Raw genomic sequence first — 72089 nt, 5'->3', positions numbered from 1 at the left:
CTTGTTTAAAGGGATACTACAACGAAATTTCGGCGCTCATTTTTTGGTCTATATGTGTTCAAAAAAGCACCATCAAATCGAACATACCAATACCTTGTTAAAAAAATCACGAAAAGGAATTTTAAAACGAATTAAACGATTAGCAAAGAGCACCTGGTGGTTGTCGCTAACGCCTCACTTGTAATGCCCGTCTAGCAACCTTGGCAACTAGTGACGGAGGTTGTCTCGCCTCCGGCCACGACGAGAGAAGAGGGGCAGGGGGAACTCCACTCTTCCCGAGAATGCCTTATGTGTGTCACAGAAGTCGCTATTGTCCCCCTACAAGATTATAGAAGATTAACCCGTCACTCAAAATTTGTACAAAAGCAGCCGCTTCGGTGGCTGGAACAACTAGGCCATCCTCTCGACGGCAGCCTAGCCGTAGCTTTGCTCGTCTTGAGATGACCTATGTCACGATTGCGTTGAATGTCACGTGGTCTCCGCTGGGCCTTCTCCGAGCGCTTGCCAGAGTGGGCCGTTTATAACGAAAAATGCAGCCACCAGGCTGAAAATACAAACGTGCGATTGTCATTCACGGATATTGTGGATCATATTCAACCTATTTTTGAACACGACGGGAATATTTCAAATTTCGTTGAAGTATCCCTTTAAAGCTTCCGCTTGCCTTCATTTGCCGTTGGCGACTTTCCGAAAACAGTCGTGACAATCGACACCCAACTTTTTCCGAACTAGAATTCCTGAATCGTTCCTTTTTTTGGGTCGTTCGAAGCATTCCAGGCGAGTGCCACGGAATTTCACGTCGATTTGAGGATGTTTTTAACTTCATATCCGAATGATCAAGGGGAGGCGTTTTATGGGGGACAATACGGGGGTAGTTTTATGTGGGACAATCGCAGAACGGATGACAAGTCTCTCGTTTTGCCGGAATGGCTTGCCGCAGAACTGGTGGAACGTCGTGTCCTACTTCGTGGTGAGCGGTCTTACTTTGGTCAGTCCTCGCACATGGGTGTATCCATCCTGATGCAGGGGCGTAGACTTCGGCATCTTGAAGGACCAACTCGCGCACCAGGTTTTCGCGAGCAAAACCAGCCACAGCAAATTCCCTTTTGCAACACGACATCTAGCAAGCAAGCCGTGCCCGCGACCACTACGAGCAATCCAGGAATCGAAACTGCGGGAGCAGGAACGATCAGTGGCCGCCAAGGACTGAGTCACGGGAGGAATGGGAGGGTGGGGAAGACGGCAACTGAAGGCACAAGCGGGTAAGAAAACTAAGTTTGTCTCCAAGAGATGTTCCTCAGTGGGACTGCTTGCTGCGCTTCAAGTTGAACAACAGACAACAACTCGTCCGTCGTTGATGGTTTGTCGGCGCTTGTAGCAGATGTTGGTCGTTGCAGTGGAACAGCATCAGCGACAAAACTTTGTGCTGTCGCCGGACGAAAATCGGCGTTTGTCGCTCTAGTGGGACAACGCTATAAGAATTTTCTACCCAAAGTACACAAATCTATGCTATACATCCCTCGCGAGGCCTTTCCCAGAATTAGCAACACCTTCCCAGATAGACAATCATGGATGAACCCCTGGCCTCAATCCTGGCAGTGTTACAGCAGTGGAACGCGGGCACCGCAGATGCCTGTTCTGCTGCGGCTCACTAGCATGTCAGTCGAGGGAGACTCAAAGAACTCCAAGTTGGGAGGTTGGCACAAAAGCAACATTTTCCCCCCTCTGCTTGAACTTCTAGAACGAGCCACACCGGGATCGAGACATTCAGCACAAGTACATGGTGGCTCGTATGACGCATCTTGTAACGCCTTCATCTCAACCGCCATTCTCCAGCAGTTCTTTTAGGCACAGTCTTCAGAAGCTAATCAAATGAGCATGCACAAGCTACGTCAGAGTTCCAGGTGCAGTTCGGGGTCTTGCATCCGAGAAATATTTCTCGACAGTCACCACATAAGTTGATGAACACCAGTGTTGCAGGCAATCATCTGCCAAGAAGCCAGACTTGATCATGCAGACGCTTGCTTCTCAGAGGTCTATTGCATAGAACTCTATGGAGCAGCCCGATCCTGCCCATCAACCAGGCCTTTGGCACGTTCCCTCAAGTGTGTAGCATTGCAGATGCTTGAAGTAGTGTAGACTGCCTGCCTGATGGGGAAATAAAGACCAAGCAGTCAATCCAAGCCACTCTTGAACCAATGTGCAGAAAAGGAAATTCAAACATGGAGATATGAAACATGCTGTATGCACGACAGATTGTAGGTCGCTATGCTTGTTCTGGGTGCGTCCCAATTCTATCCATTGAATGGGAGTGGGGGACTCGCCCTACTAAAGGGCCCCTGAGAAGAAAAAACAAATTTTTTTAAGAATCTAGTTGAAACACACTTGTCAAAAAAAAAAAAATTTATGTGAAAAAAATATTTTTTAGAGCAATATTGACGGCGCGAGACGCGATTTAGTCGGCAGTCATGTCCGATTTAGTCGGCAGTCACGTCCTTACCACTTGTTTTCTCTCTTGGCATTTCAGGAGCGTGGAAGAAAGGTCGATCGCCTTCGCCTTTACGACCGAGATGGTCATTTTGGAATGACCCGTGACGTCACGGACTTCGCGAACAATTTCTATTAAATCTCTCGCAATCAATATTGCTCCGTAAAATTTCTTTTTTAACACATGTGTCCCAACCAGACTGCTTAAAAAAAACATTTTCTTTTTCTTTTCAGGGGTTCTTTAAGTTAGCCACAAAGTTACTTCCGAACCAGCAAGTTATCTCTTGAAGTCCTGCTGCATGCTACCTAAGGAGCAAAGTTGAAGATGGGAAATTTGGATCGGAATGTGCAAGAATGCCTTCCAAGGGGAAAAGCATTGACGTGCATGCTCCGCCAAAGCGACATTTCACCAAAATGTAATGAATTTATGCCTACACTACACCATAAGGAAGTTTTCGTCTATAACTACTGAAACTAATAGTTCAGGCGTCGCAGTACTGCTTGACTGTTCCTGCAACATTCCGCAAATCGTTCAGAACTTCTGGTTATTGCTTAGAATAATGTGCGATTTGATTCGATTTACACACCGAACATGTCTCAGTTCTCGGATGTTTCGTGATATCTCTCATTGTATGTGGTATGTTCGGGCAGTCTAATTATTTCCATTGAGTGCGCTTCTCACACCATGCACTGGTGCACTGCCGAGAAGCTACACCCGTGGAGTAGGCATTGCAATTCTGCTTATGTCGCTTGGCCGCAGCGCAGCCATGTCTTAAAGGGGCACTAAAGTGCTTTTTGAGATCCTCGTATTATTGTTATAACTCAATCTACAAGCACTAACCATCCTAAAAAAAAATTACATTCATCTGTGGTTGATTTGCATACTAAAACAATTGATCGAAATTCTCGAGACTTAGCGTCAGCGCAGAATAACAGATGGCGCTACCGAACCTTGGTGAATATGGTCAAACAACGGACGGCACGTGTCGGCCACTCGCGCGCAATTGAGTCCACCGTGGACAAGCTACCGACCAGTCGTGCTCGTCCACGCAGGAACCCATCGCTCGCGAGTGGCTGACAGGCACCGTCCGTCGTTCGACCATATTCAGCAAGGTTCGGTAGCGCCATCTGTTATTCTCTGACGATGGTAAGTGTCTGGAACTTTGATCACTTTCATAAGATACGAATTTGCTGCAAATGAATGTAATTTCTATTTTTTTAGGATGATTAGTGCATGTAGATTTAGGTATGACCATAGAACGAGACTTTCAAAACACACTTTAGTTCCCCATTAAAGGGATACCGAACCGAAATTCGGATTTCACAAAATAAGGATGCAGGAGCGTTGAACAAAACGCTAGGAACTCCAAGACATGACTCGTACATCAGTATCTCAAACAGATGGCCAGGCCATCTGTGACGGTCTTTGAGGTCGTTGTCCTCCGGCAGAATTGCAGAATGAGGGGAAGCGGCATCGCCTCTCTCCTTCTCGCTTCAGTTCATTAGCTCGAAGGGACGTAGCGAGAAGGAAAGGGAATGGGAATCGTGACGTGACTTGTCTCATCGGCCGTGTTCACTCGCACACTTCTTTTCCAAAAATATAGCGATCCGTTAGAGATATCGCTGTATGAGTGTTGTTTTGGGGTTTTGCAGCGTCCCGCCTATCCGTCCACCCTTGTTTTGTGAGCTCGAAATTTCTGTTCACTATTCCTTTAAGGGTAAAAGCACTATTCCAGGGTGAAAGGTGGACAACAAAGTATGAATTAGAAAAATATATATATATATGAAAGAAAAGGAAACTTGGTGAATGCTGATGTGATATTTACCTTGCAGTAAACTTTGCTAAATAAAAACCTGGTAAGTCTATATGATAGACTTTGACACCTTGAAAATATTACACAGAATTCCTTTATGTGGTTAGCATACTTATTTAATGATTCAAGGTGCTCATCAGTGAGTAAATAATACAATCGTCCCCAGAGCCCGACCTGTATTTCTGGGGGCGTGCTGTGTAGTATGTCATTTATATATGTCAAGACTGACCCCAAAGCAGAACTGTGAGCTACAGCTGAATATGCTGGCAGAGGGTTTGCAACATTACCGCTGCTTTCCACTCTTTGACTTCAGTTTGTTAGGTGGGAATCAATCCAGTTAGTTATTGCTGGTTCCATTTTAAATGTTTTGATTCTGGCCACAGGTCTGCAATGTGGCACTCAATAAGAGGCCTCATATAAGCCTACAAACCATATAAACCTGCTCTCTGTCATTTAGTGCCAATGCCATGAGCTGTTTCCTATGCTCTGTTCACCACCAAGGTGACAGTGCCTGTGGGAGCTACACATTCACTGGACCTATTAACCGCCTTCCTCTCGTCACCGGAACCTGCTCCTGGCGCATGGATGTAGGCGGGGGAGTGTGATCAGATGGCAAATGATGGGCGTACAACTGGTCCAGCAAGCACGTAGCTTCCAATGCACCGTCAGCTTAGGGGTGAGCGGAGTATACCAGTTCTGCGACTGTACATAGGCCAGGTCAGGAAATGAGATACATTTAATTCTCTCATGAGCTACAAACAACGGAACTAAATAGCCATAAAACCTTTATCCATGACGACACATACGTAGCACCCGAAACGAAGGTGTGGGATCGCGATAGGTGATACCATTAAATGACAAAGCAATACATCATGCTTGCGTTTAATTTCTGTTAAAGTGCGTGGCGGTTCTGCAATAACCCGCACATTAAATTGAGAAAACTAATTCGCAACTAGCAACATGGTTTTCTATAAACCAAATATTGTTTGGAATTTTCGTGTGACGCTTGATGTCCCCAGTATTTAGGTTCATCAAAATTGAGTGCTGAAAAAACATTGATTCAAGGCTTTTGGAGTACCTCTTTCCTCATTCCATTTCATTGAATGGCAGTAACAGCACCATAGGAATTGAACAAAGAGTGAAATCTGCCACCTTGTTGACAAACCTACCTGCTGAAGGTGGCCACGAGATTCCCTTGTCACCACTTGGTAACTTGAATAAGCCGTTAACTATTGTATCTAGATGTACTGTGGCAGCAATGTTGTAACTGTGATGCTCGTCGGGCCAGGTCTCTTTCAGATGTGCATATTCCCGTCGAAAAGTAGCTCATCGCCATGGCAGCTGGTATGACAAGAGTATAAATACCTTAGCCAAAAAATTGAACAGTCAGACAAACTAGTCTACCTGCCACACAATTCTACACATGGAGACTAAAAAAAAAGAAAGCAATGCAACATTGTCTTTACAATGCTTTGCATCTCAACTCTCTTCCCTTGCCCTGCGTTGACCAAGACGTGATGTGTGCATGGTTGCAAGTTCAGACAAAATGGGGCAATCTACCTACGTCGATCTCTATAGTTTGCATTGCAAAAGCAAACCATGTTTTTTATGTCGGCAGTGACAAGGTATAACACACGCATTACAACCATAATCTGATTTTTTTTATTTTTTTAGAAAATAACAATTCTGCAAAGCAAACCCGCGTTTCAGCCTGTACCATGTCTAAGTGAGGTGACTTAAATTCTGGTTGCTCTCCTGAATGTCTATAATAAAGCACTATACACCTAGCTGTGCTAGGGCAATTCTTTTTCAGAGGCTACCCAGCAGCACAAAGCGAGAAAGGCACAGAACTTCCTTCAGTTGTCTGAGACCGGAGAATGAACCTCTCGCAGGGGTGAATGTGCACGAAAAACACCATTTAGAAATGTATAACAATGAGTGCGGTCCGGATGTAGGTAATACGACAGATGTATAATTTATGGCGCCATTGAGCATATGTACAGTCAGCACGGAATGAAACCCGAACGCCGCAACGCGTGGCCATCGTCACAGGCTGCTCCACCTGGAGGGCCCCTGAGAACTAATGAAAATGCACCGAGGTGCCAGGCTGCGTGTCCTACTAAGCTGTGCTCGACCCTCGACCACCGGCAAAACGCGGAAGTCCCAGATACGCCGCGCGAGGGTCGAGCACATCTTAGTAGGACCTGCACCCTCGCTCCAAGGCACATTTTCATTAGTTCTCAGGGGCCCTCCAGTGGAGCAGCCTGTGACGATGGTTTCATTCTGTGCTGACTCTACAATGTCTAGACATGCGAATTTGCTGTCCAGGCAAATGTGTTCCCCACTACTTTATTCTGAGAGACGATTGCTACTCAATAACGTCACTGCAGCGTGGTGGTTTCAGACGGCGCTGTGTCATTAGCTATTTTCAGACGTTGGATACTTAGCAGCAGACGCAAAAACTACTGTCGCAACTTCTACAACCATTTAGCCCAACAAGCTGACTAGATAAAGTCGTAACTAGGGATGTCGCAAACCTGCCGAGTTTGCAGGAGTTAAGGTTTGAATTTGAAAAGATTGCAAATTTCAAACCCTGCTGTGTTTCGAATTTGAAAAGTTTGATAATGTAAAGTTTCTGAAAGTTCAAGTTTCAAGATTTCAACTCTCTTTACAGATTGAGTATGAACAGTTTGAAAATTTAGAATTTCTTTGCTATTCATGTTCGAATAATTCAAATTTAGGTTTTTGAATCTCAAGGTACAAGATCAAATACCACAATTTAAAATAAAGTTTTTAAGGGCTCATCTGGAAAAAACCTGAAACTGCTACAAAGTTGACTAAAAACGCTGCACATTTCATTTTGTGCCATAAACACTACTTTCTTCTCGGTACCAGGTTCTTAGGATACTTCTCGTTATTTACTATGATTTATGAAACAAGCCTTGAGTTGGTTGGACGGTTTAGCGACAAGACTTGAGGCGGTCTGGTATGCATCAGGAATTGTTACCTCTTTGCAAACTGGAAGCAATGCGATTGAATACCCCTAAATGAGATGCTGGCATGAGACAACGAAATACGCAAGATGATGCGTGCAGACGAAGTCGCCAAGGCAAGACATCTTGCTTCACGAAAGTTTGTAGTTGCTCTGGGCGTTTATATCCAGTGGGATGGCCCGTGGGGCAGAGAAAACACTGCACGCAGGTACAGCACCCGACAGAGCTCAAGGCCAAGGAGCATGCAACCAGCCAAGCTCGCAGGTCCCCCGGCCCCCCAAGATACACCTGATCAGGTAATGACCGGTCGTGCATCAGGCTCACTACACTGCCGGTTTCTTTGGCACCTCAGTGGCTCCAAGGCAAGGCACCAGCCTACAGACACCAGGTGGCGGATTCTAATCCCGGCCAGGGGCCCGTAATTTGACAAAGGCTTATTGCGGAGAAGGTCTTGTAATCAAGCTTTCTGTTGCACGTCTGATCCCCAGGTGGTCCAAATTAATCCTCGGTCATCTGCTTAGGTGTTCCAAATGCTTCTCGTCGGTTTGGCTTGTAAAATACCCAGATTTGATTTTGCATAGCTGGTTCCTCACGCTTTCCTTCTTAGAAAAATAAGAAAACAAGTGGAGATATTAGTCGCTTTAATATGCAAGCGGATACTGACGATAATGGATCAAGTGCCTATCCAGGGTTGCCTCTCACGAATCGGTGTCACTTCCAGTGCGCGCCTTTCCCCAACCAGCCACAACACGAGGAGATTGGGCAACTTGCATTCAAAAACAGCCAGAGTTATGAACAACCATGGATGAAAAAAGAATAAAACAATTAAAACAGGGACAACACAGTCACAACTTTCAACTAGCAGCAGACGAGTAAACTTTCCACAGCGAGCAGCCAACTATACACAGGAGGGAAAGGGGGGAGAAGGGGAGATAAAAAACGCAAAGTGCAAATCAGAGAGGTGGGTTTATCTCTAATTTTAGAAATTCAACCTCAGTTTTCGTCAGCAGGAGGGAAGGGTTTGACACGTTTTTACAGCAGCAGGGAGATCGGAGTCATTTGCCATGAACACCGCAAAAAACAACGTGTCAAACCCTTCCCTCCTGCCGACAAAAACAGGTTGAATTTCTAAAATCTCTGATTTTCACTTCGCGTTTTTGTCTCCCCTTCTCCCCACTTGCCCTCCTGGGTATAGTCGACTGCTCGCTGTGGAAAGTTTACTCGTCTGTTGCTTGTTGAAAGATGTGGTTGTGTTGTCCCTGTTTTAATTGTTTTATTGTTTCTTCATCCATGACATGAACCAACACGCTCTTTTCCTAAGCAAGCTTATGAACAACGCACCAGTAATGTGCCTTCATCGGATTTCAAACCTGCAGACAAGGGACCTAAAGTTTACTTTGGGGCAACCTACGCAGTCTTACACGGTACGACTTTCAGGTACGAGGCCAGCCGCCACTACAAGCGAGTCGTTGGTAGCACCACTACATCTTTGTGTTAATAATATTTAAGACCTTATACGATTAAAGTTTCTTCACAATTCGTCAAATTTCTGTTCAGAAGTTCGAAATTCGTCAAAATTATGTATGTTTCACTTTGAACAAGTTTTCCCCTTGAAGTGGAAACCTCAAAGATTATTTTTCGGTTTCATTCCAGAATGAAAAAAATTATTATGTTTCGGTGTGATTCCGATTTCCACACGAATAAGTTTTTTTCTAATGTTTGGTTTTCTTTTCCGTTCAATGCCCTGGTGCCCAAAAGCTCATTACTCCTCAAAACCTTAATCCTTTTTTTTTTCTTTTATGAAGAGTTGTGTTATCATTTCACGTGACTGCAGAAAACAGAGTGAGGGAAGCCCTGAGCGACAGTCTCGAGATTACGAGTCACAAATGTTCTTTTTAAAGTTGGGACCTTCTTTGTCGTGTTTCTGTTAACTCCGGAAAAACATAAATACCTTCGTGCTTTACGATTCGAAATACGATAACATAAACAATGGCTTAAAAGAAACAATATTTATGTCATCTTCGATGTTATCGTCTTTTGAATTGTAGAATATAAACTCTTTGTCACTGACCCGTCAGGTGTACTAATTTCAGGGAATTAGGTGCCAAATGTAAGAAAATAAGAAGCACAACCGTGCTTGCAACGTTACATCGCGCAAAAGGTCTCCATATCAACACAAGTCTTTAGTAGAGTTGATAAATACAACGTCGTTCGTGTGCTAAGCTTCTACACCCCGCATATTACAACTCGTTCAATTTTGTCTTTCGGCACCGTCGAACAATTCTATTCGATCCGAACTTTTCACTCCCCTGTCTAGCTTCCATTATTTCCTTTTTTAAGGCCGCTTAAGATGATGAAAATGTCCCGTGATCCATGCTTTAAGGAATATCTTCTGATACATGCACAAGAAATCTTCGTGAATCGTGAATACATACCGTTGTGTTGCAGCGGGCGACTGCTCAGATTCAAATCACTTCACTCCCAAATGTATTTTCAGCTCTAATTAAATAGAAGGGCACGCTACAGTTTTATTTATAGCATGTCGACTTTTCAGAAATCTTGCGTCGAATTATAGTGGTGTACGAGCTTACAACTAAATCCAGTAACGTAGAATGCCGTTAACTTGACCACTGCAGCTACTGCAGCGTCAACTGGTCGCAGCCATTTTGCTTGTTGTCGATTTCGTTTCTGTTCGTTCGTAGTCGTTAGGTTCGTTAACATTACGTTAACGTATTAAAGCATTAAATAAATTACAATAAATAATAAATAACAATTGTAGTTAAATATTTTGTTTTGGTTTACTTATAACGAACATAATAAACAACCAAAGTTGATGTGCGAAACTTTCTGCATCATAAAATTCAAACAATAGAATAACTGTCATGGCTGCGCCCATCGTCTGTCTGGCTACACCACGATGGAAGAAGCATTTCGTTTCTTCCACCGTTGGCTGCACCAAGGATGGCTACATGAACCTACGTCGCCTGCGGACTGCGTCCCTTGGCACAGAGCCTTGGCAAGTTTGCTCCTATTGCTTATTAAGTGACGCTATGCTCCGATATATGTGAAACATTTTGATGTAACCTTTGGGTACGAGCATCAAGTCTGATTTTAGCCATATAATGAGTACAGAAACAATCGTGGTGCGCATTTCGCATGCCGATCAAAAACAAATACCCAACAAATACCCAAATAGCAGGCTGCCAGCCTTGATATGATTAAACTTCAGAATTTGTTGCGGAGTTTCTAACGGGCAGAAAGAGATCGGTATACCCCTGTTTGATTTCATGTTGCTGAAGGCAGATTTCGAGGCAGTGACACATTTTAATTCTAATTTCTTTGCACAAAAGATCGGTGCGTACTCGACAACGCGCAAGGCTAGGCAGAAAGGTTGCAACAATTACAGATGTGTGACTGCTAGCCGGCCACCGTGTACGCTCGAGCCAGTACATGGATCGTATTCAATTTTCCAGGATAGAAGAATATACATGATTAATTAGGTGGCATGTACGATGACACTAGTATCTCAGACCAAATTACTTGAAAACATGCTTATCCAGGTGTCAGTTTTGTTATCAGTGCATAATCCACGTTTGCAGGTCTCATATCTGTGTTTGCAGACTTTGTATACATGCCTTGCTGGGACTGGACATTTCATTGAACGCCGTTTCGTCGAACGCCGTTTCATCGAAGCCGTTTCATTGAATGCCGTTTCATTGAACGCCGTTTCATCGAACACCGTTTCATTGAACGCCGTTTCATCGAAGCCGTTTCATCGACCTCCGTTTTATCGAACGCCGTCTTATAGAACGCCATGGTGGCAGTCTCGCTTCCTGAAGCTGGTCGGAGGTGCCCATCCCAGGTTCTGGAAGTTTTTGACTTGCATCGCCACAGAACATCAACTGACGGAAGACAAGCTGGAGGCGATGCTGAGTTCCCAAAAGCCTCCTCGCCAGAAGATGGCCATAGCGGCACGGGATGAGAAGGTTCGCTTTTTTTATGAGAACCCTATTGAAAAAGGCCAATATGAACTCGGCTTATTGGAAATATTGTATTCCAATGAAGTTGATGGAAACCAATAAAAACTTATTGTTATCCCATTAACCCATAACGCACGACGGGAATTCATATCGGAGCACAATATAACGATATAGTATGCGGTTATTGGTATACAACAGGATATTGGAGCACAATATCCCTATATAACTTGCGGTTATTGGTATACAACATGATATCGAAGCACAATATCCCGACAGAACTTACGGTTATTGGAATAGAATACGACTCCGCGCGCATATTGGTGACCGACATGAACATACTGTGCGGCCACACGATATATAAATATCGGTCGTCAATCACGGGCCCAAAGGAGAATACAATTTCGCGTGGATAAATCTCAGAACGAATTCCAAGTTACCAACATGAATTACGTCGGCATATACCGCAGACTAAGAGGATACGTAACACAGTATTGATCGCCCGTGAAGCAACATGTGAATATCGGTACGCCCACATATACGACATCGCGTGAATGATATCATAGAACAGCAGGAGTTACCATACGGCAATACGAGAGAGAACGATATTGGAGGTGGATACACGCCGAACACGAACGTTCCGCGTTGCAAACACATTCACATTGATCGAAAGCGCAAGTGTACGTACGGCACACAGTACACACAGCCTCGAGCGCTTGAAATGCTAGACAACCACCAAACCATTCAGAATAACTAGCTGGGACACCCGCGACCTACCTTTCAATGAGAAAGCCCAATAACGACGTGCTCATTGGAGTGATCGTTTTCAAACAAATGTTTATTGCAGTTTTAATGCAACAAAAAATAGGTTACCGATGTTGGAACCCAAATCGAACGCGATACGTGACAATGTCAGTTCTCACGATAAAATAATGAGGATTAATGGGCTTGACAGGTCACGTGCTTCTTACCCGCACATTTATCGATATTGACCCACCTGTCTGGGTAATCCTACGTCGTACACAAAATCCACAACCACACACGAGCACATTTCACCCACCACTCTTCGTCGCCTGTTTCGCAAGATTCACACACTGTAAAAAGGACGGGAAAAATACGTGCATTTGCGCCGTCAAACGACACGTTACAGACTCGTTTTATGAGAAAAGTTTCCATCGTCAACCCGCGCGCGCGAAAGCTCGAGCGCTCGAGCTTCAGAGGCAGTTCGGACTCCGAAGGGAGGCGAGCCGAGCGAGCCCCGAGTAGCCCATCGAGCCAGACGAGCGGCTGAGCTGGCTGAGCTGGCTGAGCGAGCCGCCGAGTGGCCGAATCCGCCGATCCAGCCAAGCCAAGCCTAGCCGAGCCGCCAAGATTGCGCGATTGCGCCATTGCGCAGCGACCGCGACCGCGCCAACACGGCGAAACGGCGGCGATGGCGGGACCGACGGATGACAGCTCGTCAAGTTCGTCGCGCACTTTGCTTGTGGGTTCCAAGTGAAACCAACGCACTTTCAATCGCTTCGAAAGGTACGTATAGACGACTTTATTACTTGCAGCATTGAGTGCTTTGGTATACACAGATCAAAGTGAACACTGAAGGACAGAAGGGAGACATGATCTTTTGAAATCGCAGCTTATTTGAACGCATGCGTCCCCTGCTGAAAGCGTCTGGCTGTGCTCTGTTGCAGACGTCATTTCGACTGTGTGTACTCTGATGTAACGTCAGTCAGTGTTTGCACTTGGCTAGCTTCGCTATCTTGTTATCTCATGTGTGAAATAGACGTAGAAACCAGCGCCTCGTCTCTTTCGGATATTCAACCTCCAGCCCCCTGGCTCCCAGCGTGCTTACCGGCGCAAACCGTTCGACGTGTTGGATTCGTGGACTCGTTCGAAGAGGTGTTGTTTAACGCTCACGAGTCGCCGAAAAGTTACCGGAGCTTCTCTTTACGAAAGTCGCGATCGACGCTGGGCTCTGAGCTCGTACTTCTTTCTTCCCTGGTAGACTAAGAGTGCCGACCATTCATCTGTGGTGCCGCCTGGCGCCGTACAAAGTTGAGAAAAGCTAGCGAGTCTGTCAGATTTTCGTGACGCCGCCCAACTGCTCTGCTACCGGCTGCGCTCAACAAATAAGGTAAAAAAAAAAAAACGAGTTTTCTCATTTACAAATTTTTTTTTTTTACAATGTTTCATTTTAGTTGTTGCAAAGTAAATCGCGGCCGTACGTCGGTTGACTCCCGATTACTGTCTCTACATCGTAGATTGTCTCACCACAATGGTGCCTCGTTGGTGTTATCTTATTGTGATATCGTTACATCTTGCTTTTTCATCTTGGCACACTTCGAGACGACCTTCTACACGTTGCACTCCTTGTCGACATGTCGCTGGTGTTAGAGACAAATCTGAAGTCGGTGTTTGCTCACTCCTTGGTGCACATATTTCATGTTCAACATCAGGTATCTGAAGGAGGCGCCATGAAACCCTGGAGTTTGTTTAGAGGTACCTCAACATACTGTATTCAAGTGTCGTTTTGTGTGTTATAGTTTCCTACAAAACCAAATTGCACTTTGTTCGTAATATACCCTATAACTGTTCACTACAATTAAAGTTGCTATGAAACATTGGCCGCGAGAGGTGACTCGGCCAACGCAGCCTGAAAATTCCTCGCATAATATTCTTCATGGGTCATTTTGGACATTGACAAATTTTCTTGTGAATAATGAGTGTTATGCACATGTGTTCTACTTTTCGTACAGGTACTTCAGTTAGATAAACCCCAGCAAAGGCAGCAAAACAGTCTCATGGGGTCACACCAAGGATAACTGCATTCCTGCTCGAGTCCCGAGTCTTGTCACCAAACTTCACTGAACATAATGGTACATTTTGTTTCCTTAACTTTTTCTTCTTAAATGCGTTTTTTTTTATTGTTGCTTTTTTCTATTGAAAAAAGGGTAGTACAACATTTAAACACCCAATGTTTTTTTTTTCTTTTTGTAAAATGTGTAGTACATCGTTTAAACACCCAAGCGTTCATAAATGGTCTCTGTACCAGACAATAGGGTGTCTCATACTCTGTTTCATACTTAGCGTGCAATGCTGTCAAAGGTACTAAAGTGGTGCGCATGAAAAAATAGAAAAAGTGTTACTCCGCGCGTTTCGTAAGGCGCTGCTTGGCGATATTGACGTCTCGGTGGCCGTGGTTCGAACCCATTTTACGCGCAAAGTTTTTTTTTTATTTTTTAGACATACTTTTTGTGCAAGATAGTGCGCATTGACGAAGTGCATATTTCAGTTCCTCCTTCTTGATTTTTATTTATAAGTCGCCGAGAGGCCAGATTTCTACCATCTGGTCTGCCGCTTTGCAAGTATTATTTGCCTCCAGCACCGAGTTATATTTTTCTTTCGTGCAGCGTGGAATGAGGAATCGCCCTGATAGCGACCTTGTCCCAAAATTGATAATAAAACGTTAATCGACAATAGTTGTGGCCTGTACAGTTTATTTTGAAATAGCGGTCAAGGGTAGGAATCTCCCTCTTGGAGCACTTGCGATGCACCTTCAGGCGAATGGCGTTCTGTGTGAACTCGTCATGCTTGACGGTCCCCGTGCTCGAAACTTTCTTGTTGCGAGGTCTTTGCTTCGGGGACGCCACCTTGCCAGATAGGCACTGCGCCTTGCACTTCGCGACAGTACAGGGCACACTCCAGTGTCGTTACTGGCCGTCTCCAGAACTTCACGACCGAATTCTCCGGGGAATGTGTTCTTATACTCCCGTACGCATTGGCGATCATCTGCTTGCACTCTTTCAAGATTTTCGCACAACGAATCTTCGAAAACATCCGAGCAGGAGAGGTACTTAAGCTTGCTGCGTAAGACGCCATCTTCTCAAAACCAGCCAGTGCCACACAACCCGAAAACCCACCGCGGCTGCCACACGGATGAACACGAAAACAATTTAAGGTGGTTTACATTCTCTTTTCCTTTTTCTTGAAAAACATTTGTTCTCCGTTGAAATCATAACGCCACTATCAGTTACTAGCCCCTAGGAGGCACAATTTCCGACTTTTTAAAATTTTCTTGCAGGGGATGCACTGTCTTATGGGGCGAACGTAGGCATGGTCAGCAATGCAAACCGGTGCGCTAGCTTTGACTGCGTTGCACTCTATGTATGAAACAGAGTATAGGATCGCTTCAGACGGGGCAACCTTTCCAGCAATTTTGGGGCTGCTGGCGGGTTGTTCCCTAGTTTTCCCTAGATCGACACAAATTGCTGAGATTGGGTCCGGCTCGAAGCGGACGAGCAACTCTGACTACTCGGAGATGTTTGAAGCGGCAGCAGCCAATCGGGAATGCAATATTTTCACGTGACACCCCTGTGGTCGTGATGATGAGAACTGAGGACTTAGTTCTGGTGTGAAATGGATCATTTTTGAAAATAAACTGTTTCAAAAAGATGAGTTAGTATTCTCAGCGCAATTTAAAGATATGAATTTTTAGGATATAACTGTGCGTCTAAATACTGTAAGAAAAATAAAATTTCATCATGATGATGGCAAGACGTAGCAATTCGGTTGCTGCATGTGAACGCGGGCGGCCCGTGTTGCTGGTGTTGCGACATGAAGTTGCTGGGCGAAATTGTTCCGTCGGAAGCGGGCTTTAGGGAACTGAATTCAAGGGCCGTGGAGCTCTGGGTGCAAGCCCACCTGGAAACATTTTTTTTTTTATTTTTTGCCTTTTTTAGTATTTAAATATATATATATATATATATATATATATATATATATATATATATATATACATATATACTTTTTCTGAGTTTTAACATATAGATGCATAATTTACACACTAATTCATTTTCAGAAGCGTTTTTATTCACACTCTGTGGCTTTCTAGTGCTTGCAATAGCTTCTCGGTGAGCTAATGCCAGCTCTGCAAAGGGAGAGGGATCTTCCTACGCTTTGCAGGCTGTAAAGCTGTGGCTTGCACAGCTCTAGTGTGTCACACCTCGCTCACTGGCTCCATCGCGAAGCGTAGGTGCTTCATGAGTCGCGCCACACCGTAAGCCCAAAAAACGGTCGGGTGACAAACCTGGGACCATTTGTCACTGCACTCAGCTATGGTATGGTGGCATGGTCGTGGCATGAAGCAGGGGTACAGCTTGGAAATGCTAATCTTCATGACATTTTAAACACATTTTTTATTTCTTCTGTGTCGAGTTGTCAACATTCGAAAGGTGAGAAAGCAAGCAGCAGCGACAGCAAGAAAAGAAAAATTTAAGACCGCTTTCACCAAGAATCAATTACGAGCACTAGAAAGGCATGGAGTGTAATTAAAACGCTTCTAAAGGTGAATTGGCGTATAAATTAAGTACTTGTGCCTCAAAAATACAAAAAAATGTAAATATAGTTATAAGGATAAAAATATACACCAGGAGGACTTAAACCAAAACTACAGTCTGCAAGCTTGAAATTTGACACCTTAAACCACTTGGCCACCACCCAATTTTATTTCCAGGTCGTTCATCGACGTATATGAATTTTGTTTGCAGCTGTCGGCTGCAAGAGATTGCCTTATTTTCATTTACTTTACTATTCCCACCAAATATGACAAGTGATAAAGAATAGAACCTCATTTGGTTGGCCGAGGCACTGTGTTTCCATCAAGGCGAACTAGCCTGTCTTGCTGGGTTCATATTTTGTTTCATCACCTGTTTAGGATTCTGTTGTCGCTCATCAAAAGAAGAAAAAAAAAACTGACTAATTTTGACTTATTCTGGTGTGCAGGTACCCTTCGCAGTAAACTCAGCTAAATGGGGCAAAATATAGATACTTTTTTTAGCAAATATGCATCGTTTTAGCAAAATGAGCTACACTATTTGACTAACGTGAAACAGAACGAGCCTCTCCACTTGGGTCTTTTTTCATCTCTCGCAGACACTATTTCCTGCTTTTTGTGGTTTGTATCAGACTTTTGCATTCTGTCCGGCCAAAGCATCAATGTTACACTAAGACTGGGTTCTTTAGGATATCTACAGGTATTCTTCGCAGCAAATGGCTTCCAATCAGGAACACGAGTTTGTTCTCGGCCACCGAGAGCAAGTGGTGAGCTATTGCCCGCCTATATGAGTTTTGTATTTCATTCCTCTTGAATGCCATAACCTATGTGTAGTGGTCTTGCATTAGTATTTTGTTGTCTCTCTTCTGCAAAAAGCCCAAGTTTGACTAAGACCGGGTTCTTTCTTATACATGCAGGTCTTGGTGGCAAGCACCAGCCAATCAAGGCCAGAAGTTTGCTCTTTGCCGCGCATGGCAAGTGTTTTCAAGGTGAGTGATTGACGCCTATCTGAGTTGTGCGTTTCATTCCTCACAGACACTCTATGTCCTGTCTTTATAGTGGTCTTGTGTCAGGCTTTTGTGTCTCTGTCCGGTCAAAGCATCTGTGTTAGACTAAGACTCGGTTCTTTAGGATATCTGGTATTCTTTGCAGCAAATGGCTGCCAATCAGGAACACGTGTTTGTTCTCGGCCGCTAAGAGCAAGTATTTTCAAGGTGAGCTATTGCCCACCTATATCAGTTTTGTGTTTCATTCCTTTTGGATGCCATTTTCTATGTGTAGTGGTCTTGCACTAGTACTTTGTTGTCTCTCTTCTGCAAAAGCACCCAAGTTTAATTAAGACCGGGTTCTTTCTTATACATGCAGGTCTTGGTGGCAAGAACCAGCCAATCAAGGCCAGAAGTTTGTTTTTTGCCGCGCATGGCAAGTGTTTTCAAGGTGAGTGATTGATGCCTATCTGAGTTGTTTGTTTCATTCCTCACAAACACTCTATGTCCTGTCTGTATAGTGGCCTTGTTTCAGGCTTTTGTGTCTCTGTCCGGCCAAAGCATCTGTGTTAGACTAATCTTTAGGATATGTGCAGCAATTCTCGGAAGCAAGTGGCTGCCAATCAGGAACACGAGTTTGTTCTCGGCCACCAAAAGCAAGTATTTTCAAGGCGAGCTATTGCCCGCCTGTATTATATTCAATTCAATTCATTTATTTACTCCCATTTGTACATATGGGTGACGGAGACAGGGAAAAAAGCTGCAAAATGTGCAGCTTGACAAAGCCCCTGCCCCTATCGGCAGATCGGCAGACAGGAAACGTTAACAGAAACATTTTAAAGGCGAAAAACCAAACAGGCATTTCTATGCAGGAGAAAAAGTTTGAAAGTTAGAAGTGAATATTGTGCGTATTGTTTTCTTATTTAGTGCATCAAGACAGACATGGTGGTCTCTTAAAAAGTTCAGTAATGTTGGCAATGTATGCTGTAACATTTGAAGCCCATAATTTGTTCTAGGACGAGGTACTCTCAGGGACCCGGCGCTACGTACTCCGTATACCGTATTTTTAACACTTAGTCTGGAAAACCGCAGTAATGGGTGGTTAAAATACTTAAGCGATGCCGCGTATACTGTCGCAAGCTTATATTTGTAATATTCTTGTATTTTTATTACTTTATGCTTACAAAAAAGTGGATCGGTGTGTGCGTAATACGACGCATTGGCTACGACTCGAATTGCTCTCTTCTGCAATAAAAAAGGTTTATTAAGGTTTGTACTGGTCGTGGTTGCCCACACCAGGTTACAGTAGGATATACGAGAATTGAACAATGCATTATAAATGAAGAGTTTAATACTAGATGGTAATATATGGCGATGCTTATATAGAATTCCTACGATATTTGAAAGCTTAAGTGTAAGATTTTGAATATAGGAGTCCCATAACATACGTTCATGAAAAATTATGCCTAAAGTTTTAACAGTGCTTGCAAATTCACTTTCTGAAGAATTCAACATGAACTTTACATTAGGATTGCACACTCTACCTTTTGATTTAAAGATAACGGCTTTTGTTTTGGTTTCATTTATTTTTAGGGAATTTGAGACAGTCCATGAACTGAGCTTTCGCAGACATGTGTTTGCATCGGCTATCATATATCAATATTGTTCCCTGAAAAAATATACTAGTATCGTCGGCATACATGACAAATGAGGCGTTACTTGCAATAGCGACTACATCATTTATAAATAAATTAAAAAGCAGTGGCCCCAAGACACTACCTTGAGGTACCCCTGTTCGGACTGCTTTCAGTATAGAAGAAAAACCATTAATTTCAACTGTTGGCATCCGACCGCTTAAGTAACTTTCAATTAAAACAAGAGAATGCCCTCGAATGCCATAGAAATTTATTTTTTTTAAAATAGAATTTTATGATTTATCCGGTCGAAAGCTTTTGAAAAATCGATAAATATCCCCAACGTTAAGAGTTTGTTTTCTATATTATTTAGAATCATTTATTTTTGCTGTAGAAGAGCTAGTTCAGTAGAGCGACCTTTCCGAAAGCCATATTGAAAATCAGTAAATATCGAATTTTTTCACAAAAGTTGTTAAGTCTAGCGTGTATAATCTTCTCTTAGCCCTTAGAAAAAACTGGTAAGACTGAAATTGGTCTGTAATTGGACATGTCATTTCTATCTCCAGACTTATATAAAACAGACACCTTCGCCATCTGCATACCCTTTGGAAAAACGCCAGTCGAGAGTGTGGGAGCCACTGGTTTCCCTCCCCCGAGGAGGCGTAAGCCGAGGACGCTCTGGGCGGCGAAGCCGTTTGACTTCGAGCCCGGTCGCTCCGTATCGTGTCGAAGAGACTACGTCACCATGCTGACCTACTCTCTCGCACTCCTCCGCGCGTCCCCCCCATTTCGGGGGAACAGCGACATCGCGAAAAGGTGAGTCGGGCCTGCCCTCCGAGTGGACGGCCGTGTGCTCGGGGAGTCCTGGATCGGACTCCGGGCGACGGGTCGAGTCGCGGCGCGAGCTCGTCCGACCGGCGATGACTCCACGCTAGCGATTCCCCGTGCTCTGACAGTCGGCGTCCGCACAACCTGTGGACGTCCGTCTGCCGAGAGCCCTGGCCCCGAACTCCTGCGACGACGGGTAGCGGCGTGAGCTCGCCCGACCGGCGATGACTCCGCTCGCAATTACCCCTTTGGCTCTCAGGTCGGCGGGTGATGCGGGCACACTGTGCCCGCGGCTCGCTTGACCGCAGTGTCTTGTTGGGGACCCCTGGTACTCAATAAACGCTGTTGGATACCGGGATCATCGTTGTTGGCATGGCGTTGGCCGAACCCGGCGCGGCGACCGCCCTCGCTGGTAGCCGTCGGCCGCGCGGTGGGACGGGTAGCGGATTTCCCCTTTGAGCACCGGACCGATTTTCGGACGTGAAAGGTGCGTAATCTTCCTTCCTTATGTAATTCCCACAAGAGCGACAAATTAAAAATATTTGTGAGGTACGGCGTAATGATGTCAATCACATATTTTACCGGCTGCACCTGTATACCATTAAAATCAACACATTTACTGTTTTTGAGGTTTAAAAACACCGAACGTACTTCACACTCATCAGTAGGAAATAAGAAGCAGTTTTCTGCTATGCGTTGAGTTAAACAAAGATCACCACTTTGTAACTGAACAGGGGAAAATAGATTCGTAAGATAGTCATTAAATTTATTTGCTAACTCTACTCCACTGAAAGTTATACCATTTATTACAAGTTCTTTGATAGCGTTTGCTTTACCGTTACGATTTAGGATATTATTAACTTTTTTCCAGATAACGTCGCTTCTATTTTCATTATAAAACATTTTATAGTAATATGCACTTTTTGCTTTTCTTAACATACTAGTTACTTCATTCCGACACTTTTTTAAACATTTTAAGCACATCCAGGTCTTTCGTCCGCACGAAACGCTCATAAAGCTTGTTTTTATTTGTTATCATTTTTAGTATATCTCTGGTAATCCACGGTTTTCTAGACTTTTTGTGTGGCGTTATTTTTCGAAGTTTAAAACATTCTTTATATAATAGACAAAATGTATTAATAAACCAATCATACGCTTCATCGGCCGAATCCATTGAGAGTATCCCGTCCCAGTTTTGAGATTCCACACGGTGTCTAAACATACCTAGCGTTTCCGCGTTAACAACCGGAGAAAAAAATGCACTGTTATGACACGGTTTTCCTAGGTTTTCGAAATCAGAAAAAATATAAATTGGAAAATGATCACTGACATCAGAGCACACAACACCCGCGGTAATCCGGGTCAGAGGTATGTTTGGAATAAATAAGTCAAGAACCGTTTCACTGCGTGACGTCACTCGATTAGGATGCGTGATCACATTAGAAAAACCGTAAGATTGAAACAAAAAAGAAAACTCAACTTGACAAGCGGTAGCACAACTCATATCTATATTAAAATCACCACCCAAAATTAAACTGTAACCGTTTTCACCAACTAACTGAAATACTCTTTCAAGAAATCTCCAAAAAGCAGATGAATCACCATTTGGAGGTCTATACAATACTGCAAGTAGAGTGTTTCCGAGTTTCACACATAGGGATTCGTAATTTTTAGTCATAGAAGTAATGTCTGTCATGAGACTGCACTGAGTATCTTTTCTTACATACATGGCTATTCCACCACCGCGCCTAAAGCAGCGATTTAAATAAAATGTCGAAAAATCATCAAAGTTCAAAACATCTGATTCTTGCATAAACCACGTCTCGGTCAGCATTAGCACGTCAAAAGAAAATGCGAAGTCATTAAGAAGAATGCCAAGCTCATCAAGGAGCGCAAAATCAAAGCCCGGGGGTCGGCCATTGCAAAAATGTTGACTCGGAAGCGCATAGGGAGGAAGCTTTATAAAAGTATCCACCTGCTTCTACAAGACAAACCAAAACTAAGAATGTGGGTTCCATTTAAAAAAAAAGAAAAACATTGTCAGCCCGAATTAATTCGGGGGCGGCACGGAGCAAACAAGCCACGGTATGAGTATGCTTGGTTCAGGTGTTTGTAGGGGTGGTAGATGACTCGGTGTTTTCTAAAAAAATATTTTTTTTTCTAAAAATGTGGTGGTCGAATATTCAGGGATGGACATTGAGTCGGGATGTTAAGGTAAAAATTTCATCCACATGCCGGGATTCATGTGCCTTGTCCCCCTAGCGAGGGGGACAAGGCCTTCAAAATTTTGGGTTCGCAAAAGGGGTGCGTCGGTATTGACGTCTCATTTTACATCATGCGTCTCAATTTAAAACGCACTCTAAATGACATGCCTGAGATTCGTTTGGGTGTACTTCTCAGCAAGTATATGGTTCTGTCTCAAAAAGGTCTCATCTGATGGTGACCGCTCCTCAGGTCTCCACCGACGATTCATCAAGACGAGACCCAACCGGGACACTAGGGAGGAACGGCTTAAGCAAGGGAGGCTACATATACGACCGCTTCTTGCGGACAAGAAACGAAAATAGATAGATGGTGGGTGTTTCATTTGCTATGCCTTTTGGCGTGCACATTGTTTGTTATGTTTCAAGAGTTCGGTTTCAACTATTGTAAAATACCGAGCATGCCCAGGTCGCCGAGCCCAGGTCGCAGAAGCGCCTACCCTCTGATTCGGAATGATCCGCAAATAAGCAAAGGGCATACCAGACACCCATCCACCTGTTTTGAGCGGTGCTCAAAATATTGAAAGAGCACATCAAGCACCAGGTGCTGTGGCGTCTTTGCCACAATAGCGCCAGTCGCAGAGCTGACAGATCCGTGACTGGCGCAAGCCATGGCATGGCCTTTGGGAACCAGGGAATCGAGATTAAAGAAGTAGCGCAGATATTGCAGGCGAGTGGTGAAGGTGAGCAGAGTTAACAGAAAACAAGGACGAAGGGAGTTCCGTCACATGAGGCATCTGTGTCCCGTGCATGTAATTTTGAGTGTGCTGTAGGTGGCTACCCAAAAAAATTATTACTTGGACGTAACTAATCGCAAACCTCTCTTGCGGTTTCCATGGCCCACAAGCCAGCCGGCGCCAGTTCGTTCTCGTTCAAAGGTGAGGATTCTAGATTTTCTAGATTGCTCTGAAGCAGCAATACTGAAGCCAGACAAGCGGTACGGCATATTTAATTGACAGAACGACTGAAGACGCTTTCACTGAAGCTTGTTTTGCTGCAATACACGCGTGTATTGCAGCAAAACAAGCTTCAGTGAAAGCGTCCCTACTCGTTCTGAGCTCCGTCAATTAAAGGTGCCGTACCGCTTGTCTGTCTGGCTTCAGTATTGCTGTAGGCGACAAAACGTGTGCCCAGTTTTGTCACAAGAGGCATATTATGTCATGCACATGTAATTTTGAATTTATCCGGCTTAGTGTGCTGTAGGTGGCTGGTCAAAGAAATTGATACTTGGACGCAGGTAATCGGAAATCTTTCTGGCAGTTTCCACAGCCTAAGAGCCAGCAGGTCCCAGTTTGCTTTTCTTCAAAGGTGACAATTCCAGATTCCCGAAGCAGGAATACTGAAGCCATACGACTGGTACAGCATTTTTAATTGACGGAGCTCAGAACGACTGGGAGCTCCTGCATTGAAGCTTATTTTTCTGTAATACAAGCGGGCAACATTGACATGTGCCCAGTTACGTCGCAAGAGGATATATATGTCCCGCGCATGTATGTATCTATGTCCCGCGCATCTTTCAGACTTAGTGTACTTTACGTGGCTACTCAAAGTAACTGCTACTTGGACGCAACTAACCGCAAATCTCTCTTCCAGTTTCCACGGCCTACAAGCAAGCAAGCACCAGTTCGTTTTTCCTCAAAGGTGAGCATTCCAGATACTCTAGTTAGGTGCGAAGCAGGAATAGTGAGGCCAGACGAGCGGATACATATATTTAATTGACCGAGCTCAGACTGACCTCTGGCAGTGGCATTGAAGCTTATTTTTTCATAATCAAACGCAGACATAATTTTGAATCTACTCGCTTGGTGAAGGATTGCTACTTGTCGCAAACTAATCACAAATTTTTATTTTGCAGTTTCTATATGGCTACAGCTAGCAGGTGCTGTTTTCATTAAGGTGAGGATTTCACATTCTGTTTTCAAACATCAAGTTTTTGAGTGAGAGTCCTAAACAATTAACTTTCTTTTGCAGTAAATGCCAGATCCTCCAGTTCAGGAATATGTTAAATATATTTGGTATGGATAAGTCGAGTGTTTTGCTTTTTTTTCACAATTTCACAACAGCAACATTTTTTTTAATTTATCACTCAGAAATACACACAAGAGACTGCATTACAGAGAAATGTTGCGCTGAACGTGATATTCCAACTCGTATATAGTTTTATTGGTAGCCGATATAATATATTGGATTCCAATATCCATAATACGCTGAGTATATTGAAATCGTCAACCCTTATTGGATCCCCATACGACACATGGGGATCCAATAAGGGTTTATACGGTATTGGATTCCAATATTTTCAGCGTATTATGGATATTGGAATCCCATAACAAATCCTTATTGTAATACAATACAATAAATGTAATGTTTTCCAATACACTGTCTATATTGTATTGCAATACAATAAAAATATATTGTTTACCAATATCCATAATACGCTGTTCATATTGGGGTTTTCCAATAGGGAACCGACGGACCATGGCTGTGGGGAACTTTTTGAGAGCAATTGCTCATCATTTGAAACGGTGAATGGCTGTCGCACGAGCACATGAACCCCCGAAAGTTTTCAAATAAAATTTAATGTGACGTACTTACTTTTATAATAATAATAATAAATCTTTATTTTGTTTCATCACTGAAACGGGGGACCAAGACAAAAAGCTGCTGCAGCAGCTTGACGGAGGTCCTGGCCCCCTTTACAGCAGGCTATCCCTAAGCAATTTCAAAAACAAAGACAATAGCTACATTGAAAGAAAGAACACTATTTTAAATGTACAGACCATAGATCAAACAAAAACAAGAGAAAAAACAAAAATTAATGCATTCATTGTGGTATGCAATGGTTTAGTGATCCTTGTGCCTTAGCTGAACCTAAGAAAACAACCCTAAAATAATGCTCGTACCTCTGCCAGCGTCATTGCATGAATATGAACACCTTTTAGAATAATTCATTTAACAAAGTAGTTAAATGGTAATTTAGCGTGTGGTTATAATATAATGTATGTGATGGTGAAGCAAACCAGTTTTCTTTAGGGCGGAGTTGATATGAGGAAGTGAAAAGGACTAGGTTACATAACTCCTCAAAAACTTTATTTTTAAACTGCGTAGACTTCTTGTGCGCCATAAGAAGTCGGGACCTGTAAATATTTGAAATTGGTTTTATATTAAACAATGAAAACAAGTGTTCAGTATGATCATAGTATGAAACATTGGCAATAGCACGCACAGCTTTCTTTTGTAAAATATGTAGTTTATTTATATTTGTTTTTGTTGTATTTCCCCAAACTAGATGACAATAATTAAGTTGGGAATATACCAAAGCATTGTAAAGTTGGAGCTTAACACAACGAGGTAGCAACGATTTAAACTTGGTTAGCAACCCCACTGTTTTTGACAATTTAGACGAAAGATTATCAACATGTTTATTCCAAGACATACTATTTGTAAACAAAACACCCAAAGTCTTAATAGTGTCGAGAAATTCAATTTCTTCATTGTTCAAAATCAGTGGGTTTGGGATCATAACTGTAGCATGTTGACTTTTAAAGAAAATGTCTTTGGTTTTTTGCGAATTTAACTTAAGGTGATTATTTTTTGTCCATTTTGCTACACGTTCAAGAACGGTATTACATTTAGTTACTAGAGTACAAATATCTTTATCGGAAAAGAAGATGCTAGTGTCATCAGCATATATTACGAACTCAACTTTAAGATCCCGATTTACATTCACAATATCGTTAACATAAAGAATAAAAAGTAGGGGGCCTAAAATGCTGCCTTCGGGTACACCATTTGTTATTTTTGAAATATCAGATTTAAAGTTAAATATAGACACGAACTGGGTACGATTCCGTAAGTAAGATTGTAACAAACTTAATATTTTCCCACGAATGCCATAGTATTCTAATTTTGCTATGAGGACATTGTGATTTATCGTGTCGAAGGCCTTAGAGAAATCTAAGTATTTACCGATCGTTAATAAGCGATTATCTAGTGCTCTTAATATTATTTCTTTTTGTTTTAGTAATGCTAACTCAGTTGAATAACTCTTACGGAAACCAAATTGAGAATTTGTAATTAAAAGGTATTTCTCAAGATGAGAGACAATTCTATTTGAAACGATTTTTTCGAGTGGCTTAGAAAATACTGGAAGTATGGAAATTGGTCTAAAATTGTTAATATTATTTAAGTCACCACTTTTATGCAATACACTAACTTTGGCAATCTGCATTTTGATAGGAAACTCACCGCACTCAAGTGCAAGATTGAATATATAAGTTAGGTATGGTGCTAGGATATCTAGAACATACTTTGCTGGCTTTATTTGCATATTGTATGCATCAATACTTCTACTATTGTTTAGACTCATAAATATATTATAGACTTCGGATACTTCAGTAGGAAAAAGAAATATAAAATTAGGCAAGGGTGAAGGCGTGCACTGAAGTGCATTATTTACAGTAGTAGTAGAAACAGGAGATGTGGTATGATTTACAAAATAGTTATTAAAAGCATTCACCATATCCATCCCCGATATTATACAACCATCTATGTTAATTTCAACTGGCATAGAAACCTGTGGTTTGTAGTTAAGCAATGTTTTGAGTCTTTGCCACATCACGTCACTTTGACGTATATCATCGATATTAAACATATTAATGTAATAATCTTTCTTCGCTTGTCGCAGCATGCATGACTCGACTGAGTCTTAAAACAAAAAAAAAGACAATGTTTCATTGTAGTTTCATAAATAGCACCTCAGCTTTAGCAACTACAAGATTCGGGCAGTAAAAAAGTATCAATAGAAAGACATGAGAGGCTAGGAGGCTCACATGGCGAAATTTGTTGCGCCTGCGCAAAACCTAAGTCATCTTCTGGCCTCCATGAGTTGGAGTGCGCTCTTACCGGGAGTGGGACTTTTTATTTATTTGTTACAATACCCTCAAGGCCCATCGGGTAATACAGAAGGGGTGAACAGATTGGCACAATGTTCAAAACAAACATAAAGATCAGTACAAATATCCTCATGGGTTACTTGCATCAAAATAAATTGTAACAGCCACAAGTTTGGACATTAAAAAACCTGACGATGAAATCGGTGAATGACACGAAAATGCACTCGATACTTGCATAAAAGAACATCTTTCACACTTCTTATTTAAAAGACATTCATGAAACTCCCGTCAGCAATTCGATAAAACGGCGTTCGATGAAACGTCCATTTTTTCGATGAAACAGCGTTTGACGAAACGGCGTTCGATGAAATGTCCGGGAACCATGCCTTGCACGGGGCGTCATATGGCACCGTACCAGCTGCCACTGCTGCACCGTACTTTGTGCAGCATACATTTCGCACCATTCAATTTGTTTCTCTCAGCAAGCCTTGCCCAGAAGACAAATTTGATGGTGTCAAATGTATGCTGCAGAAGGTACAGAAACAGGCACATGGTATGGAACAATGGCGGCTGATGTGACGTCAATGCAAGCCATGTATACCTGGGCACATGTGTGAACTCAGAGAGAAGAGGAAAGGGAAAGGCATCATTTTTGGGGGCTTTCTCGTCCACTCAGTCAGGATTGGTTTGGCTTGACTACCTCCGCTATTCTTACGGCTTGGCTTCATAATTGTTATGCCTCATCACTGTGCAGCTGTAGGTTGTGCAAATAGCAGCAAAAATGGTTCAAATGAAATTTTTTATAAGGTTTCAGCAGCCTTTTGCGGGTGGTGCACAAAAGCACCCAATGTGAAGCACCCTGCCCCTTTTGCCCTGCTTTCAAGAGCTCGTGTTTCAGAAGCCTATGACGCGAATCCCCCGTGTCAGCTGGCCGGGTCCTCAATGTGATAGCGGGACATTGTGTTTTTGCCCAGAAGACAGCTGGCCGGGGTCACACTGCTCATACATCATACAAAAGACAGTCTGCACACGCAAGTCACCACAATATGTGTGGTTCGAATGTTGCATGCTAAGTTTCTCCTTGAACCCATTGCCAGGCTGCATTCGAAGCATGGATCTCATGGTGACTTGCCCTCAAATCTGTATGCAGACTGTCTTTTGTATGATGTATAAGCAGTATGACCCCAGCTTTATGTAATCAAGCTATACCCGGTACTTAAGTAAAGAATGACGGATTAAGCTTTTCGTTCTTAAGGTGTGCGCTATACTCATTCACATCTTGCCACTTTAAAACTATGAAAAAAAAAAGAAAACAGAAAATATCAGTTACTGACAGAACCCCGTAACGGAATGCCTTGAAAACCAATCGTAAACTCTCCTGTTCGCAGGGCCAACTTCGTTGGAGGTTCGTAGATGTGCTGAATTCAGAGAAAGATTGTTTCTGACATATTGTTCCTTACTTTTTGACGGTGCAGGCGAGCTTTCGTGATATCATGACCGCCCGGATTTCACCCGTCCAAGTTTACTTACATGGCCCCGGGTATGGCGGTGCCTCATGCGCTCGCAAGGTATCAGTACAATGAAGTTACGGAACGCAATAACCTTGAATAACTTATGTGCTCAAAGAGAGTAAAATCAGCTGTTTGTAATGGCCCCTCCCGGCCATTCCAACCGGAGCTCACAAGCTCTGCACGAGGTGGATAGTTGGGTCGGGACGGGAACTGGTCACCATTACTTTCCTTACATAACACTGTGCCTTGAAAGCCGACCCCTTTTTCGGTTGCTTGCACGACGCGACACTGAAGTGACGATTAAGTGACAGAGGTGGCGGTACAAACTGATGCTGCGTTGGCGGTCTGTACATTTTTCAAGGTATAAAGACGAAAGAGGTAATCTGTATCGTAGACAGTGGATTTCATTAATCCTCCAGGGCATCGAAGTGAAAAGAAAACCAAACATAAGAAAAAACTCCAATTTGTGTACAAACTGGAGTCAACTCGAAACATTATAATTTTTTTATTCTGGAAAAAACTTGAACTGGAAACCGAAAAATAATCTTTGAGGTTTCCAGTTGAAGGGGAAAAATTGGGTATGTGAAACATACAGAAGTTTGACGAATTGTGAAGAAACTTTACCCAAATCATATAAGGTCCTAAATATTATTAACACAAAGATGTGGTGCCACCAACGACTCGCTTTGGGGTGGCGGCCGGCGTCGTACCTGAAAGTGTTTTCTCCTGCTTTTGTCACAGAGCCTCTACCGTGTAAAACTGTGTAGGTTGCCCCAAAGTAACCTGCAGGTTTCTTGTCTGCGGGTTGGAAATCCGACAAAGGCACTTTTCTGGGTGTCACAGAAGTAGTGGCATCCTGTAATTTATTTTTATTACGTTATTTAAATATAACGCGTTTTCGTTTCCGTACACATATTTCTCCTTGTAGCCTGTATGTTTCTCCGTCGCTGGTTCGGTTGCTGCAAAGGCACGTGTACGTGCGCGTTGTTTTGTTCTGTTAGTTTCTTCCTAGTTAGCTCAACCTCTCGCGGTTCGCGAGCGGGGGTGTACGTGATTCATGTTTTGTGTCTCTCTTACTTTTTCCAACCTCAAAGTCACCCTCACTGCGCCCAAAGTCTTCAGCTCCATTTGTGTATTGGTAAACTTTTCTCGCCTGCAAGGTCACCCTTAGCAGGACAGAAGTTGTTGACGTAGGGGCCTCCTGTTTTAGCTATGTCTTACTTTTTCTAACTTCAACATGGCGGCCATGCAGTGTCAAAGGTGCCGTGTCTACGTGGTCCTCCCTTTTTGTATGAACTACTATGTGTGCTTTTGGTGTTGTGCTGCTTCGACTCCGACCCCGTGCGTGAACAAGCGTCCGCGAGGGCCTCGGCCGTGAGCGCCCGACGCCGTTAAAAAGAGGGCGACTGGACCCCAGCACCAGTCCGCTCTTCGGGGGGAAAGCCTCCGCCGCGTACTCCCGGGAACCCGAGCCGCCGCACCGCATCTCCGAGACCGACCACCCGCTGCCCCGGAAGGACCGCCGCTTCGGGGGCCGGTGTGTCGTCTCTGTGGATGGACTGCCGCCGTGCTCCCCGGTTAACTGTATGTTGCTTCAATTTTGAACATTCCTTTCGACCGTCGCTAATTGGACTCTTACTTTCGTCTTGATCTTTGTACACGCGTACTTAACTGGATGTGTAACGTACTTCTCTGTGCTTAACTCGACACGTTTGTCGCTCGTAGCATCACTGTCTTGTAAAATGTACGTTCTGTTACTTTAAATTCCCTTTCTATGTTCGTTTCGAGCCTATAAACACTGTTTTGTTGTTGTTACCTTATAACACGCCTCCGTCTCATTCTCTGCGTTTGCTTACCGGCTATGCCGGGCATCGAACGACCACCCCCTTATTGTCATGTCTCGGTGATGACCTTCCGTCGTCACCGGGCTCGTGACAATAAACTGGCGTCCGCGACAGGACGTTCGATGCGAAGGAAACGTGGTGACTGGAGAGGGAGACGAGTTCTGGAAATGTGCCGCGTTATTTGAGGCGTACGATGCATGAACGGGATTTCCTTTTGTGAGCGCCTGTTTGGGTTGTTGAAAGTGTTTCGGAGATAGAAGCATGGAAATGGAAAAGTTGCTAGCGATGGGTAGTCAGCTTGGCCTGGCGGGCGCTGAGCTCCGAAAATGGGTAGAAGATAAACAGCGAGAGGATCGAGCGTTTGCACGGCAGACAGCGGAGGATGAGCGCACAGCCGCGAAGGAGGCTGACGAGCGTCAGATTCAGCTTATGCGCCTGAAAATAGAGTGTCAGCAGCTGGAGAAGGAGACCAGAGAAAAGGAAGGAAGCCGGGGAAAAGACGCGGAGCCAAGCTTGAAACTGAACACAAGCAAGCTTCTCATCCCGTTCGATGACCGGAAGGATGACCTAGACGCGTATATTAGACGATTTGAGAGCCTTGCGGAAAGCCAGAAGTGGCCAGAGAGCCAGTGGTCTACAGCTCTAGCAACATGTTTGAGCGGGGAAGCACTCAGTGTTTACGGGCGGTTGCCGCCGGGTGATGCAGCGGATTACTCCAAGGTAAAGACAGCCCTTTTGAAGCGGTTTCGTTTCACGGCGGACGGCTTTCGGGACAAATTCGATTCAGGCAAACCGGCGGATGGTGAGACCGCAGCTCCGTTCTCGGCGCGTCTCAGCCACTATTTCGATCGCTGGATCGAGCTGTCCGATACGAAACACGAGTTCAAAGACCTCCGAGAGCTCCTGATTAAGGAAAGGTTCCTACATGGGTGTCATTCCAACATGGCGCTCTATCTGAAGGAAAGGAAGGCGAAATCGTTGGGAGAGATGCTGGATCTAGCCGACCAGTTTTTAGAAGCGCAGGGAAGCCTTAACCTCGCCAAAGTAAAGAAGGATAACCGAGATGATATCGGGAGGCCCGAAACTGACGAGAAAAGAAGCAGTCAACGAACAGCGCCTCGTTGTTATCTTTGCAACCGCGTTGGGCATCAGGCTTCACACTGCCGGGCCCACACCACTAACAACCACAGCCTTACCTGCTTCAAGTGCGGGCGAAAGGGCCACAAGGCCGACGCGTGCCGGTCGGGAACAAACGATAGGCCTCAGGCATCGTGCGTTTACTCCCCCGTCGGGGTGACGAATCGGGAGGGCATTCGCGACGGCTACCTAGAGCTGAAGAATGGGGAAAGAATCCCCGTCGTGAATGCAGTCATGATAACACAGCCGAGGTTTCTAGTCGAAGGACTGCCGGTGGTCGCCGGAACGTATGAGGGCAAATCGATTTCGGTATTGCGAGACACCGGATGCAATACGGCGATTATAAGACGAGAGCTCATCCACGACGATCAGCTCACAGGAGAGACCCGGCCCGTTTATGTAGTCGACGGAACAGCCAGGATGCTGCCCGAAGTGCGGGTGGAGATCGACACCCCGTACTATTCAGGGGTCATCACGGTGCTCTGCATGGCGGAGCCGCTCTATGACCTAATCCTTGGAAATATAGAAGGCGCGAGGGCACCCGACGACCCAAAGGCGGCAGTGGAAGAACCCGTCAGCAACGAGCCCGCTGTTGAGGAAGCTGTAGCAGCAGTTGTAACGCGCTCGCAGATGAGGAACCAACCCCAAAGGTTCCAAACCCTCAAAGCCCCCGACGTCTCAGCACAGCCGCTAAACAGGAATTACGCGGATGAGCAGGAAGCGGACGAGTTGCTCAGGCCGTGCTTCTCTCAGATTGGCCAGATACTGACGTGCAGAGATTCCGAAGAAAATATCGAATTCCACCGGGAGGGTAGGCTACACTCTAAAAAAAAAGGTAGTCATAGGTGACTACCTTTGGGGTGGTAAAAAGTTGTCCCAAATATAACGACCCCTAGGGTAAAAATGACGACTCCACACGTAGTCAAAAAGCAGGTAGTGAAATTTGACTACCCCCAAAAGCAACATGGCGGACGGTTAGCGAGGCTCGGATTCCCCGGTAAGGCCTAGCGAACAGCACGGCTTTTCGGCCGAGTTAGAGAATAGGGCGCATACGCCTATTCGACGTCTTCCAGGCGCCACCAGACACTCTAAGCATCCGTCCTTAGACACCGGTACCGTACCTATTAGCGGGGAGGACGGCAGCGTGTTTGCCGGAATCGTCGCGATTGCACCCGACGGCATCTCGCTAGATTGACTGTATTTTTACCGCCGGCGGAGAACGCTCAAAAAAGAAATCGTAACGCGAGGAATGGGTATGCTGACTTTATTGAAGACAACGTATGCTTGTCGTTTGCGGCGATGAATCGCTGGGCACCTTCGTCGACACGACGGGAGGCGTTCAACTCGCACCAACGCCCCGCATTCTTTCTTTTTTTTTTTCCCTATCTCTTCTTGTTTGGGCCTACCTCAACCGACGTGGTTATCCATTGCTGCCTGCACTTCGCAGCTCTTCGACACAGAACAATAATTTAGGTGGCCGAGTGAAACAATTATTACGATTGTTTTCAATCTGAGAGGCACGTAGGGAGCCCAGTGGACCGCAGAGCCTGGACGGCTGGACCGTAGCCAGCTGTTTGTAGTCAATAGCTACAGGACTTCACAACACTTAGCTTATTGAATCAGGCGGCAGCTTGCGCCACCTAGGAGGTGTAGTAGTAACCGCTAGATGCACTAAAAAAAAATACTCTTCCTTCACTAACTCTCCTGAGGCTCTAGAGCTACGTACGTACTGCACCTATGACAACTCATGCGCCAACACACCAACCACGTTACCGAACACTGTTACGGGCACATACATATGAACAGTACAACAAGGCACAAGCAACCACAACACAACCGCGACTCTCTACTCTGACCACCCAACCGACCCGATTCTTATATATGCCCTACCCGGTTCTGACAAGGATTAGGCAGGTGACTGCCGCATTTTAGTTGATGAATACAAAAAGTATCTGCAAGTATTATTAGTATACAGTTGTTCTGAGTACTTAGATTGGCCGGCTAGACACTTCTCTTAATCTAACGCTTTGAAAGGCACCATGATATGAAAGTAATCGGCTAAAGTAACACCACATGGCATGCTCCCGATCAGTTTCGGTTTCAGATTCACGCAGTGATAAGCTTACTAATGCCATGTTGCCCCATGCTCGTTCCGCGCGTGTAATAGCAGCAAAGGTTACAATAATATCTGCATTCCTAGTCAGTAATCGGCTAGAGGTAACATAATTCTTAGTCTTGTGTTGTTATATACCCCACAAAGCCCAGCGTATCATATTTGCTACGTGGGGTTTGATAACTCAAAAAGTGACAATAAATTGCGTGAAGCTGAGACCATAGCGTTATTATTGTAATAACTCTATGGCTAAGACCAAAGCCTGCAGTATCGGTTTTCAAACGCTGACAGAGTTTTCCGATTTGGGTAGTTCAGCAAGGCCCCGCCAGGCTGCCGCTGGCAGCTAGAGCAAGATGGCCGCACGCAGCAGCTCGCTCGAAGGCATACCGTCGGCGTCATTTTACTCGAAAAACAGTAAGCCGTCCTAAATTCGGCACTTTCTTTTTTTTTTTTTTTTTTGCTCAGAAAGTGTTGCGCAACCACATTATTCCGTTCGCTGTTGTTTTTGAGCCCCGTCCGCTTAGTAACGTTGCTTCAAATTTCTGCGCGGCCTATGCTATCCTGCGTCGCCAATCGCCGCCGCAGCTGAGGCAATACAGGGACATTGGCACCCCGGAACTTCTCGGAGCTGTGGGGTGGAACTGCCTGTCTGTCCGTAGGCAGGTGGCTTCGCTCCGCCTCCTAGCCTGCACGCTGGGTGGCCCTCCTACGCCTCTCCTAGGGTATGTGAGGAAGAATCGCGCCGATAAACTACAACCCCTCCTTGGACGGACGGAGCGTCATAGAAGCACGCTCCTCCCGAGAACCATCGAGCTCTGGCGCTCCCTCCCGAGTGACGTCACACAAGGGACATTTGAAAGCAAAGCGGACATAAAGGAACTGTGTAAATGTGCAACCATCCATCTGAAAGAACTGTGATCTGACACTCAATCCGACCCAAATCCCAGTGTACAAAGATTTATATATATATTTTTTTTTATTTTTTTTTTATGTATATATGTCTGTGTAGCGGGTACAGTGGGCCTCTATGGCATGGGCAATAGCCTTTTCACTGTCGCCCGGGTTTTTAGAAACCGAATAAAGCATTATTATTTTCGATACAGTGGGTCGTAATTGATGGCAAAATTTTTGTACCAATTCTGATACGTTTTCTTGGTAAAGCTTTGAATGGTACACGTTTTAACCGTTTTTTTTTATTGATTTGTTCCTTCTAATTTTAGGTTCCTAAGTTAGGAACATATTGAACAACATCGTCGCTGGCGAAGATGTCAGCGATTTTAGTGATATGTCGGAAAGTGACGAAAATTAGTCCCCCCGCCGTGGCTGAGCCCTCTGAGACAAGTGATGATGAAGAAACCGTAGAAAATTCCTTCGGATCATCTGTAGCTTCGTCTTCTCGTCCATACAACAAATGGCGAAAGGAATTGCTCCAAAACAGTCATGCTGAATTTTCCAAAGTATTCTTTGAGCCGGATGCCATAGATTCACCATTGTTCCTTTTCCGCCAGTTTCTAAGGACTGATGTGCTCACTATGCGAGTGGAGCAAACAAATGTGTACGGTACGCAGAAATACGGCAGCTCCGTGACACAACTCTGCAAGAGCTGGAGCAGTATATTAGAATATACCTGAAAATGGGGCTTACAAAATGCCGAACGTCATATGCTACTGCGAGAATGGGATAAGGTATTCTCCTATCCCTGACAAGAGGTCGAGAAATCGTTTCTTGAAGCTGATTCAATGCATGCATGCTGTAAACAACATGGAAACCACCAAAGAAGCGAAGGAGGACAAGTTGTGGAAGATTCGTCCTTGGATTTTATTATTCCAGCACCTCTAGAGCATTGAACCAGAAGAGTTCAATGCGGTGGATGTGATAATGGTGTTATTTACAGGAAGGAGCTCGCTAAAACAGTACATCCCAAACAAACCGATGCCGTGGGGTTTCACGCTTTGGGGACGGGCAGGCACAACCGGTGTCCTTTACCAGTTCGAGGTATACCAAGGCCACTCCAAAGAAAACTACATTTTTGGACTTGTGGTGATACTGTCCTGAGCATCTGCTCTGAAATACGTTCAAATGAAGACTTCAAGGTTGCAGCTGACAATTTTTTTAGCTCTTTGAACCTTGTTGACAGGCTAACGAGAGGAATACAGTACGTTGGAACTCTGAGGCAAAATCAGCTGAGAGACTGCAAACTCCAGGATGAGAAGACTCTGAGAAAAGTTGGGCAAGGCTCACATGACTACAGAGTTGACAATGACAAAGGAATTGTGGTAGTTCGCTGGTTTGACAGGAAAGCTGTCACCCTAGTGTCAAACTTCGTCTCTGTTGAGTCAATTCAGCAAGTCAAACGGTATGACCGGAAGACCAAACTCCACATTGACATCACACGCCCGGCAATTGTTGGTATGTACAACAGCTTGGGGGGGGGGGGGGGGGGGGGATCGACCAGCATAATTATCAGGTGTCGCTGTACAAATACACTATTCGATTGAGGCTCTGGTACACGTACCTCATATATCATGCTACCTTCATCTGTGTCGTGAATGCCTGGAATATTCACAGGCGCCAAAGCCATCAGCTGAAGGAGCGGCCACTCAAGCTGAGAACCTTCATTGCCAGTTTACCAGAAAGCCCAATCTCTACTGGAAATGCGCCAAGAGGATGGCCGGTCAGTCTGCCTTCGCCTCTGATGAAGAAGAGGAAGTTCACGCCAAGTCATCCCCAAGATGACGTTAGAAAAGACGGGGTTGGGCATCTTCCAACTATGGCGAGCAACCGACTTCGATGCAGGAACTGTGTGCCCAGCGTGAACACATTTAGCACGGTTGTGTGCGCGAAATGCATTGTAACTCCGAGTCTGAGCAAGCGACGCAACTGTTTCTTTGCATACCACAAGCCACGAGACTGCAGCTGGCAAGGACGTAGCAGAAAAGCCCAGTGTAGCATATTTGATATGTTCAATAATTTTTTACTGGTTTGAAATTTCATTGTTATTTTTGTATGAATGTACTTACCTTAGCCATAAATAAAGGCACACAAGTTTCTACAATTTTAATTTGCCTAGAAATATGTTTGGGCTTAAATTTTTCAAGCACTTAAATTTGATTATAATGCAATTAAATGCAAATGTGCAAGCGAGCTGGACAAGAATGACGAATTTAATTGCATTTAATTGCATTATAATCATAACCTTAAAATTGCAAGCTTCACCCTTGTTGGTGTTAGACTGGTGGCGGCTGATAAAACCCGTTTGCTCTACTGATGTGTAACCCCTGGTTAGCTCAATTGGTAGAGCGCTCCACCTGTAATGGAGAGGTCCCGGGTTCGATACCCGGACCAGGCGGATCTTTTCGGTCGCGCACCAGTCACCTAGCTGTGTTTGGAGATTTGTGTTTGTCCTTTGTCCCTCTTGTTCCCCTTCTCCAGGGATTATTTTCGTCACTTAAATTTAGTGCTTGAAAATAGGTGACAATTGTAGCGGGCAAACGCTGGCGGCACACTTTCCCGTGTTGATCGTGTGACCGATGAGTCGCTCCACTCGCTCCACTTTAGAATCCCCTAAATTATACTCGTGTGAAAAAAAAAGATTGGGGTACCTGTAAAAGAAACAAAAACAACTAGCATAGCCAAGGTTTCTTCCTTTTTTTGTGCTGCTTTTGGGGAACATGTACACCGATATCAAATTATTTTAAATCTTTCAGTTTTCTGTTGACAACAAAAGGTTGGCACTTTTCAAGTATGGGGACACTTGATATAAACAGTGTATTAAGCTCAAATTATTAGGACATTACAACCAAAACTATACTGTGTGTGTATATATATATATATATATAAAGTGGCTATAATGAAGACAAAGTGCTCAGGTGGCAATTGTTTGTATTCTTTTATTTTCCAAACCTGATTATACAATTTTATATTGAAAATATTTTCCTTTAAAAAATAAATAAAACTCATAAAACAACCTTGTAGGTACTTTTGACACATTGTGGAAATGGAAATCTGAAAAGGAGTCCTTTTCCAGCACCGGACTATCAAACTATAATAGTTATAGTAATGATACTTTCAAAAGCCAGAAACAACCCTTTGAATATGAAACAAACCAGAAAACTTACATGGAAACAGGGAACGTTTAACCAAAAAACAATGTTATGTATGCATTACAAACATATTAAGTCATCAAAATATGCAACATCACAGTCACTTCACCATTTTAAAAAAAGAATACCTGAAAATATGTATAACACAAAAAGGGATAGGGTTTACACCAAGCAAGATACTGCGCCATAAAACCAAAGTTTCAACAATAAAAGAAAGTATGAGTGGGTACCCAAAAATAACCGGAATGAATTTCAGGAGGCCGGGCATTCGTAGTACCAGCATCCACCTCTTGCAGCACCCTTCCCAAGTTAGTTTGCCGACCGGCGGCGTCTGCTAAGGATCTAGCGGCATGTTGTGAATTTCCCCAAGCGCTTCAAAATCATTCCTTGTTTTTTGCAATGTCTGACTTGAAGGACCTTCCACATCCATAAAATGATTTCCTTTCAAGACTTTTCATACGGGTGAACAGAAAAAAGTCACACGGGGCGAGGTCCTGAGAATATGGGAGGTTGAGGAGCGGTGTCATGCCAGGACAGTGTCTGCTGAGGCATTGTTGTGATGGAACTATCATTCCCCCTTTCCCTCCTATCGGGGCATTTCTGCCTTACTAAGTTTCGCAAGTGTCGCAAAATTCTCCGGTAAAACACCTGGTTAACAGATTCACCAAGAGGAACAAACTCTGAGTGATCAATGCCCAAATATTTTTGTGTTCTTCTTCAGTTGAGGAGGTTAAAGGTCGCCCAGAACGAGGTTGCTCATCGATCAAAAAATCACCAGTCTTAAAGCGAGAAAACCACTTGCAATTTCTTATTAGCATCTTCCTTGTAAGCTCTCTGAAGCATTACAAGAGTTTCTGGCACAGTTTTACCTAAAGCAATAATTCACAGCCCCATGTTGTTCTTTCATATCAGACATTGAAAAAAAAAAAAGATTTTGAAGTGCTTGGAAAAAATATTTGCAGCAGACAATGCCAGTCGGCAAACTCGCTCGGAAGAGGTGCTGCAAAGCGCTGCTAGCGGCGGAAGCTGGTACTACAAACAGCCCGCCTTTCAGAAATTCATTCCGGTTACTTTTGCATCCAACCTGGAACGAATCACTGCACCAAAAGCTTTCGATATATGCCATGTTTAAAAAAAAAGATGGCGACCAGTCAAAGAGGCTCAATAGACCTTATGAAAAATTGTTTGGTGATCTGACAACACTGAGAGCGTCGCCATTTTAATGTTGGCAAGCGTCGTCGGTACCAAAGCACGGTGGAGGCATCAGAGAGAGCCGTACGGGCAGTGTACGGTAGCGCAGCAGCTGTTTTCCGCCTTCTGACCATGAAATGTGGACAAACAATTTAAGCAACCAACCACAACTGTCTGATGAAGCTCTAGGAGGCCTGTGCACGCTGGCAACAACCTCGTCGAAGCAGCGGAGCAAGTCCTTCGCCTTTGCTGTACAAGCTTACACACTGCGGGTTGTCGCCAGCGTGTGCACAGGCCTCCGAAAGTTTCATCAGACAGTTGCGGTAGGTTGTCTAAACTGTTCGTCCCCGTTCCATGGCCAAAAGGCGGAAAACACAGCTGCCGCGCCATCACACACTGCCCTCCACCGTGCTTCAGTACCGACAACGCCTGCTAACATTAAAACAGTGACGCTCTCAGTGTTGTCAGACTACCAAGCAATTTCGCATAAAGTTAATTGAGATGAGGCAATTTTCTCTGTAACATCAAGCAACATCAGCCACAGTATGTGCCCAAATAATGGCAGACTTCGATAATTGGTGCTGCAGCTACCATACTCCATTCACCTCTAAGCTGAGACTGTGGTGGAAGCTACGTCCTCGTTAGATTAGTCATACGCCTCTCTTTTGCCACATCATCACGCTCCCGGCCATACCCACGCGCAAAGAGTTGGGTCAGGTGATAAAAGCTGTGATGTGATTGGTCATAGCCATTTTGGAGCAGCTGTTTGAGCAGCCAAAAGTTCATTTTGGAGAAGCAAAAAGAGCTCTTGGAGCACAACCGCACACTTCATTTTCATTTATATCACTGCAAATGTGAGGAGAGATGGCAAATATTAGGAGAACAAACACCAGCTGTTTAGTTGCTTGTGGAAGCACCAGACACGGCAACAAGACAACGACTGATGAAGAACAGCGCAAACGGCTGTGGACGATGATTTTAGGTACGAAATCCCACTAAAAAAATGTTAAAATACAATCATTTTGAGCACCTAGATTTATGTGTCCTTCAAGTTCTAAGGGTGGTTGCAACAAAACTGCAACTCTTAATTCAGAAAAAAAGAACCCATAAAAAATAAACCTACAAGAGTCCATATATACCTTCTTGCACCCCGTCTCGCTCTGGAGGAGTACCTTTCCCCTTAATATGCAGGTGTGCTGCGGCGAAGCAAGACACGCAACATAGCGACGCCTAGTTTGCAATTGTTGCTTCACTGCATTACACCACGCGGTGAGAAGCGCACTCAACAAAGCTAACTAACCCACCAGAACAGACCACGAACACGAAACTTGTTGTGAAACTTCTAAGCACTGTCAGTGCTTGGTGCGAAATCAAATCGAATAGTATGTTATTTGAGACGATTATCGAAAGTCCTGAAAACCCGCACGAGCCTACGCTAACGATTCGCCCCGGCAGCGCGGCCTGCAGCTGTTATATTTTCAGTATTACTTAATTGAACTTAAGTCCTGGTGCAATTGTTGGTGCAAATTCCTCACATTTTGATCAAATGTAGCAAGTGTAGCAGAATAAGCACTTAGGCACAGTCTGGCACAATTGGCGCAGCAATCACATCACTGGGTGATAAGAGGGAGGCGGCTGATTGGTCCGGCAGGGTGAACATAGTATAACTGGTGCACACTTTTGAAAAAAATCTATTCAAGGGTAGCTGACAAGCTGTTGTTGGCTGCAATACAAATAGCAGAAGCGCATACTGCAATGTTCACTTGTCTCCTATGATTTTGATATAGCCTTTGTTCTTCTCATGGGCAACACTGGATCCCACCGCTGCCGGCATGTTGTGGTCGAGACAGGTTAACGACGACAACTGATTCATTGCATACAATACGTGGTCCTGTGGGTTGTCGGGCTGGTGGCATCTATTACATGGTGGGCCTTATCTGCTAACCCTCTTTCGCATCTTTTTGCTGGTGCTTGCCACATGAGGTGCTGTGCTCGGCGGTGGGCACTGGTGTTTCCCACTACAGTTCTAAATCACTATAAAAAAACAAAACAAAAAAACAGGGTGACAAACCTGTAACAATGTAGCAAACAGATTTGTTTTAGGCTGGCTTCACACGAAAAATCTTTTTCAGCATTTTGACATTGCAAGGCGAACAGAATTGTGGAAGTTTCACAATCTAAACCAACAAGCACGCCCCCCAAAGGATTGAGGATCCATTCCACCGCCTGGCCATGGTCTGACGAGCAGCTGAAATCTCGTTACATCTTGAAGTAGCAATAGCTGCAATTCCAGTCTCCTGAGTTCACGAGCAGCAACCGCTGAAATAGCAACATGCTATTTCTGGTATGATCGCTATCCAAAAATACAATTAGTTCATGCTGCATAGACCCAAACTTTCGGAGTGATCACTTGCAACTATGCCTATGTCTTTTGCTGATGCACCTAGAACCATAAATTACAAAACTAGAAAAAATTAAAGCAATCAAATTTTGTTGTCAATTAACCTTCTGATCCTGCAGTGATAATGAAATTAAACTACAAGCATATACAGGCTCATTAAAAAAATATGTTTAATATCTATCTTGAGTGAATTGTTATATTTTTATTGTGAATGTCCCATTCTTGCAAGCACATCTAATGCAGTCGTTGAAATGTGACAGAGACATCTTGGGACATTTGGGATACGAGTCACCTTATCACGGCCATTGCTAGCCTGGCTGTAAGCATGCCAGTTGACAGTGTCACCAAATGCTTCACCAGGAAAAATACATTTGTCTCCATTCATTTACGCCGGCGCACCCACACTGCCAAATGTTGCTCTCCTAACGGTGTAGACACCACGCATCTGAGAGTATGCATGAGGATCACACCGTCCACACTGTACAGCAGTCATGCCGCACCAAGGGAGAGGGCTGCCATGGGCACGCCGAGATACCGGGTTTGCCGAGACAGCAGAGGCAGCTGTCTTGACTAGTGCTCCAGGTGTCCACAACCATAGACGGGAACAGTCGTCTATTGTTGCCATCAACTGTCCCAATAGGCAGATCTCACTAAGCAATCCACGCATGCGTGATGCCGCTATAACTTTAGTTCACAGGAGGCAGTGCACGAGACAGCTCGTGTCGTCTCGTCACGTGCAAAGCTCCAGCAGATTCTCCCACATGCAGATTAAGTTTCTTTGATGCATTGTGGCAGCGGCGGCTTAATGAAACTGGCTGGTGAGATTGGTCTATTCAAAGGCAAAAACCCTGAGGCTGCTGCACATCCAGTCGTTCCAACCATGCAAAGCCTCTTTGTGTCCAGGCCATTGGGTTCGCATGGGGTGAGATATTTTCATAGTAAAGTATCTGGTGTCGTCATGTCACACCCTGGTGGTTTTCAACACCCATGGGCTATATAATTCCTCTTCACTTTCAAAGAATTCTGTTACATCAGAAAGATGAGAGGTTGAAAACAGGGATGGAGAAGAACGTCAGAGGAAAGGAGTGGTGAAGCAAAGCGACTGACCGAATCGTCCTAGGCGAGCCAACGCAGGACACCTGTTTGTGCTGGGCGTGGGCTGGGGTGGTGTGTTGCCTAACATGGGTGGCCTTTGAAGGAAACCTAGCCCGGGCTTGGCTCAACTGCCAAGACCCCAGTTTCATCAGACACGGGGACACCTAGCACAGCCAGGCTTGCAGGGGGTCTGAACCCATGCTGGGCTCGGGGCTCATGGTGATTGGTGACACCACTCACCGAACACCCACAAGCGCACAAGTCTCCTGTGGCAACGCAACCCTGTAAAAAGGCATTCAGTACATGAAGTAGATACTGATCAAGCCAAGCGAGAGATACACTTCAGCTGAAAAAAAAATTAAGGCTCAGCTCAGACATATGATAGATGCCCAAGTGCAGTTGTCTGTCAAAACCAATGTATTTTACATGCTTTAAGTGAACTAATAGTTATCATAGATAAACTCAAAGCTACAAAGCAAAATGTACCCAAAATACTGAAAGCTGAGCTAAAGTATGCACAGCTTTCTTAACCAAAATACCTAAGACTGCTTTTATTTCACTTGTCTTTCTAATTAAGTGACATCTCTTTTTCAGCTACAAATGGAATGTGCTCATGTGAAACCTATAACTCCATGCTAAATCTGGGTCATTCCTCCTCTTCAGTGTGCTGGCTTGCTCAAAATAAAATCAGGTGGCCTTATCTTGGTCTCAACAAAAAAAAATTGTCGAGGCTAGTGCTGCCTTAGCAAAGCTTTTTCTTGAAGCTTCCTTAGATAGACCGACTGAGTTACTTTCGAACAAACCAGCCAATAAATAGATTATGGACAGACAGAATCAAGATTACACATTCCACTGAAACGAGTAGCCAAGTGAAATCACCAATTAGCTGAATGCTCAGGCGGTTGTAACCTGCCAACTCAGTAGCCTTCAACAAAAACTCTTTTCATTGCATCAGTAGGCAAAGTAGATGTGAAACACGTGCACAACAAAGACAGGCATTGTATGATGGTTCCCACATGAATCGTAGCTGGCGTCCTATGACACTGTGACATGGCACGTCCCGATGTCGCATTGTGGGGAGCTGGCCGACGCAAGCAGAAATTGCAACCTCACATTTTGGTAATTTCACTGCAGTGTCAGGTGTATGCAGTTTGAATGTTTTTGTGTTCTGCGAAGCTACTGCAAGCACCATGAGTGACAAGGAAGGTGTTGTGATATCACCATCTCAACTACAAACAAACAAAGCATTGCAACAACGACAATGATGCCGAGAAGCGGTGCTAAAATGCTGAAAGGTAGTACATGCTTTGGTTTTGCTGCATAATCGGTTTTGTTTTAAAGTTCAGAAGGTGAAGAGGAATTGCAACAGTCAGGGTCCTCTGGGGTAACAACCGTTACGAAGTCACATAAGCACTGTGGAAGGTGTTAGCTGTGCCAGGGCTCACGTTTCATAATGACGCACTGTGCCTGTTGTCAGGCGCCCGTCACTATATACCTCAAGCAGTGCGAGAAAGATGTGCGTAGGTAAACAGTAACAGCCAGTCAAGCAGCACCAAAACAGGACCTGGAAGGGTACATGGGCTCATCCAGCTTTGACACCAGAGAAGCCTGAGCCAAGCTGGGCTTTGAGTGGAACCTCAGCAGAATCCACGAAAGAGGACCAGACAAGCCTTCCTTCATGTACGTCACAAAAAGGTGCCTACCACACACTATTAAGTATATAGGAGGTCGAATTTGGGACGCAGTTTTCCCTCAAAATAAGCTTTAGTCACTTTCCGTGATCCCGAGTGTTGCTTGGGGTCTCGTGAAATGACAGCCCCGGCAAGTTCTTGCCCACAGGTACCACGACAAATGCCAAAAACAGCACCAAGAATACAAGAACGCACGAGAGGCTTATTTGCATTCACATTTTCTGCCTTGTATAGGAAGGCGACACACCCTTGTAGTGATAGCTGGCAACTGGCAATTGAGCAGGCATTATCAGTTTACAGGAGGCTATGCTCCATGACGCCTATCCCTATCCTGGGGCCCTATGTTGCGCTTTTTGGACTCCCACGGTGACTAGGGAGAGGGAAGTGACGTCAAACACGCAGCAAACGCAGATTGGATGTTGATTGGTGAGAGTTGCTGATGACGAATTTCCGCAGAAGAAAACAAAGAAAAAGTGAGCTTTGTTTTCTTCTGCGGAAATTCGTCATCAGCGACTTTTACCAATCCACACTTAATCTGTGCTTGCTGCGTTGTTGACGTCACTTCCTTGTTCCTAGCCGCCGTGGGAGTCCACAAAGTGCGACATAGGGCCCCAGGCAGGTCAGTCATGAAGAGCTTGGCACAAACCATCTTCTGGAACCCCGGTGTTGACAAAGACATTTAAGACCATGTAAGAAGGTGCGAAACATGTGCCCAGTCCTGTTAAATGCCCCTGGTGCAGGTTAGGGTCAGCTGATTGGATACCAAGCAACGATGAACATGGCTTATATTATGTTGTACAGCTGGAGAGTTACGTGATACTGATCGACACAAAGCAGATAGAAGCATCGGCCGAGACCACAGTGGAAGCCCAGTGCGACATCTTTGATCGATTTGGACAGCCAAGGACACTTGTGTTTGACGACAACAAACCCAGATTAATAGTACTGTTTTCAAGCAGTTTTTACAACAGTCATGTACATCACCCCACCACCCCTTTGTATAACCCGCAGTTCATCAGGTTATCCGAGCATGCAATATGTGGAGACAAGGGGGAATTTATGAGGTTCAACCTCACAGTTTTTGGCACCAGGCTTGCAAGCACTTCCCCGCTGTTGTTGAAGTTCCACTGCTGCAGAACCTCAGCAAAAGATAGGAAGTATTCTTCTTAACTGTTATTTGGCTACCACATCAGATCCTTGATTGATTTTTGTCTATATGCATTTGGACTCGTCCCCGCACATGGGAGGCAACCATCCTTTTGGTGTGGGACAGACTGTGTGGGCGCGCAGTTTAGGCCTATGGTGGATTCCTGAAATTGTCTGCTCACTTGATGGTATACGAATGACAACAGTAGGCACCTCAAGAGGACAGTACAAACACCAGGCAGATCAGCTCTGGACACAGCTTCCCCACAAGTGGGCCAGCCTACCTGTAGTAGTTTTTTGACGGAGAGGCAACAATGTTGGAGGTTCGGTGGTTCAATCATCAGGCTGCTCCTTGGCAGCAGGAGACATCCAAAAAGCGCTGGTAGAGCGGCCAGGTGATGGGGTACCCTGATGGGAGACGAGTAGTGGCGGGGTTCACAGTCAGCGCGAACCCTGCCAACGACAAAGCAGAGGTGATTGACTTTTAGGTTTAGATTTCATTAATTATAGAGCAGAACATCAGAACTGAAGAATAAGAATGGCAAAGAGGTTCAAGGTCGGACTCGAAATTGCACTCGTAATAGTGCAAATAGTGTCTGTGACAATGTAACAAACTAGTAAAAGCCAATTATTAGATTCTCCTTTCCTTAATTTTTTTTTAAACAAAACCCCAAGAAAGACATTAAGGGGGTACAGAATCAAAACTTGGAATATTTCCAGAACACTTCGAAATAAGTGAAATATGATCCACGATATCTGTAAATGATAATGGCACGCTTGTATTTTTAGCAGATGGCTATATTTTTTGTTCCAACCGACAGATTCTGGCGAGCGCTTCAAAAACAGCCATCGAGTCGGCACGCAAATCTCGGGATATTTACCCGTAACGTCACGCTCGCAACGTCACGGGCCCATACGAGGCCAAGGGTATAGTAATTACGATCGCCGTCACTAGGTGGCGCCAGCTTTATCGTCAGCGCGTTACAATTCTGACAAGTCGGAATGCCCGAGGTACGGTGTACTAGACCTGATACGTGCGCCAAGCGTCGCTCGCTCCCGCACGCCTCCATCGGACACGCCACACCGTGGTGTAGCTCCTGATGGGCCCGTGACGTGAGACATTCCAACAAAGCTCAGACCTCAACTACCAGGTGGTATTAGGACATTTTTTTATTTGTTTTAAAATTGCTTTTCTTGCATTTATAGACGAAAGACTACTGTTTGTGAGCTGCTGTCATGAAGCAGACCATGTCTACACAAAGAAGTCGCTAAAATGTTGCTTCCGTACCTCATTAGAGCAGAAGGAAAAACTACTGCTCTCCCATTCTTAATATTTTTTTAACAGTAGCTATAGGAAGACTACAATAATAAAAATACCAGAACACAACACTTATCTTCTAATACACACAAGTGATCAATGAGAAATGATATTGGAAAAACTTCATATCCGAGGAAAGTTTGTCATAATTGAGATAGTCGCAATCAGAGAAAAATGTTGACTTAATGGCAGCTGTTGTGGTCACAGGCATTTATGATAAAAACGTTTTCTTAGAAGAAAAATCGAAAGAGAAACAATTAATTTCACAGCACTGCGATTCACCGAAAGCGCCCGTCTAGAACGGAGGAGATGCTAGCTCGTCCGCGTACGGGCAGCCATCGATAAAGCTTCGTGTCGCATGCTGGTGCACGCTCGTTCTTCAGCATATGGTTTAGAGCGAAGAGACCAATGAAGACAGCGGCCGTATTGTAAACACCAACTTCTTGGGAGGCCGGAGCTGGGTGGCCATCCTGCGCACTGACTATACTCCATTCATCCCTAAGCTGAAACTGTGGTGAAAGCTACGTCTTCAATGGACCAGTTATACATCCCTCTTTTGCCACGTGATCACACTCCCGCTCATATCCATAGACCGAGGACTGGGTCAGGTGATGAAAGGGAGGCGGCTGATTAGTTCGGCGGGCAAGCAGTTCCCATTGCAGTCTCAGCTCAGAGCCGTGTTTAGAGAGTGTTTGGTCAGTGCTAGGCGCAAGCAGAGCCTGGGCATGCACCAGAAGCAGAAAGTGGGCTTGACATTCTCTCTTGACCAACCAGAAGCCTAAAAGAATCCCTAGCGGTAGTAGCGAGAAACTGTTTTAACCATAGGTATATGTTGGTGCATGGTTTTAATAAGCACGTAAATGTGAAATGTAGTGACCCTTCATGGTTTAAAATAGGGTGCACAGGATGTTACAATCATGATCATGCAGAAAGATGTAAGAAACAAATGTGCCGCTCAACTCTGTTTTGCTCGGGGAGAGTGTGACCGCTCAGACGGTAGATTGCCGGCCTTCGGCGCACGGATTATGTCGATCATTCCGCCAGTCGCACTCTTTCACCATAATTTTGGATGACGTGATTGAAACATCACATGTACCACATTTTCAGTCACCGAGAGTTACTCCGACGCACTTATGAATTTTGTTTCTCGCAACCACCGCCAGGGTATTATTTCCGGCTTCTGATTGGCCACATTCGAATTTGTGAAGACGCCCTGGAACACGCCCAGCCTGCTTTCGGCCAATGGCACTTCCTCATTTGTCTCCTATACTTCCCAGCGAATGGCCAAACTTTCTACATATATGGAACGGAGTATAGGGCAGCGTGTCTTAATGCAATGAAATTTCGTAAAGTCCAAAACCGGGTACAGCAGAGCGACCGGCCAAGGGGAAAAGATCAGACGGTTTGAAAGGCGTGTCTTGCAAGGCAGACTGGTAAACTGAACAATCACGGGCGTTGGAACACTGTGAAGAACATCAGGGGCTTATTTACTGTCCTAAAAGAACTGAAGGAACACAAGTGTTGGAACACTGCAAAGAACCTCGGAAGCTTATATATTGCATTTAAAAAAAAAAATGAAAAAACTGAACGAGCACGAGCGCAAGAACGTTGTGAAAAACCTCGGGGGCTCTTTTTGTGTCCAGAAAAGAGTTAAACAGTCGAAAAAACGGGACGGGCCGACAGGCTCGGCCAACGCACCAAAATATAGCGGTAGCTGACGCGCCGAAATATAGTGGTAGCTGACGCACCAAAATGTATTGATCCTCTGGTGGAGAGGCGACGATGATGGAGGTTCGACGATCCGGCTGTTACTTGGCAGCAGGAGACATCCAGGAAGGGCCGGTAGAGCGGCAGCGCTATGGGGTGTCCTGATGGGTGACGAGGCAGAGGCGATTGACCTTTAGATTTAGGTTTAAGAAATCATAGAGCAGAACATCAAACCAGAAGAACGCAAACGGTGAAAGAGGCGAAAGTTCGGGCTCGCGCTGGCGCTTGTAAAAGCACAAATAGCGCTCGTGACGACACAACAATCTAGTAAAAGCCAATTACTACGCTGCCACTGAATCTCAACCTGCTACTGAGTTGGAAAGTTCGCGCACTACGTACGTACAGCCAGGAGATACAACCACGACGGGTGCAGCTCAGACATTCAACCAGTCCGAGATTGATGAAAACAGTACGGGCGACACAGACACATACCTCTGAGCATGTTTACCCTGCCGATCCTCGGTCCCAGTGTTCAATGGTTCAACACGATCAGATATACAACTAATCATTTTTTTAAAATATTCTTTGCAATAAAATAGGTCAGAAAGATATCCTCACCTCAGTTCAGCAAACACCCACGCCGCTTGTTGTTGTTATGGTGCCACAGCTACACGCTACGCCCCACCACGGTCCACGGCTGTCGAGACCAGTGTTGCTGCGCGCGCTGACAAAATGTTTATTCCACCAATTTACGCGAATTGCACAACATATGTGATCTTGGCGGATCTTAAAAGATCACGAAAGCTAAGGAAGCATATCATTTATAGTCTTCCAGTAGTTATCCAAGTTACTAATATTATTTACGACTGCCTGCACGTGAATATCGGATTCGAAAGTGAATACCACCCTGTCGTCACCTGCAGAAAGGCGGTCATTCCACAGCGGTTTGGGGTCGTAACTCGCCTTTTGGGGTAGTCAAAGCCTCCAAAGCGCCATTTGACCACCCAGGGTAGTCATTTTTTCTTAGAGTGTACTGTACCGCAGCTACACCGAGAAAACCGGACACGTGGTGCGTCAGCTGGTCGTCCCTAGGTGCCATCGAGAAGCGGTATTGAAAACTGCACATGACGGAATAATGGCTGGTCATTTGGGCGTGCAAAAGACGAAGGACCGAATTTTGGAGGAATTTTTCTGGCCGGGCATCACCGCAGACGTGAAGAGATTTGTCGCATCATGTGACATCTGCCAGAGAACGATCCCAAAGGGCAGAGTAACCCGTGTGCCGCTGGGGAAGGCGCCGCTCATTGAAACCCCATTCAAAAGAGTGGCCATAGACATCGTGGGTCCAATTCAGCCCCCTTCCAAGCATGGAAATCGGTATATCCTGACCCTAATGGATTACGCGACCCGATACCCGGAGGCCGTGGCGCTGCCGAGTATTGAGACGGAGAGGGTCGCTGAGGCGCTAGTAGAAATGTTCTCTCGATTTGGTGTCCCGAACGAAGTCCTAAGCGACCGGGGCACCAATTTAACTTCCGATTTGATGAAGGAGGTTGCCCGACTTCTCTCCATACGCCACCTGCATACAACGCCGTACCATCCTATGGCAAATGGGATGGTCGAGAAATTCAATGGCACCCTGAAATTGATGTTAAAGAGAATGTGCGCCGAAAAACCGAGAGACTGGGACCGCTATTTGGCGGCGTTGCTCTTCGCGTACAGGGGGGTCCCCCAGGCAAGTTTGGGCTTCTCGCCCTTTGAGCTGTTGTATGGGCGGCATGTGAGGGGACCCCTGGCCATTCTGAAGGAGCTGTGGACGAACCACCACCTCGACGAGGAGGAGAAGACGACCTATCACCACGTTTTTGACCTCCGAAATCGGCTGGAAGAGACATGCAAGCTAGCGCACGAGGAGCTCGCGAAGGCCGGAGCACGCTACGCTAAGATGTACAACCGGAAAACTAAAGAAAGGTTCTTCCAACCAGGAAACAAAGTGCTGATTCTGCTGCCTACCGATAACAACAAGCTACTGCTTCAGTGGAAAGGGCCTTTCGAGGTCAAGGAGAAGAAGGGAGAGGCCGACTACATCATCGAGACAGCAGGGGGGAGAAAGATTTTTCATGCTAACATGCTGAAAAAATACGAAGAGCGGGGAAGCCAACCGGTGGAAAGGGTGTGCCAGGCGATCTGCGGCGTCACTGACTCGGACAGCGATGGAGCCATTCCTGTTCCAGCGTTTCGGCAATCCGAGGACGAGCGAGATGTGAGGCTTTCTGATTGTTTGGGGGTGGATCAGCAGAAACAGCTCCGAGATGTGATTTCAGAACACTCGTGCATTTTCTCCGACGTCCCGGGCAAGACGGACTGGGCCGAGTGCCGGTTAGAGCTCACTACCGACACTCCGGTCCACGTAAAGCAGTATCCGCTTCCATTTGCGACGAGAGAGGGCGTAGAAAGAGAGGTGCAGGAGATGGAGCGACTTGGAATAATTGAGAAATCTCAGTCGCCCTACAACGCTCCAGTCCTTTTGGTCAAGAAACCGGACGGCACGAACCGCCTGTGCATTGATTTCCGGCGCCTGAACGACGTGTTGGTTGCCGATTCGGAGGCCATGCCCCGAGCTGACGCGGTCTTCGCTGCGACTGGAGAGAAGAAATACTTCTCGAAAGTAGACTTCGTCAAAGGCTATTGGCAAATTCCATTGAGCGAAGAATCCAAGCCCAAAACCGCATTTTCAACCACGTCGGGACTCTTCCAATTCCGCTTCATGCCGTTCGGCATAAAGACAGCCCCCGCCGTATTTTCGAAACTGATGCACCGAGTTGTGGAGGGAATTCCGGGGGTGCAGCACTACTACGATGATGTCCTAGTTGCCAATGCTACGTGGGAGGAGCATCTCACTTCTCTGAGCCAGCTGTTTGCTAGAATCGAGACAGCCGGACTAACAGTGCGACCAGGCAAATGTGAATTTGGAAGGGAAAACATCGAGTTCTTGGGGCATCGCATTGGCGGCGGTGAACTGGCACCACTCGGGAAAACACTCGACAGGATCCAAGCGGCGCCAGCCCCGCGAACAAAGCGACAGGTACGAGCATTTCTCGGCTTGACAGGGTATTACCGCGCCTTCATTCCCGACTACGCCAAAATCAGCGAGCCGCTCACCCAGCTCACGAAAAAGGGCGGCAACAACGTCGTTAGGTGGACGTCGGCCCATCAAGAAGCCTTCGAGGAGCTCAAACGCCGCGTCTCAAGCCCTCCAATACTGCGACTCCCAGACTTCTCCAATCAGTTTGTGCTGCGCACGGATACCTCAGATACCAGCCTTGGAGCGGTACTAATGCAGCGGCATGACGGCACGCTCCACCCCGTCGCATATGCTAGCAGAAAGCTGCTCCCCAGGGAAGCAGCATACAGCATCATCGAGAGAGAGTGCTTAGCACTAGTTTGGGGGGTGCAAAAGTTCGCCACCTACCTATACGGCGTGCATTTCTTAGTGCAGACGGACCACCAACCGCTGAGCTACATCCAAAAAGCGAGGCAGCTAAACAGCCGAGTCCTCCGTTGGAGCTTGCTGCTCCAAGAGTATCAGTTTAGCGTCGAGCATATCAAGGGCAAGGGAAACATGGGAGCTGATTATCTCAGCAGGTTGTAGACTGGTCGCGTTTTATTTGCCTGCACTGTTTTGACATCTAAATATGTTACTACATGTGTACTTTGATTTGACTTGTGTGCTCGTCTGGGCAAGGGTTATGTGGTGCATTCTTATTAGTACACAGGCCTGCGCGCCGACTTCTGTGGGTCTAGAATATTATGTGATAATATTCCGAAAGTGGGGGGCCGTGTCACAGAAGTAGTGGCATCCTGTAATTTATTTTTATTACGTTATTTAAATATAACGCGTTTTCGTTTCCGTACACATATTTCTCCTTGTAGCCTGTATGTTTCTCCGTCGCTGGTTCGGTTGCTGCAAAGGCACGTGTACGTGCGCGTTGTTTTGTTCTGTTAGTTTCTTCCTAGTTAGCTCAACCTCTCGCGGTTCGCGAGCGGGGGTGTACGTGATTCATGTTTTGTGTCTCTCTTACTTTTTCCAACCTCAAAGTCACCCTCACTGCGCCCAAAGTCTTAAGCTCCATTTGTGTATTGGTAAAATTTTCTCGCCTGCAAGGTCACCCTTAGCAGGACAGAAGTTGTTGACGTAGGGGCCTCCTGTTTTAGCTATGTCTTACTTTTTCTAACTTCAACATGGCGGCCATGCAGTGTCAAAGGTGCCGTGTCTACGTGGTCCTCCCTTTTTGTATGAACTACTTTGTGTGCTTTTGGTGTTGTGCTGCTTCGACTCCGACCCCGTGCGTGAACAAGCGTCCGCGAGGGCCTCGGCCGTGAGCGCCCGACGCCGTTAAAAAGAGGGCGACTGGACCCCAGCACCAGTCCGCTCTTCGGGGGGAAAGCCGCCGCCGCGTACTCCCGGGAACCCGAGCCGCCGCACCGCATCTCCGAGACCGACCACCCGCTGCCCCGGAAGGACCGCCGCTTCGGGGGCCGCTCTACGTGTGTCGTCTCTGTGGATGGACTGCCGCCGTGCTCCCTGGTTAACTGTATGTTGCTTCAATTTTGAACATTCCTTTCGACCGTCGCTAATTGGACTCTTACTTTCGTCTTGATCTTTGTACACGCGTACTTAACTGGATGTGTAACGTACTTCTCTGTGCTTAACTCGACACGTTTGTCGCTCGTAGCATCACTGTCTTGTAAAATGTACGTTCTGTTACTTTAAATTCCCTTTATCTGTTCGTTTCGAGCCTATAAACACTGTTTTGTTGTTGTTACCTTATAACACGCCTCCGTCTCATTCTCTGCGTTTGCTTACCGGCTACGCCGGGCATCGAACGACCACCCCCTTATTGTCATGTCTCGGTGATGACCTTCCGTCGTCGCCGGGCTCGTGACACTGGGGCATTGTTCATAACCCTGGCTGTTTTCGAATGCAAGTTGCCCGATCTCCTCGTGTTAGTGGCTGGTTGGGGAAAGGCGCGCACTGAAAGCGACACCGACTTGTGAGAGGCAACACTGGATCGGCACTTGATCCATTATCGTCAGTATCCGCTTGCATATTAAAGCAACTAATATCTCCACTTGTTTTCTTATTTTTCTAAGGAAAGCGTGAAGAACCAGCTATGCAAAATCAAGTCTGGGTGTTTTACAAGCCAAACCGACGAGAAGCATTTGGAACACCTCAGCAGATGACCGAGGATTAATTTGGACCACCTGGGGATCAGACGTGCAAAAGAAAGCTTGATTACAAGACCTTCTCCGCAATAAGCCTTTGTCAAATTACGGGCCCCTGGGCCGGGAATAGAATCCGCCACCTGGTGTCTGTACGCTGGTGCCTTGCCTTGGAGCCACTGAGGGGCCAAAGACACCGGCAGTGTAGTGAGCCTGATGCACGACCGGTCATTACCTGATCACGTGTACCTTGGGGGCGCCGGGGGACCTGCGAGCTTGGCTGGTTGCATGCTCCTTGGCCTTGAGCTCTGTCGGGTGCTGTACCAGCGTGCAGTGTTTTCTCTGCCCCACGGGTCATCCCACTAGAAATAAACACCCAGAGCAACTACAAATTTTTGTGAAGCAAGATGTCTTTCCTTGGCGACTTTGTCTGCACGCATCATCTTGCGTATTTCGTTGTCTCATGCCAGCATCTCATTTAGGGGTATTCAATCACATTGCTTCCAGTTTGCAAAGAGGTAACAATTCCTGATGCATACCAGACCGCCTCAAGTCTTGTCGCTAAACCGTCCAACCATAGTAAATCATAGTAAATAACGAGAAGTATCCTAAGAACCCGGTACCGAGGAGAAAGTATATGGCACAAAATAAAATGTGCAGCGTTTTTCGTCAACTTTGTAGCACTTTCAGGTTTTTTTCCAGATGAGCCCTCAAAAACTTTATTTTAAATTGTGGTATTTGATCTTGTACCTTGAGATTCAAAAACCTAAATTTGAATTCTTCGAACATGAATAGCAAAGAAATTCAAAATTTTCAAACTTTTCATACTCAATCTGTAAAGAAAGTTGAAATCTTCAAACTTGAACTTTCAGAAACTTTACATTATCAAACTTTTCAAATTCGAAACACAGCAGGGTTTGAAATTTGCAAACATTTCAAGTTCAAACCTTAACTCCTGCAATCTCAGCAGGTTTGCGACATCCCTAGTTATGATTTTATTAGTCAGCTAGTTGGGCTGACTTGATGTAGAAGTTGTGACAGTAGTTTTTCCGTCTGCTGCTAAGTTTCCAACGTCTGAAAATAGCTAATGACACAGCACCGTCTGAAACCACCACGCTGCAGTGACGTTACTGAGTAGCAATCGTCGCTCAGAATAAAGCTGTGGGGAAGACGTTTGGCTGGACAGCAAATTCGCATGTCTAGACATTGTACATACGTTCAGATGTCATCATAAAGTGTATATGTGTCGTATTATCTTGATCTGGCCCACAACGCACTCATTGTTATACATTCCTAAATGGCGCGTTTCGAGCACATTCACCCCTGTGAGAGGTTCATCCTCCGGTCTTAGACAACTGAAGGAAGCTCTGTGCCTTATTCACTTTGTGCTGCTGGGTAGCCTTTGACAAAGAAATGCTCTAGCACTGCTAGGTGTATAGTGCTTTATTATAAACATTCAGCAGAGAAACCAGAATTTACCTCTCCTCACTAAGACACGGTACAGGCTGTAACATGGGTTCGCTTTACAGAATTGTTTTGTTTTAAAAAAGAACCTCAGATTATGCCTGTAGTCTCCTTGTCACTGCCGACATAAAAAACATGGTTTGCTTTTGCAATGCAAACTATAGAGATCGACGTAGGTAGATTGTCCCATTTTGTCTGAACTTGCAACTATGCACACATCACGTCTTGGTCAACGCAAGGCTAGGGAAGAGAGTTGAGATGCACAGTCCTGTAAAGACAATGTTGCATCGCTTTTTTTTTTTAGTCTCCATGTGTAGAATTTTGTGGCATGTAGACTAGCTTGTCTGACTGTTCAATTTTTTGGCTAATGTATTTATAATTTTATACTCTTGTCATACCAGCTGCCATGGCGATGGGCTACTTTTCGACGGGAATATGCACATCTGAAAGAGACCTGGCCCGACGAGCATCACAGCTACAACATTGCTGCCACAGTACATCTAGATACAATAGTTAACGGCTTATTCAAGTGACCAAGTGGTGACAAGGGAATCTCGTGGCCACCTTCAGCAGGTAGGTTTGTCAACAAGGTGGCAGATTTCACTCTTTGTTCAATTCCTATGGTGCTGTCACTGCCATTCAATGAAATGGAATGAGGAAATAGGTGCTGTAAAAGCCTTGAATCAATGTTTTTTCAGCACTCAATTTTGATGAACCTAAATACTGGGGACATCAAGCATCACACAAAAATTCCAAACAATATTTGATTTCTACAAAACCATGTTGCTAGTTGCGAATTAGTTTTTTTTTCAAATTAATGTGCGGGTTATTGCATAACCGCCACGCACTTTAACAGATATTAAATGCAAGCATGATGTGGTACTGCTTTGTCATTTAATGGTATCACCTTTCGCCATCCCACACCTTCGTTTTGGGTGCTACGTATGTGTCGTCATGGATAAAGGCTTCATGGCTATTTAGTTCGGTTGTTTGTAGCTCATGAGGGAATTAAATGTATCTCATTTCCTGACCTGGCCTATGTACAGTCGCAGAACTGGTATACTCCGCTCACCCCTAAGCTGACGGTGCATTGGAAGCTACGTGCTTGCTGGACCAGTTGGACGCCCATCATTTGCCATCTGATCACATTCCCCCGCCTACATCCATGCGCCAGGAGCAGGGTCCGGTGACGAGAGGAAGGCGGTCGATAGGCCCAGTGAATGTGTAGCTCCCATCGCACTGCCAACTTCGTGGTGAACAGAGCATAGGAAACAGCTCATTGCATTGGCACTAAATGACAGAGACCAGGTTTATATGGTTTGTAGGCTTATATGAGGCCTCTTATTGAGTGCCACATTGGAGACCTGTGGCCAGAATCAAAACATTTCAGATGGAACCAGCAATAACTAACTGGATTGATTGCCACCTAACAAATTGAAGCCTAAGTGTGGAAAGCAACAGTAATGTTGCAAACCCTCTGCCAGCTCACAGTTCTGTGTTGGAGTCAGTCTTGACATATATAAATGACGTACTACACAGCACACCCCCAGAAATACAGGTCGGGCTCTGGGGACGATTATTATTTACTCACTGATGAGCACGTTTGGATAAGCAAGCATCATTAAATAAGTATGCTAACCACATAAAGGAATTGTGTGTAATATTTTCAAGGTGCCAACGTCTATCATATAGGCGAGGGGTGGCCAAAGTGACAAGGGGTTAGAGCTGCAGGCAAAACGACAAAGGTTCGAAGCGCCACAGGAAAAGTAAAGGAAAGGAGGCTACTTAAAAGAAAACTATATGGAGGGAACAGTGGTTTCCAAAAAGGACAAGTATAATTGTTGACTACAACAAATAACAGCAAGCAGCAGAATGGTACTTTAACCGCTCAGCAAAAATGAAAGCTTCGGCTGGTTTGCTAGCCAGCCACTGCCCCTGACGTCTGTTATGCGTATACGGTTCGAAATTTTCTCTAGAACGATAAAGGAAACAGTGTCATTGGACGCTTTAATGTGTTAAAAACCAGTCCAGCTGTATCTACGTTGTGTAATACAAGGCTGCCAAGTCTGTGAGCTTTGTTTTTAATTCTAAAAGTCTGTTCGGCTTTGGAACACAGGATGGGTAGGGCAGCATCCTTACCCAAAACCAGCGAGCCACACTTGGACCCGTGATGAGCCGCATGCGGCTCACGAGCCGCAGTTTGGCCACCCCTGATATAGACTAACTGGAGTTTTATTTAGCAAAGTTTAGTGTAAGGTAAATATTACATCAGCATTCACCAAGTTCCCGTTCCTTTCACATATATATTTATTTTTCTAATTCATGCTTTGTTGTCCACCTTTTCTCCCTGCAATTGTGCTTTACCCTTAAAGGGATAGTGAACAGAAATTTCGAGCTCACAAAACAAGGCTGGACGGATAGGCGGGACACTGCAAAACCTCAAAACAACACTCATACAGCGATGCCTCTAACGAATCGGATCTTTGTATTTTTGGAAAAGAAGTGTGCGAGTGAACACGGTCGACAAGACAAGTCACGTCACGATTCCCATTCCCTTTCCTTCTCGCTACGTCCCTTCGAGCTAGTGAACCGAAGCAAGGAGGAGAGAAGCGATGTCGCTTCCCCTCATTCTGAAATTCTGCCGGAGGAGAATGACGTCAAAGACCTCGCTTGATTGCGCCCTTTTTTTTTTCCAAAAGTGCGGCCATCCGTTGGAGATACTGATGTACGAGCCATGTTTTGGAGTTCCCAGCGTCTTGTTCAACTCTCATGCGTCCTTATTTTGCGAAATCCAAATTTCGGTTCAATATTCCTTTAATGGGGCACTAAGGCGTGTTTTGAGAGTCTCGTTCTATGGTCATACTTCAATGTACGAGCACTGATCATCCTAAAAAACCAGAAGTTACATTCATCCGCCGCCGATTCGTATCTTAAGAAAGTGGTGGTTCCAGACACCTACCATTGTCGCACAATGACAGATGGCGCTACCGAACCTTGCTGAATATGGTCGAACGACGGGCAGCGCATGTCAGCCACTCGCGAGCGATGGGTTCCCATGTGGACGAGCATGACTGGTCGGCACCTCGTCCACGGTGGACTCAATTGCGCGCGAGTGGCCGACACGTGCCGTCCGTTGTTTGACCATATTCACCAAGGTTCGGTAGCGCCATCTGTCATTCTGCGCTGACGCTAAGTCTCGAGAATTTCGATCAATTGTTTTAGTATGCAAATCAACCGCAGATGAATGTAATTTTTTTTTTAGGATGGTTAGTGCTTGTAGATTGAGTTATAACAATAATACGAGGATCTCGAAAAGCACTTTAGTGCCCCTTTAAGACATGGCTGCGCTGCGGCAAAGCGACATATGCAGAATTGCAATGCCTACTCCACGGGTGTAGCTTCTCGGCAGTGCACCAGTGCATGGTGTGAGAAGCGCGCTCAATGGAAATAATTAGACTGCCCGAACATACCACGTACAATGAGAGATATCACGAAACATCCGAGTACTGAGTCGTGTTCGGTGTGTAAATCAAATCAAATCGCACATTACTCTAAGCAATAACCGGAAGTTCTGAACGATTTGCACAATGTTACAGGAACAATCGGGCAGTACTGCGACGCCTGAACTATTAGTTTCAGTAGTTATAAACGAAAACTTCCTTATGGTGCAATGTAGGCATAAATTCATGACAATTCGGGGAAATGTAGCTTTGGCGGAGCATGCACGTCAATGCTTTTCGCCTTGGAAGGCATTCTTGCACATTCTGATGCAAATTTCCCATCTTCAACTTTCTTCCTAAGGTAGCATGCAGCAGGACTTCAAGGGATAACTTGCTGGTTGGGAAGTAACTTTGTGGCTAACTTAAAGGACCCTGAAGAGCAAAAAAAGTTTTTTTAAACAGTCTAGTGGAACACGTGCTAAAAAAAAAAAAAGTTTACAAAAAAAATAAATGTTTTTTAGAGCAATATTGCTTGCGAGAGATTTAATTGAAATTGTGCGCGAAGTCCATGACCGTCACGGGTCATTCCAAAATGACATCTTGGTCGTGAAGGCGAAGGCGATCGACCTCTGCTCCATGCGCCTGAAATGCCGAGAGAGAAAACAAGCCGTAAGGGACGTGACTGCCGACTAAATCGGGTCTTGCGCCGTCAATATTGCTCTAAAAAACATTTTTCCTCGCGTAAAAGTTTTTTTCACACACGTGTCCCAACTATAGTCGGTGACAGGTCAAGAACGAAGTGGAAGCTCCTCCCACCCCTTTCCACTTCAGCGGAGTAAACGGTGGAGAGGAGGTCGCCTCCTCTCCAGAGTTCGCACTGCTAAAGTGGAAAGAGGTGGGACGAGCTTCCACTTCGTTCTTGACCTGTCACCGACTATAGATTGTTAAAAAATACACCTTTTTTTTTCAGGGGCCCTTTAGAAGGGCGAGTCTCCGACTCCCACTTAATGGATTGATCAAGACGCACCCAGAACAAGCATAGCGACCTACAATCTGTCTTGACTACAGCACGTTTCATATCTCCATGTTTGAACTTTCTTTTCTGCACATTGGTTCAAGAGTGGCTTGAATTGACTGCTTGGTCTTTGTTTCCCCATCAGGCAGGCAGTCTACAGTCTACTTCAAGCATCTGCAATGCTACACAGAGGGAACGTGCCAAAAACCTGGTTCATGGGCAGGATCAAGCTGCGCAATCCGGTTCTGCGCAATCAACCTCTGGGAAGCAAGCGTCTGCATGATCAAGTGTGGCTTCTTGGCAGATGATTGCCTGCAACACTGGTGTTCATCAACATATGTGGTGACTGTCGAGAAATATTTCTCGTATGCAAGACCTTGAACTGCACCTGGACCTCTGACGTAGCTTGTGCATGCTCTTTTGATTACCTTCTGAAAACTGTGCCTAAAAGAACTGCTGGAGAATGGCGGTTGAGATGAAGGTGTTAAAAGATGGGTCATAGTAGCTGACATATACTGGTGCAGATTGTCTTGATCCCGGTGTGGCCCGTTCCAGAAGTTCAAGCAAAGGGACCAAGCAGAGGGGGGAAAATGTTGCTTTGGTCGCAACGTCCCAACTTGGAGTTCCTTGAATCTCCCGCGACTGACTTGGTAGTGAGTCGCAGCAGAACAGGCATCTGCAGTGCCCACCACTGCCAGGATTGAGACCAGGGGTTCATCCATGATTGTCAATCTGGGAAGGTGTTACTAATTCTGGGAAAGGCCTCCTTAGGGATATATAGCGTAGATTTGCATACTTTGAGTAGAAAATTCTTATAGCGTCGTCCCATTAGAGCAGGGGTGGCCAAGTTGCGGCTCGCGACTTCGCGTGTTAAAGTGCAGCTCGCGGTTCCCTCCCCCCCCCCTCCTCCTCCTCCCGTTCGCCCGCCTCCCTCCCGATCACACGAGCAGTTCTAAAAAAAAAAAAGAACGCGTTTTAAGTCGAAAGACAGGTTACAGTTTGATAGTCTTGCGCTACTGCTACCTTACGTAAGGTTGTACTGCTTTTGACTCGGATAGATTGAAAGTAGTTCGAGCTTCGTTAATTGCTGTAGACAAAAGTCCCCCCCGCGGCTCTTGAAAGTTTCGTAGTTTTGTTTGTGGCTCTTAGGCCGGGTCAGCCTGGCCACCCCGGCACTACAGCGACAAATACTGATTTTTGTCCTGCAACACCACAAAGTTTTGTGTTGGTGATGCTGTTCCACTGTAATGACCAACACCCGCGACAAACGCCGACAAACCATCGACGACGGACAAGTTCTTGTCTTTCGTTGAACTTGAAGCGCAGCAAGCAGGCCCTCCGAGGAACATCACTCGGGGACAAACTTAATTTTCTCGACCGCTTGTGCCTTCTGTTGCTGTCTTCCCCACCCTCCTCCTACCCTTCCTCCCATTCCTCTCGTGACTCAGTCCTTGGCGGCCACTGATCGTTCCCGCTCCCGCAGTTCCGATTCCTGGATTGCTCGTAGTGGTCGCGGGCATGGCTTGCTTGCTATAGATGTCAAGTTGCAAAAGGGAATTTGCTGTGGCTGGTTTTGCTCGCGAAAACTTGGTGCGCGAGCTGGTGCTTCAAGATGCCGAAGTCTACGCCCCTGCATCAGGATGGATACACCCATGTGCGAGGACTGACCAAAGTAAGACCGCTCACCCCGAAGCAGGACACGACGTTCCACCAGTTCTGCGGCAAGCCATTCCGGCAAAACGAGACTTGTCATCCGTTCTGTGATTGTCCCCCATAAAACCACCCCCGTATTGTCCCCCATAAAACGCCGGCCCTCGGTCATTCGGATATGAAATTAAAAACGTACTCAAATCGACGTGAAATTCTGTGGTGCCCATCTGGAATGCTTCGAACGACCCAAAAGAGGAACGATTCAGAAATTCTGGTTTGGAAGGAGTTGGGTGTCGATTGTTACGACTGTTTTCAGAAAGTCGCCAATTGCAAATGAAGACAAGCAGAAGCTTTAAACAAGAAATAAAGTAATCGTCTCCACTTTCACCGTGTTTGTCGGTGCGTTTTACGGCCAAATAGAGAAACGCGAAACCCGCGTCGCGATACTCTGTTTGTCTCTGTATTTTGAAGTGTTTTGTTGACAACTCCAGTCCCACTAGGATACAAGTTTCCTTGTCCCCTTTTTCTGCGTCGTGTCCGCCAGGTGGGACAGCGGATTCGGACAAATGGGCTGTTTGTCGGTGTTGTATGTCGCTCATTCTCGTCTGTCGCTGTTGCTCTAGTGGGATGCGGTTATAAGGAACTCGGCCTGGGGTATGTTAGAGGTCTGTGCGTATAAGTCGCTGGTCGTGAGAACCAGCAGCATTGCATTCGTTGTGCTCAGTGTCCTGGATTGTCTGGATCTGCCTGTAATTTATGGGACCTTTAGAACTTCAGCATTACACAGTGATGACATCAGCAGCTGGAAATTGATGGGATCGGAATAAAGATGACGAAACTAGATTGTAGCTGGAGTCTATCACTAGCATGGAGAAGCTCTCAATAGCATGGACTTTGGATTCACACAAGAATGTCCCGTGGGTAACAGGATTTAATGCACAAGTAATTCTGAAGATGACTTTAATGCTTCCGTTCTAATTCCCATGGACCTCCACAGGCTGAAAGAGCAGGTGACATACCTATCTATCAAGTGCAGAGAAGGGAACAGTGAACAAAAAGGCGTCAGGAAAAGGCCCCTATCTATTGGAACCGAGTTCTGTATGGGTTTTTATTCTCTGCTCCTTGGGGTTTAAAAGACGTATTGGAGCAGTCCAAGCTCACCTCCAGTGCTGATCAAAATTGCACGACGTGAAATCATGATGGGAGTAAGAAAAAAACAGCTTGAAACCAATTCGCGTCCTTTTAATTTCACAAAACTTGGTATGCGCCAAATAGCCTAAAACTGGTACAAATCAAAGCAGTCTGTGCAATAAAACGTGAAAATACGGCAGAAAAAGTAAACACTTGTGGGGCGTAAAACCGTGGAAGTAAATCCGTTCATGGCAATCTTGTTCAGCGGCAAACAAGTGTTCATTCAGCTGTGAAGCATTGAAGTGGATATAAAATCTGCATAGCGTTTCAGAGCAAGAAAAACAGCGAATTGAGCAGTACGATTGACAGCATTGCGGGCGCTACGCGGGCGCGTAGGAAGGCGACAAGGCTTACTTTGATAAGAGCCACATGGAAACTGTTGACACCAGCCCCACACGCTGTGCAGGGCTATCGTTCTCGCTTCTTGAATTACGGTTGAAAAGCACTGCTGCGCATTAGCACTGCAAGCACTCCACGTGTACACGGTTTCAATTACGGAACAGAGCAGCGAGGCCTACTTCATTCGAGCTTGGGTAGAGAATCGCCGAGGTTGGAGCAGTCGAACTGTGGACATCGGCATGCTCGAAACTTCTGCTACCGACTTTTAGACGCGTGATATGCGGAATAACTCAATGGATATGCACCGGCAGATGAAACAAGGCGTCCACTAAGTCACCACGGACCACGGCACCAAAGTATCCGCCGGAGTGTAGCAGACGCTCCTGCCGGCGACCGGCGCCGTATGTGCGTCGCCGTCAATATTTTGTGCGGCGGTAATCTGGCCAATCAGAGCACGCCGCTCCGCGGCAGATCTGGAATGGCCAGGTTTTGGAAATACGCGTCCCGCACGGGCATGCAGTTTAAATGGTCAAAGAACAAGGGTACGAGAGCAAGAGTTTACGTGGAGTACCCGAGTAGCGTGAGTATGTTCGGTCGTACCTTGGCGAGGCGAGCTTGGGCGAGCGTAGCGTTCCTAGACTGATAGGGTTCAACTGAATATGATGATCAAGGGGTTTATGGGCGCCATGGTGTGACTAGAACGGTGTTGCCTGGTCGCCAGACGAAAATTATTAACATTCGTAAATTGAATGTTGCAATTAGTATAACTCTAAAAATCGCGGAACTTGGTGCATATAGTAAGTAGCGTGCGAGCATTCTATTTCCAAAATAATATACCTGTTTAATTTTAATGTCTTAAGCCATTTAAGACGCAAACACAGCTTATAATTGCATTCGCATTCTAATTATCCAGCGATGTCGTCTCTGACATCAATTCAAACTCCTTCCTTCGACATTTTCAACGCAAAAAATTATATACAAGAAAATTAGCAATTCTTACACCCTGCCGCTGGGCTGTCTATGAATATTATATGAAGTTTTGTATTATTGTTATTTATATTAAACCAAGCTCTTGCAGAACATTGCAACGTGGTCCGACATCGATGTTCACCGCGGTCGCTTTGCGGTTGAAGATGTGGAGAGCCTTGCTTTCGTCCGCTTGAAAGTTTGGCCACTCGATGTCCCAGATGTTACCTGGATGTCTGAAAATGAAAGAATAAGATGTTTTTGATGGCGTAAAGAATTTGAATAGCAATATTTCATATCACTACCGAACTTGCTTCAGTCTGCTTAGGAGTGCGCGGTGTCACGACACCAAACGCATCTCAAAGACCGTGTTGTATTAGACCGATCTCACCAACCAGTTTCCTTACGACTTCGCTGCCTCAATGCATCGAGGAAACTTCGATCTTTCTGCACGTGGGACAAGCTCACTGGAGATCTGCGCGCGCAGAGCATGAGATGGCACGAGCCGTCTCGTGCACTGCCGCCTGTCTCCTACAAACAAGGACGTTTAAACAGACAGGACCCGGCATGACGTCGGCCTGAGTGAAGCTGGAAGAGGCGTTTAATCCCAGACTGCCTTGCGCACCCGTTCCGAGGCCGTGGGGTAGCGCACCGGCGGTTCGTCTGCTTTCTGCTCCGGCGTGTGCTTCACGAGGCTAGCTTTCGATGCGGTCGGCGTCCGCCGTGGGCGTCCACGATGCTTGGCAGCGTGAGTGTTTATACTTAGTTCCACATTATTTGCGAGCCGAGTCAGAACTGGAAGCGCGAGCCCGTTGTTCTGTGCGCTCCTGGCTTTGCATGCGCGCTCGTGCGATCTGCTGCTGCTGTTTATTAAAAAATGCGTTGCGCACCGCCAAGTCCTTCACGGTGCGTCGTCTAGAGCGTCTCAATTCTAGTCACTTACTTTCTGCTGGGCAACCAGGCGTTCGTTTATAATAATCTCATCCAATTCCGACCATATTGGTTTAAAAGTCTCCCGTTCAGCGCTGTTTCAAATAACAGTGGGTGCCGCCATTACTTTCGGTGCACACAGTCGCGTCGCCACGGAAATGTCATCGCAACGCGGTTGTTTGCACGGAAATTAATGGCGGCGCTTACTCACTAGACTCCCATTGGTCAAGAAATGCTCGTTTCGGCTCGTGGCCACGCCTACTTCCGTTACACTTCGCTCCATGCATTGGGGATAGGGACGCCCCCTCCTGCCCATTATAACCTCCTTGCCTACAAACCAAAGTTATGGCGGCGTCACGCATCTGTGGATCGCTTAGTGAGATTGGCGCATCATTTAAACCAATCTGGCGCATCAATTAAAACAATCTACAAATCATCGTCCAAAAATCGCGTCTGCGAAACTTTCGTGGTATCCGCGCCATCTTCAAAATCCCCGGTTTCCTAAAACCACGTGCAACCAACCAAGACCGACCGTCCCGTTTTGACCGGGGCAGCAGTGATGGAAGCGCTGCATGCGCCATTTTGCTGCAAATTGCGCCATCAACGAAAGCTTGTGCTACATCTTGCGCCGAAGCGCTATTTTCTACTAAGAATTGCGCCATGCCTGCGGTGAGGTGAAGTTGAACGCAGCAAAAAACAAAAATATTTTATTAGTGTTCGATCCTAATAGCATTCAGAAAAGTTGAAGGAAACGAAGATGATACAAATATGTATTCGCAGCGTCTTTACCCACCATATAGTGTTTCGTCATTATGGCAGAACACAGTCGAAGGCTCACGAACATACTCTAGAAGCTGAAATCTAGGGACCTTCGCAGCCTTTTTGATTGGTGCGGGCCAATAAAATGGCCCGCACCGATAACTTACAAGGGCCTTGATGTCGCGCTTTTAACGCTGCCTGATTGGCCCTATTGACTCGTGGCGTCGCCTGCGCTTTGACTTAAGATAAAACCATGTATAGAGATTGCTCTCAACTGCGCTGGCCCGTCATCGTCTGAATTCGCAGATGTCGTCGATGTCAGCGGCTAACAGTCGGGAGAGAAATGACAAAACAGTGGGATGGCGGGTACTGTAATAAGACGGACCCAGTGTCTTTCACTCCTGCTGAAATCACTTGATTATTTTCCCCTCCATGGCGTGGCTATAGGTTGCCGTGGCACTTTCGCCTCTCGTTCCAACCTTCACGGAGTCAAGCAGCGGTTCACATGGGGGAACGCATGAGTTAAGGCGATTGGCTTGGAAATAACGGTCAGTCAGACTTGAACGTAGTTCAACTATTCTACTCAAGTTACTCTAGTTTTACTTTTGTGAGTAGTCTAGTAACTTTCTGTTACATTTTTCTTTCGGTAATTAATAGTTTACTTCAATTACTTTTTTCGAGTAGCTTCTACTCAAATTACAAATTACTGTTGAATTTTAGTAATAGTTTCGTTGGTCAACAAACATTCCTGCAGAAAAAGAGACAAGATGTTGGAAGATCAGCTGATGTTTACCAAGGGGGAAGGGAGCATGGGGCTTAGGCAGGGGAGGGGCGGGGGGTGCTAGTGGTTTGGAGGGTCTAAAACGCCCTAAACTTTTCACAAGCCCCCTACTGCAACAACCCTGCTTCGTGGCGCGGGGAGCGGACAGACACGTCGCAGGTGAGGCCACGTAACTGCGGGATTGGCGCCGAAGACTGGTGTTTCTTTTTTTCCGAAGCTCAATGAGACGACGTATTTGAAGAAAAGGCTTGTGCCCGCTTCTTCCCATCACAGGAAGTCTCACCTATTACTTGAGGTGTACACGCTGCATCCTCACTTATAGGAGGCAACGAATTGCAGCATCGGCTGTTGCTCCCGTAGTTTGTGCTGTACTTGAAGATCGGTGTGCTAAAGGGCAAGGCAGAGGTGACCTCTACGCGCTGCCTTTTCTCCCAAATCTCAGAATATGGAAGTCTTCAATGATCCGAAGTTCGCTCAAAAACACCTAGAAATTCCCTCAACGTTTTGCATAACAAATATTAAACAGTGTTGGTAAGTAGTTTAAGTACATGGTACTTAAAGTACTGCTTCAATATGTATAAAAAACTTGCACTTTAATTAAAGTAGATTCTCTGAGCATGTACTTGTACTTTACAAAAGTATTTGTATAGTATTTGCCGCGGAAAGTACCATCTGGACGCTTCTCTGAGTGAAGTAATGGCGACTATAAAATCGATACGAAGAAGTGCCTTATACATTTACTGTGTTTAGTTCGTCAGCGAGAGTACAACAACTAGTCTGTGGCAACTTGAATTTATCCAATATTGGCCACCATTTCCAAAAAAAAAACTAATGCATCTCTGATTACCCCTGGAAAAATGCATAAAGTTAAAAAAAATTTAGGGGAAGAAAGGGCATCATGAAAGACTGTGCTAAATAGTACTTTACATTGAAAATACATTGCATTTATAGTGCTTTATTTTAAGTACATCGCACCTGGTGTACTTACTACTTTACTTGACTTTGGCACGATATGGGTTAAGTTTTTCTTGCGCCATAAAACCCCGATTGTCATCCCTACTTTAGTTGAATTACATAACATCTAATTTGCTTCTTACTTCAAGTACTTCTTAGATATGCTTTACGCAACACTGTAAAGAAACAAACACCAACGCAAAGTCAAGCTCGGGCCGTGCTACACCTCGAGGTAGAAATTATACATCCGCAGTACATCATTGACCAAAGTACAAAAAATACAGAACAATTAGGTACGCAGCAGAGAATCAACTATTAACGCAGTTCTGTGAAAGCACAGGCAACGTCAAATTTGGCTAGCAGATTATCGCTTACGGATGAAAACCCATGTACTTGCTTGTTACCATAAAAAAGTAAAAAGTAACTTCTAAAGTAATTCGCTACTTTTTGCGGTAGTTAGTAATTTACTCAATTACTTCCCATTTGAGTAATTTCTACTCAACTTAAATTAATTTTGCGGCCAATATTCAGTAACGTAACGTAATTACTCTTTTTGAGTAACTTGTAGATGTCTTGGCGGAGCACTATTACAGGTCGACCTTCTTTGGCCTTGACTGTAGATTGACCTCTAATTTTAAAAGAATGTGCCTAGAAAAGAAACGAAACGCGGGTCTCTATTTGGAGAAATACGGTAGTCAAGGTAATTCCTGTGCAGCAGTCAATCGAAAGGGCAGCGAGCTTCGACTTAACGCTGGTTCGAGCGCCGCCATAGCGTCGGCCACCTTTAAAGCACAAATGTAAATTTAATGATATTTTTGAGTGGGTGGTTGTTTTTGCAGTTTATTGTACTAGAATCCCGATTTCGGTGTTCATAAAACTTGCGGGGATGTATTTTCATCTGCAAACTTTTCAGCGGATATGCTGATTTTTTCCGACATTTTATGGGAATTTACAGGCTAAATTAACTACTGAGTATAAAAGTGGGGAGGAGAGAGAGAGGCTTTACCTTAACTAAAGTGTTGCTCTAGCTCATTTTTCACCAGTTTCTTTTTTTTTTTTAAACCGATTCTAAATTGAACTTGCCCTCACCTCACCCTTATTTCTAAAAGGAAGGCTCTGTGATTCTTGTACATCTATTTTTTCTACAGAACATAATAAGTAATATTTTTCGGTATCAAGTAAAAACCCTTAATCATTACCAGATCTATGCGAACTCATTTAGCGATGCAATCAGATTTTCATGGGACTTGCTTACAGGCGTTTGCGTCTGCTCCAATATCATCAGTGGCTGTTCCAAACCAATTTTTTGCCTGCTACGAAACCCGCTACAAAAGGTCCAATGACGCTTCCATCACTGCCGGGACAGTCCCGTTTTAGAGGTTGATTGGTGCCGTACCGTCGTTTCGTCTCAATGAAGCATCATATCCCGAAGCTCGTCAAAATATGCATAGTTACAAAATGAGAGAAAGACGGACCTTTACCTGCAGAGTCCTAAAGAGTTAGGAGCCCGACGTTTCCAAACCAATTTGGGTTTTTCATCAGGGGCGACTATTGCACGCTAAGATAAGCAGCTTCAATTCCATCTACGGAAGTGGCGTATGCTTCACTCACTCTTTCTTCTTGATATGCCCTAGCCCATTGATATACACCGATGGTAAAGTGTTTGTCGACCTATACTTCTTTTCAGCTTCGATCCGAGCGCGGCCGATGTTATGAGCCGAAGGGCCAATCAAACAGCGAAAGAGGCACAGCTTTGATAGAACCAGCCGGTATTCGCCGGCTCGTCCTATCAAACGCTGAGAGCACGCCATGACGTTCCGTTTTTGCGCTGTTTGATTGTCCGTTCGCCTCATAACATCGTCCGCGCTGGACATAAGGTGAAATATGGTCTACTCATATTTCCTGGCGTTGTATGGATATGCAAGAATCCCATGAGAAGTCGTTGGCGGGTGTTGGTTTCAACGCTGATTATTCTGGTGGTGTCAAAATTGATATGTGGTTGTTGTTGTCGCAGTGCTCTGCAGAAGCACTCCACTACTCATCAAATTTTCACACATCATTGTTGCGTTTCAAAATTCTTTCATTGAGGTTCTTTGTCTCGTCGATTTAACTGCCGGAGCATTCAGAGCACGGACTTTTCTATACAACCCCTTGAGCTTTTCCTTTATGAGGGCGGTTTTTGGATCGTGCCATCTCCCGCCCAAGCGTTGGTACCGGCTTGTACGCCACCTGAATATATTATTTTGCCCCTGTACGCGCCAACGCTTCGCTAGTCCCACTTACGTAAGGAACGCGAATGAGGGTGTTCCGGCGAGACTGCGTATTATTTTGAGGATGCAGGTTTCGATGACCACGATTCTGACGGCGGACCTCACGACCGATAAAGCATTGCGTATGGTTCGTTTTTTTTTTGTTTTTTTTCACTTTAGGTTGTTGATGACTCTCTCGTTTTCTGTCTATCTCTGAGGAGCAGATGTTCTTAGCTTTGGACAGAAGGGTTATAACCTCCGAGGCTTTGTGACTCGTAGGTAAAAGAAGCTGCTGCTCTCCACGTGAAAATAGTCGCCCTTGATGAAAAAATCGAATCGGTTTTGAAACGTTTTCTCTTTAGGACTTAGTTGGTGAAGGTCGGTATTTGTTTCATTTCTGACCGAACCAAACAGAGTTCCGTCAAACATGTTTACGCCTACATAGTTGCGAAATCCATACTAAGCGAGTGGAAGAACGGCGAGATAACGTTTTCTCACTACATATTTAAATTTAACCAAAAAGATCGTACGAATACGAACATGTTACGAAAAGTATAAGTTTGAGCTCTTTTTGTGGTTACGTCTGCCAACTGATTTTTATTTCATATTCATCCGTACGGGAGAGTGTTTTTATGCTACTAAGCTACTAAAATTTTCTATGCTTCGATCGGCAGCATTTCGTCCCCGTTATTTAAAAATAAAATGGGAAATAAAGGCACTTGTGTTCTTAACGAAGAACCCCAGAAATATGTGCGTTTTTATGTATAACTAAATAGTAAAGTAGACCTTTTCTTTCGCCTCGTGTGTTAGATTCTATTATGCTGGTATTGGTGTAAAGTATTTCCAACATCACTGTAGTTACGAAACATAGTATTTAAGGTTCTTCCGCCAGCATTACCGCAAGATTTGTTAAGCCCTCGGTATTTCTTCCTAGCCATAGCACACCAAATCTTGAAGTGTGCGGAAAGCAAGCCGTCTGCTGCTTGTGCAGGAGCTGCGATGACGTCAAAACGATGCCGGGCGCTGATTGGCTTTGAAAGGATAGTGGCTAAACCTCAGTGCCATAGATGCCTCGAGGTCTACTCACTATTTGTTTTCGATAAGCCCATAAGAGCTCGGCATTCCGACATCATCGCAACAGATATCCAAGAAGCAGACGAACTTACGCTCCACATTCTTCGTTTCACCTAAGTCCATACGCAGCCGACGCTACGAGCTGATGTAACCAATCAGATAGCGTCAAAAACGTATCATCATGGTGTCTGTAGTGTATCTACGTGTTTATGATCTCTGAACCAATTGTAGACGGATGAGAAAAGGCTCAGTGATTTGCGCTTTTGACGCTACTTGATTGATCCCATTAGTTGGTAGCCTCGGCTGCGTCTGGATTTAAGCTGATACAAGGTGTGAATAAGCTGAAAGTTGCCAAAAAAAAAAAGAATTATCGAAATTAGTAAAGACCGCCACTGTTCTCGGTTTATTGTTTTGCGTGCCGCGACTTTTTTTGATGGTAACATTATTCAAGAGAAACAAAAAAAAAAAAAAAAAACAATACTCGTCTTTATTTTAAGGACTTTTTGCGCATTGTTCGTACGCCGCGGGAAGTAGTTCATACAACATTTGGTTGCAGGAAGAAGACGCGATGCTTTTGGCATTTCAAACGCTTACGTCTTGATAAGATAACCTGTATCTAAAGTGCACCTAGACATACCTTACTTTACATAAAAGGGAGAAATCAGTAATGGCTCCACGAAGAGACTGGCCTATTTTACTACAATTCTTGAGGTGAAAACGGGTATAGTTTATGCATAAGTACTCATATCATCTTTCATTCTAAAGTCCAGTTATAAATCTCGAATTGCACCTGCCTGAAATTGTTCCGGTGAGTTTTGGTTAGGACGACCACTCGTGCATCCTTTAGCCTAAAGTTCCTCTTTTAGTTGTGATGTTAATGACTGAAATAAGCCAAAACGATCAGTCGCAAGCCGAAAAAACTAACTTAAGGTTTCGTAAAAAATAAAATAAAAAGTACGAAATCAGACACACAGCAGGGGGTGAGCCTTATGTGGCTGAAGCTCCCCCCCCCCCCCCCCCCCCATTTTCACCCCTTTCTTTTTCTTAAATTCCTGGTTACACTACTGGTCGGGAAAGTACAAACCATGACAGAAGTGGGATGAAGACCGGAAGACAGCAAAGGTTACCGACACAGCTTACACGCATCAAACAAAGTTTCCTTGCATATGTACAATCACGAAATTTCAACATAATATTATCCTAATAGCAACGCGCCGCAATTTCCGCTTTCGCTCTTGCGGTGACATAATTACGTTTTTTTAATAGTTTACAAAGCGTTTTACCGGTTTTATCTACTCACAAAATAACAGTGACTGTGCCATGCCATCCTCAGCACCGAGTACAAGGTCTTATAAAGCGTGTCTGAAGTAGCCAGGCTGTATCTAAAATGTACAGTAAAAATCGACGCCTGCACGAAGCAAGCTAAACTTTTCGTCAAAGATGTATTTCTCAGGTTTGTTTTTTCTTGTAAAATTACAAAGCGTAGCTCTCTGCGAGAATAGGGCCAAAAAACTTGCCAGGGTCAACCGCGCACGGCGACGCAGACAATCGAGTTCAGTTGCGAGGTGTGTTTGGCGCACGTATTGATAGATG

General features: G+C 45.2%; 2 protein-coding genes across 2 annotated transcripts in view; one reads left to right on the top strand and one right to left on the bottom strand.

Annotated features, from left to right (window-relative positions):
- Positions 1–30258: 30258 nt before the first annotated feature.
- Positions 30259–62255, top strand: LOC121045765. Its single transcript, XM_040498985.2, has 2 exons — positions 30259–32507; positions 62251–62255. Exons 1-2 carry the CDS (start codon positions 30821–30823, stop codon positions 62253–62255), a joined length of 1692 nt encoding a protein of 563 aa, XP_040354919.1. The 5' UTR covers positions 30259–30820.
- A 1582-nt stretch (positions 62256–63837) lies between these two features.
- The window catches only part of LOC8027974 (cholinesterase 1-like), an 82642-nt gene continuing 74390 nt past the window's right edge, over positions 63838–72089 (bottom strand). Inside the window, exon 3 of the mRNA XM_042292222.1 lies at positions 63838–63985. Coding sequence (XP_042148156.1) covers positions 63838–63985 — 148 coding nt within the window. The remainder of the gene's footprint in view (positions 63986–72089) is intronic.

Source organism: Ixodes scapularis, unplaced genomic scaffold (genome assembly GCF_016920785.2).
Source record: "Ixodes scapularis isolate PalLabHiFi unplaced genomic scaffold, ASM1692078v2 PGA_scaffold0__279_contigs__length_252992795, whole genome shotgun sequence".
Lineage (NCBI taxonomy): Eukaryota > Metazoa > Arthropoda > Arachnida > Ixodida > Ixodidae > Ixodes > Ixodes scapularis.
The sequence above is the reverse complement of the archived record's forward strand: the minus strand, read 5'-3'. Positions and strand labels throughout refer to the sequence as shown.

Excerpts from the sequence above, each read along its gene's own strand:
- LOC121045765 (XM_040498985.2), top strand. The coding sequence starts at position 30,821 with ATGGAAATGGAAAAGTTGCTAGCGATGGGTAGTCAGCTTGGCCTGGCG.